This window comes from Arvicanthis niloticus, chromosome 22, assembly GCF_011762505.2.
Source record: "Arvicanthis niloticus isolate mArvNil1 chromosome 22, mArvNil1.pat.X, whole genome shotgun sequence".
In the NCBI taxonomy this organism is placed as follows: Eukaryota; Metazoa; Chordata; class Mammalia; order Rodentia; family Muridae; genus Arvicanthis; species Arvicanthis niloticus.
The window spans coordinates 11,133,801-11,205,889 of NC_133429.1; the positions used below are offsets into that span (position 1 = coordinate 11,133,801).

The 72,089-nt window shown below is 40.7% G+C and overlaps 1 protein-coding gene across 1 annotated transcript; it reads left to right on the forward strand.

Annotated features, from left to right (window-relative positions):
- Nucleotides 1–12,218: 12,218 nt before the first annotated feature.
- C22H12orf42 (chromosome 22 C12orf42 homolog) lies at nucleotides 12,219–38,773 on the forward strand. Its single transcript, XM_076919178.1, has 3 exons — nucleotides 12,219–12,473; nucleotides 33,936–34,295; nucleotides 38,180–38,773. Exons 1-3 carry the CDS (start codon nucleotides 12,425–12,427, stop codon nucleotides 38,614–38,616), a joined length of 846 nt encoding a protein of 281 aa, XP_076775293.1. The 5' UTR covers nucleotides 12,219–12,424; the 3' UTR covers nucleotides 38,617–38,773.
- Nucleotides 38,774–72,089: the final 33,316 nt, after the last annotated feature.

The following is a 72,089-nucleotide window of genomic DNA, read 5'->3' on the forward strand; positions in this document are numbered from 1 at the left end:
ACTCGAAGGGGTTCATTCTGGAAGATATTTCTCATGAGTGTGACAGGAGTTGAGAAAGTATGAAGTATTATCATACTTCATGCAAGCAACTCCACAAGTAGCGCAGGCCTAAGGACTAAAGATGTATTCTTTCCATCTAAAATATATGCTTTTAAATGGAGACCTGACATAGGTAATAGTAGGTAATATTTTAACCTTGACCATGCTGTTTGTGTGAATGAGAGTTTCAGGGAAAGTCAGTAATCCTGATTTGATAAGGGAAACCTTATCCTGTACCTCAGCTTATCTCTCATGGGTAGCAGGGCCCTGGCCATCCTCATAGACTTGACCCTGACTGTCACCTTCTGTTCACCCAACCAGCTTGTTTAGATTTGCACAGGATCACTGAGAGGATGATTTAAACAAAGCAGCTACTTAGCTGTCATCGATGAGTGAGCATGGAGAAGAAAGAATATTAACTCAGAATGGCATGAAGATGCTAAGGGGTATGTAGATTAGTTCTGGGGTGCAAGTGAATTGTGAGTGTATGCCCAGCTCCAGAGATATCCACCCGATAAGACAAATCTCCGATTCAAATCCTCTGTCTACCAGATTTTCTATCTGCTTCGGACCAGACTCTGAGCCTTCACCTAAGCCTTCCAGCTGGCCTTGCTAAGCTGTCAGATAGCAATACACTTCAGCTGGGTGGACAGAGGTGCCTACCTGCGTAACACACACACACATACACACACACACACACACACACACACACACACACGATCACTTTTGTGGGTGGTTGCTTCTAAGTTTCTTTTGACTTTACACTTCTGTTTTGGCTTCTCCTTGAATACCCTCCTTGACTACATGCTGATTGGAGCAACGCTGCCCCGACCGATTTCTAGCTAGCCCGACACAATCCAGCTATAATGTATAGAATGATAGTTGTAGCTGAGCCAGAGAAATATTTCTGATAAGAGCAATTTTTTTTTTTTTTTTTGGTTTTTCGAGACAGGGGATAAGAGCAATTTTATCAGCAAAGATACCATATTACCTCCCCATCTTTCCCTCTGTGGCTCTACCAAGAATCAAGTTGGATGTGGAACGACAGATTCCAGGGATTGGAGAACGCCCTGCTTTTTGCCTCTGAGTGAGAAGCTACTAGTCATGTTGTGAAGCCACTTTAAGCTCTTTGTTTTGTTCTAATGATGTGAAAGTAAAGGTATTCTAAAAATATTTTTTCTGATTATATATGTCTATTTTTTAAAAGCTTTGCTCGAAAGCATTAGGATAATGGGGGCCAGAGTGATGGCTCGGTGGTCAAGGAGCCAGGGCTTGCCATCCAGCATCCACATGGCAGCTAACAACCATCTGTGACTCCAGTTCCAGGGGATCTGGTGCCTTTTTCTGGCCTCCATGGGCACCCGGCATGCACATGATGCTCAGACATTCATGGAAGCCCTCAATCTTCTTCACAAAATATGAATAGATCTCTAATCTTATGCCTATAAAAGCAATAGAATCTGATTTCTCATTAAAGAAATAGTTGGGTAGTCAATGACTCTTGGATTCTAAGGTTATGTTTTAGATATGTATATATTATAATATATAAGCATATAACATATTTTAAATATATATCCTATATGATACACACACACACACACACACACACACACACACACGTATATATCCTCAGCCTCTAGAGTGCTGACATTGAGGTAGGAGCCATCACGCCCAGCTCCAAGTCAGTGCTTATTAATAATTTCTTTAAAGTCTAAAGTCCTTGTGGTCCCTGAGACTAAACAGATAGTGCTTTGAACATGTATTAACTGATCCTGATTCAAAACTAGTCATTCTTTATGGGTGACTTGGTATGAACTTCATTGTGCAGTTTATATTTGTAGCTGAAAAGGAAATATTTTTCTCAGAATAAATCAGAGCAGTGGTGCCAAGGATGAGACAGAGAAAAATCTTACAAGAAAATAGGAATTGGGGTCAGACACAATAACTACTCTTTCTTTTCTTATTTTTTCTTTAATTTTTTTCTTCATTTCCTCGTGTTTTTCTAACAATCAGACTAGCATGCCTGGATCTAAAGCCCCTGGGGCATAGACAACTTTAGTGTTCAGGATTCTCTTGGTTTTTAATGTGCCAAATAGTACAAAGGAGGGAGTATTTCTCTCTTCCTCTTCTTCCTGAGAACAGGGGGAAACTGAAGGTCAAGAATGGAGAGATGGGGAGAGGGAGGGTAGAGGAGAGATATTTTGATTGATGATGAATCTTAGATTGTAGAGGGGGGTGTAATTTGTAATGTGCAATGTCTCTAAGTGTTTTGGATGTAACATGTGGAAAACAGTTGATCAGGCCCTTTTTGACCACAAATAGAGCATGCTTGCCCAGTGGTATTAGAGCAGAAAGATAGACTCTGAGTATAGGCATAATAGTAATTAGGTAAAACTCAAGGTGTCAGTGAGTGCCGTGTTCAGAAGGAACCTTATAATTCCTTCCAGCTAAGGTTGTCAAACAAATCTATAAAACAAACAAACAAACAAACAAACAACAAAAAAAAAACTGCTGCTAACAAGATTCAGTATCATTTGAAGTATTTGCTTAATGAACAGGGTCATCTGGGTACTGAGCTCTAGGCAGTGAGAAGAGAATGCTGAACACTAAAGTTTTCTATGCCCCAGGGGCTTTAGATGCAGGCATGCTAGTCTGATTGTTAGAAAAACACGAGGAAATGAAGAAAAAAAATTAAAGAAAAAATAAGAAAAGAAAGAGTAGTTATTGTGTCTGACCCCAATTCCTATTTTCTTGTAAAATTTTTCTCTGTCTCATCCTTGGCACTGCTCCTCTGATTTATTCTGAGAAAAATATTTCCTTTTCAGTTACAAATTGTGGGGGGAGAACCTTTGGCGATTCCTTTGGAGATTTCTTCTGTTTCACTGGATGCTCAGAGACCTGCATCGGGAAACATTTCAATTCTGTCTCATTTTCTTCTTCTCAGGATTCATATGTCTGCATGCAGAGACTGTAAAGGCCAAGGTCAGAAAGCAGTCAGCATCAAGACGGGGGGGGGGGGGGGGAATGTTGGGTAATAGTCATTGCTCCAAAACAGCCAGACAAATCAAAAACGGATACAAGCACACATGCACCTCTTTTTAACCTTAGATCATGGAAGGGACATATATGCTTTTTAAAATTACATGTTGCTGTTTCATTACTTGATGGTGATTTGAAAATAGTCACATTTTGTGCATGACCCACTGGGAACACTGTCTTTAAGGCAGTGGGGCAACTGAACAATCTCAGGGGTGGTGAACTACCAGGGTTCTTTGAGATTCATCTTGAAGTATTCTATGTGTCTTCAGGGGCAGTGAGGGGGTTAAGGGTTTGTTTAAGGAAGCTAATAAGTTCATTCTGCTTGGTCACAGAGCATGCTGCAATTTAATGCTGTATATTAAACCCCTGTACAGAGCAGCAGAAAACATTCCACTGCTTAGCTCAAGGATTCTGGTCTTCATATGGGATGAATTCATCACTTTTAGAAGGGCAGGTAAAAGGAAGGCACTTAGTTGTGATAATCCACTTCCTGTTGGGTTATAGACTGTCAAAATTAAATAAGGAAGGCATAGAAAGAAAAGGAAAGGAGGGAAAAAAGGAAGGAAGGAAGGAAAAAGAAAGAAAGAAGGAAGGAAGGAAGGAAAGAAAGAACATATGGTTTATGCCCAGATGTTTTGGATATTGTCACCTTGTCAAAGGGAACCAAATCAAAAGTCATCAGAGCTTGAAGCTTAAAAAGGAAAAAAAAAAAAACCGTAAAGACCATTCTCAACTCTGTGAATGTGTAGGCATTCAGTGCCCACTGCTCATTAACGCACACATTGCTAAGGCTTGGCAATGAAGCGGACATTTTTCTTGAGTGGGGTCGAAAAACTAATTATTCGCCATATGGTGGTTGGCTCGGCAGCAATCTCTGAAGCTGTAGGAGCAAAGGGAAGTTGGCCCAGTGATTTCTTTGGTCAGTTTGCATAGCTCCGACTCTCTTGACATATGCCATTCATGTGGTCCTTGGAGAACAGATGGGCCAGGCTGGGAACGCTGGGGAAGTCATGACTGGGACCTAGTGGCAGCCCGTGTCTCTTTATCCTTCCGAATGACTTCAAGTCACATGGAATCGGAGAATAACAAGGAGGGGATTGTACTCTGAGGATTTCCCTGCCTTCTTTTATAAAGGCACAGCGTAATTTTGACTGCCTCTTCGTATTTTGTTTATTAAAGGGATCAGGGGTTTAGATGAAAGAGATTCCTGGGTTGTGGGTAGAGTCTGGCCTATGCCAGTGACACTTCCTCATTGTCAGGAGGCAAAATGCTGGCAGTTTGATAAGGGATAAGAAAATAGACGAGGCTTTAAATTATAATTTAAATTACTCCTTATTTGTTCCTCTCTTGCTTGTAAATCTCACATAGGCAAGTTAAGATAAGCACTGGGTTAGATTTGAACCCTCAAAGCTCCTACAGAGAGCTCCTGGGAATTCTTTATTTTTCTTTCATCCGTGGGTCTGATACAGGGAAGCAGAAAGGGATATGAACACTGTATGGGTAGAGGCTGAGGGCTTTTTGGATCTTTTATGTATTTATTTATTTATTTATTTATTTATTTATTTATTTATACATTGTTGTAAAAGAGCAGAATGCAAGGCTGGGCAAAGCTGTCAATCAGAGATGAACTGGGCATCTCTGGGCATCGAGGATTCAAGTTGTCCATCAAAGCTGAAGTCCTTCATACTCAGCAGCTTGAATTTTAATTAAGAGGCAGCACTTGTGTTAGGCACTGAGGTGACAGTACAGGCAGGTACTCACACTGCTGGCAGGTGGCTGTACTCACAGTAAATATTCCACATCATTCTGAGTCTGTAAAATGGAAATTGGTCCTCAGGGCAGGCCTTACAGAGACGGCCTCCTGGACCAGAGCACGGTGGTTCACAGTTCTGTTGCTCATTTGGCACCTGCAATGGAAGAGTCCTGTGCTTGAGTTTATTCCTTTTACATTTGGGACTACTATCTCTGAAAATTTGTTTTTAGCTAATAAGACAAATTTATGAAGGAGGAAGATAATTTGCATTCTTTATTTCCGGTTTCTACAGTTGATTTTTTACTTTTGGGATATTTACTCTAACTTCAGTGTTTTAGAAATGAAGCTTTGTCCTTCATGGAATGAGGTTTCATTTTTTAAAAAAAACTATTATTTAGTATTATTTTATATACATTGATGCTTTGCCTACATACTTGTTTGAGGGTGTCAGATCCCTTGGAACAGGAACCACAGACAGTTGGGAGCTGTCATGGGGTGCTAGGATTTTAATGGGGCATGCTTAAATGCTGAGCCATCTCTCCACCCCAGATAGTATGAGTTCCTTGTTATGTGAACTAATGGGTTGGAATTCTGCCTTCTGGGAATATAATGACTGACATAGGGCATCTTCTGCAATGTGACAGGCATTCTGTGAGAACTTAATGTATTTTATCTTTGTGCTCAGGAAGCAGGTCACACCAGCTTCATCTGATTTCAACCCCCATTACTGCAGTCATGGTAGTATATAGTTTCCTCTCTGAAGATCATGGTGACGTTAGAAATTATAGTGAAGAGACAGGGAGTCTGCTCAGATTGTCGTGAGCCTCTGTCTATATATAGTTTTCCTTTATCTCTCTATGAGATCATACTCCTCAATTGGTGTTGTGTGTGTTCATTGCCCCTCCTGCCTCCCCAAACGCCTCTCTGTGCACCAGGCTTTTGGATAGAGTGTTTTTCCAAATAATTGCTTGACTCTCAGAATTGGAAGAGCATCCCGTCAGCAACCAGGCTCAGCAAATTTATCCGCCAAAGTCAAAATTGTAGTTGTATCTATTTTGGGTTTTTTAAGATATATGTGGGTGGATTTGGTTTTTAGAGTGTCAATTACTTACACCTCAGTTATATCAGCAAGGGCGTTGTACAAGTAACTTCACAGCTCTGGCAGTAGGCTATTGACAGGATCATGAGGGTAGGCACAGTTGAACCCCAGCACTGCCTTGCAGGTACAGACTTTACTGAAGATGCAATAGCACACAAGCTAGACACATTGTATCATTAGGATCTTAGGCATATTTTCTGATGCACGTGAGTCCTAGTTAGGGAATCATACAGGGTAACAATGTACAGACTCACATGTGGAGCTTGCAGAGTCTTTTGAAGATTTTCTTTTTCTTCTTTTTCTTTTTTTCTTTTCCTTTTTTTTTCTTCTGGAGACTGGACCTGGGAATTCATGCACACAAGGCAAGCATTTTACTAACTGGACTATATCCCTAGCCTTCTTTATGCTTTCATTTGACACAGAGCTTCTCTGAGTTGCACAGGCTGATCCTGACTGTAAACCCAGGTGGACTTGAACCACTGCTTCCTCATGCCAGGTGTCCAGGGAGTATAGAATTGCCACGAGATTCTGCTGTTGAAGATTCCTAAAATGCTAGATCAGCAATCAGTTTCCGTGAGTGGTGCCATACTCCCCTTTCAAAGTCACTCTGAAGTTCACTGACAAGGAACGTATCCCCAAACAGTGACTTTATCATCTTGACTTCTGATGTCCTTAGGAAATCAGTTCTGCGATCCAGACAGCCCACCCCTGCCTGTGTAAGGATGACTGGGTTCTTGTTTCTTGTATTAACAGTTCTTCTGCTTATAAATATTTCAATCCAATAAAATGCTAGGAGTTTGCAGAAATAACCTGGGATGGAGATATTAGAATCATTGAGCTCAATAGCTTTCTTAATTAATGGTCATTTAAAAGATATGAACATTTAATAATTTACTATGTGAGTATAGAGGGTTCCCCTTTTAGATAAACATTTAGGTGGAGATTACGTTTTCTTTGAAAATTTAAAATTTAAAGATACCTAAAGAATAGCATTACATTTAAATAAAATTTAAGACCTTGGAGCAAAAGCTATTTATTTATTCACGTTACATCTCAATTCCTGCCCTCACCCTGTCCCCAATCCCTCCTCTTCTACCAATACGACCCTTATAAACCCTTCCTCCTTTACTCCCTTCCCTACTTCTGAAAGAAGGGGAAGGCCCCTCATACCACCCCATCCTGGGACATCCAGTTGCATGGAGTAGGCCTAAGTGCATCCTCATTGAGGCCCAATTAGTTAGTCCAGTTAGGGGGAGGGGACCTAGTGGCAAGCAACACAGTCAGAGACAGCTTCCTCTCCAATTGTTAGGGGACCTACATAAAGACCGAGCTGCACATCTGCTGCAAAGTGTGTGGGGTGTGCCTAGATTGAGCCCCTGTGTGCTCTTTGACTGGTGGTTCAGTCTCTGTGAGCTCCCATGGGTCCGTGTTAGCTGAGTTTTTGGATCTTCCTATGCTGTCCTTGACCCCTCTGGCTCACTCAATTCTATTTCTCACTCTTCTGCAAGACTCCCAGAGCATTTCCTGATGTTTGGCTGTGGGTCTCTGCATCTGTTTCCATATGCTGCTCTATGAAGTCTCTCAGGAGACAGTTATGCTAGGCTCCTGTCTGCAAGCATAGCAGAGTAGTGAGTGTCAGGGATTGGTTATCTTACATGGGAAGTGTTTCAAGTTGAGCCAGTCATTGGTTGGCCATTTCCCCCAATCACTGTCCCATCTTCATCCCTGAGCATCTGGTTGGCAGTACAAATTTTGGGTTGCAGGTTTTGTGGGTGAGTTAATGTCCCCCTCCCTTCTCTGGCTACAGGAGGTGGCCACTTCAGTCTTCATATCCCCTGTTAGTTGGAATCTCCCCCATAGACTTCCTGGAACCTCGCCCATCTCAGGTCTCTAGTTCCTTGCAGAGATGCCCCTCATCAATTCCCGTTCCCTCTCCCACACCCCTCTCTAGCGTTAAAAGCTTCTCTTCGATAGTGGAATAGCTCATTGGCACTCAAATGCTAAGACAAGAGACCTCCACTTGAGCTTCTGTAAATGATCAGTCTACAGCAGGAACATGGCACATCTTAGGTTTACATTGTCTTCGTTCACTCCTCCTTTCTTTCCATTTTATTAGCTATATAAAATAATTGCTTCCATTATATTTCAGACATCCATGTAATATACTTAGCTCATCTTTAACTCCCTATTTTAATATCCCATTCTCCTTTCCCATCATTCCCCTTCATCTCCAAGCTGCTTGTATGTATTATCTCCACTCTTATCTCTATTGCCTACATTACCTCTATTACTGATACTGCTTTTCTTTTGCTGTTTTATCTCTTTCTTTCATTACTATTATTGCCTATATACATACATTTAAATATATAAATACAACCTGAGTCTATTAAGTTTCATTTATGTATCTATGCTTTTAAAGACCAACCTCTTGGTATTGGGTAACCAATTAGAGAGCCAATCATCTTAGGAGACTGATACTCCTTCTCTTGGCAGTCATTAATGGCTGTAGATACTTAACTGTGGGTGGGGCCTTGTGAGATTACCCCATCCATGCTAGCATGTTAACTGATGATGTCATTGTTCAGGTCTTATTTAATATGGACTTATTTAGGCAACCATATTGTTGAGATCTCATGAGTAGACATTGGCTGCTGTTCCATGTAGAAGACACAGTCACTGAGAAAATTTCCTGTTCCTCTAGGTACTTACAATCTTTCTGTCCTGTCTCTTCCTCCCTCCAAGTTCCCTGAGTTGTAGGTGTGGGCATTGTGCTGTAGATATTGGGCATCCAACAGCCATAGTTTTCTGTATTATGACCAGTTGTGGCTTTCAGGAGTGATCTCCATTTGCTGGAAAAAGAAGCTTCTTTGATGAGGGACGAGAGCTACATTTACCAGTGGGTATAAGGATTAGTATTTAGGATGCAATTGGAAATGATAACAGCTGAAGAAAATGGCAGTAGTAGATTCTCCTCTGGGGTCCACGACCTCACGAGCCATTGGCAGCTGGCTAGGTTTGTAGGACCAGGCATAATTCCGTTTTATTGAACATGCCCTGGGTCCAACTAAACAGCTTTTGGTTACCTCCAAGATATAAGAGCCACTATTTCACCTTCAGAAATATCTTGCCATTCTGAGCATTGTGACTTGAACCCAGTCCAGCAGATACAATTAGTGATCGCTTTCCCCCTCGGCAGTAGCTTGCTCAGTACCTTCCAGTGCTAGTCTTCGGTTTTCTTTTTATGAACAGTTTTATTATTATGCTCTTAATTTCTGTTTTCATGTACCCCCTAGTTTTCTCTTCTCCCAATTTCTGTTGATATTGTTTCAGTCTGTTTTCGGATGCTTATATAATAAAATAGTTGAAACCAGGCAATTTATGAATAATAGGGGTTTATTTTAATGTTAATGGTCCTAGAGACTTGAAAGTTCAAGAGCATGACAGGAACATCTAATGAGGGCCTCCTCACAGTGTCATAATTTGTGGAGGGGGTGGAGGTCCCAGGCTCCTCTCTCATTAATCTTTGGGGTTCAGTCTTGTATTGTTTGGAGCTAGTTTGCAGAGGCAGTGAGTTGCCCTGTGACCACTGATGCCCCTTACATGCTTCTCCTGAACTCCTTTATGGGGTCATAGGCTTGCTTTGTCTTCACTACTCTATAATGTGTGCGTGTGGCTGCCTTCCCACCATACCACACGCTCAATGAGAGCAGAGCCTGGGTCAGCCTTGTCTGATAGCACTCATGCATTTGATGTAGAAACAAATGTGGATCTACTTTCAGATCAAGTAGTTATGATTGGATTGTTGTTAATTGTAAAATTTTATATATTTTAAATATATTTTAAAATGTAATTAAAGGTTACTGTCTTTGTAGTGTGTGTGTGTGTGTGTGTGTGTGTGACAGAGAGGAGAGAGAGAGAGAGAGAGAGAGAGAGAGAGAGAGAGAGAGAGAGAGAGAGAGAAAGAGAGAGAGGGATTATTGTTTTATATGTATGGCCCATAGACATCTGAATTTACTCCTGCAGGTTGAAACAAGCTATTTGAAGGTGAGACCAGGAACAATGTGTTACTTTTTCTAGAAGCTCTCTTGAAATTGCCACTGACTTTCCTTTAAAGAGAGCCATATGGTCAGTTGTTTTTTTTATAGGCGGTAATACTAGAGCATGGAGAATTTCATCTCAGCTCCCCTGTGGAGGAAGAGCCTGTGCCCATCCTAAGGTCTTCTCTTTCCATGCTTAGCCTCTTGTCTGTGGTCATCAATGAAATGGAAGGCTGGTTTTTTAAAATTTTCTCTTCTCAAATGTGAGAATCACCCATCTATGTTTCATTAGTATTACACTTGGCTGTGAGATAAACATTAGAGTCACTTCTGAGTAGAAACTATGGTGGGCATGCTGTTTTCCCTTTTTCTACAAACAAGCAATGTCTCACAAAAGGGATCTTTCTGCAGGAGCCATAGCATGAAGAGTCCTTGGGGCACCTTGCTGATGATCATGAGTCATGAATGATAATAGTTATTCCATGCTCCAGTTCACCATTACAACTTCAGTTGTCACAGCAGCATAACCCAGCCTTAAACTGGCTAATAAATACATCTTGAAATCAGGTGTTGATATGTTCTACAATAGTCTGGCATGAGCTTAAGGTAACAAGATGGCTTCCTCTATTATCCCAACTCCTTTTCTCCTCCAAGACAAATGAGGTCCTGGTGGAGGTATGGTAGAGGTGTTTTACTGCCGTGAAAAACAAGTTACCTTGGCTTTCTCCTTCCATGACTGCCTATCTTTAGCCATGGAATCCCTGAGTGCCTTAGATTTTATGAACCTCAGTTCTCCCATCTCTAAGATGGGAGCATTAGTTTCACTGTGTATCCCCAAACTACTTTGAGGTGCTCCTTTCTTATGAAAGCTTTGGTTACAACTATGGGTGGCCATTTACTTAATCTCATTTCCCTAAGCAGAAGCCTTCTAAGAATTCCAGAGATGGAGCTTCATTAATGCATTACTTCCACAAAATGCCTTGCACAGACTAGCTATTAAAATGAACTGCTGGGTGAACTTTATTAGTGGGAAATCTTGTTTGAGGATGGATGGCACTGGAGCAAAGGCCTTTTCAAGATGTATGAAGTACAATGGTGACAGAAAGTTGACCATACTCTCACTGGGTCCACTTAGCAGTCTGTGTCTGGTTCATTCTGTAGGATGTTGGTACTAGAGGTACAACCCCTGCCAAACACCCAGGTAAGAGTAGATGCAAGGATGTAGAACAAGACCAAAGCCTCAGTATTCTCAACTACTGGTGTGGTGGTTTGAATATACTTGGCCCAGGGAATGGCACTATTAGGAAGTGTGGCCTTGTTGGAGGAAGTATATCATTGTGGGTGTGGGCTTTGAGACACACCTTCTAGCTGCCTGGAAGACAATAGTCTTCTTCTGTTTGCTTTCTGATTAAGATGTAGAACTCTCAGCTCCTCCTACCCCATGCCTGCCTGGATGCTGCCATGCTTCAGCCTTGTTGATAATGGACTGAACCTCTGATCCTGTAAGCCAACTCTAATTAAACATTGTCCTTTATAAGACTTGCCTTGGTCATGGTCTCTTCACAGCGATGGAAATTCTAAGACAACTGGTAAAGTTGGAGAGAGAGGGCAACATTTGTCTGCATTGTTTACAGAATAGGGACTAGAAGGGCCTGGTAAACCAAGCAGGTAAGAAAGCAGAAATATCACAGAGTGCAGGAAGGCAGGCTATCTGTATAGACTGGCTGGCATCAACCAACCTGGAAAGAGGAGAGAACCTGGGTATAAAGGATTAAGTCTACTGAGATGTTGACATGTGCTTAAGTTTAGACACAGAGTGTAATAGATAAGGATATGGTGGCATGAGACTTTAGTACCAGCACTTGGGAGGTAGAGGCAGGCAGATCTCTGAGTTCAATGCCAGCCTGGTCTACATAGTGAGTTCCAGGACTCACAGTGCTATGCAGAGAAACTCTGTCTTGAAAAACAAAAACATTACAAAACAGACAGACAAACGGATAAGAAAGACGTAGACATAGATACTCCTTGCAAATAAAGATAAGATAATTATAATTCAAGATGATACAGGCAGTGAGAATACAGCCAGTGGGGAGTTAAAACAAAGAGAAACAAAAACCAGGTAATAGTATTTGAGAATAATGGTAACTGTAGTCATATGGCCCCTTCCCCCCCCCCCAGGGAGTCATGGTCTTGTCCTCTGTTTACCTTCTTTTACATGGTGAACGTGTAGGCTCTGTGTTCTAGAACCTGAGAAGCTGGAGTGTTCTGTAAAGAGCAGTAGCATTATTTTCTCACGCTGGGCCACCATTTGCATTGCCACAGCTCAGAGTGTATCTGTTCCCCTGTTCTCATACCATGGAACAGAGCCTCCTGCTTCTTAACACTCTCCTTTGTCAGAACACGATACTGTGAAGGTTAAGGACCATCGTTGTTTCCTTGTCAGCAATATTTGTAATAATGCCTGGAGTGTGGCAAATAATCCACAGTGACTCTCAGCCTATGAATGGTAAGTGAGGGGTAACCCAATCCACCACTGCCCATCTATGCTTTCTGAAAATGTTCTCTTTCTAGAGAGAGTTGGAGCTTTGTGTTGGGTTTAGTACCTGTTCTTAGCTCTGTTGTTAGGGCCACAGAGGCCAGAGGGCCTTTTTCTGTTAATTATTTGAATATTTGTGCACTTCACGTCCCTTCTTCATACAAAAGTACTTTCTCCAGATTGATAGTACCTCCTTAAATGAAGTTTTCTCTGTATTTTGGCCTGTGGTTTAACCCACTAGCAGAGACATACTTAGAACGGTGTGGTATGACTTCCGGTAAATGATACGCTTACTCTTTCGAATCAGACATTTCAGATATAACATAGAGGGCCCACTTTATTTTCATATGTTTTAGTGTAAGTGTGGCCCACACAATATAGAAAGCATTCATTTGAAATTCTGATTTAATTCTAGTTTCATTTGTTTCTGCTGTGTCAGAAAGGCATCTGTGATCTAATAGGAATATCAAAGGGCCCGCCTCCAGAGTAAACTTCCTATTAGGGCCCCTGTATATGAAAGAAGTAACCAAAAGTAAAACAAAACCCAACCCAAACCAAACCCCATAAGCAGGTGATTTCAGTGATACATCCTGTGAAGAAAATTAAGATGACACCAATGTGACTGAGAAGTGTCATTTTAGAGACTGTGACCAAGAAAGGCCTCTTTGAGGAGGTGAGGTATTCGCAGAGCTCTAGGGAGAAAAGAGGAGGGAGTCAATGTCAAGGTTCGGGAAAGTAGCATTTTAAGCAGAGCCTGAGTCAGAACAAGCAGCTAAAGGGTGAGTGTTAAGGTGGATGAGCAGAGTTGGGGGAGCCAGGAAATACATAGCATGAGGAATTGTGAGGGCAGGTGAGGTGGCTCTGTGAATAAGGATGCTTTCTGAAAAGCCCAATAACATGGATTTAGAACTCACTCTGGGAAAGCGAGCCAGCTCCTGAAAGTTTTGAAATGTTTTGATTTTTTTTTTTCCATAAGGACAAAGGGAAGCTGGTGAGAAGATACTGATAACTGAATGAGGAAATGATAGGACTTGATTCAACTTTTGGAAAAGATGATAGGCTTTAATTCAATTTTGAATGGTGCCATGGAGAACAGACTGGAAAGTGAGCGAGTAGATAACCGACCTAGCTGTGAGACAGCTGCAGAAGTCCTGGCTCCTACTGAATACCCAGTGTAAATCCTGCTAGGCTGCTTCCAGTCCTTCTAAAGACACCATGTATCCTGTGGTCTCTGAAGCCAAATAGCATTGGGTTTGAATATAGATTTTGTCAACTACTATCTGTGGGACATTGGATCAAATATCTAACTGCTGAGAGAGAGGAAGTGGGGTAGGGAGGAGGAAAGAGAAAAAAGAAGGAGAAGAAGAAGAAGAAGAAGAAGAAGAAGAAGAAGAAGAAGAAGAAGAAGAAGAAGAAGAAGAAGAAGAAAAGAAGGAGGAGGAGGAGGAAGAGGAGGAGGAGGAGGAAGAAGAAGAGGAAGAGGAAGAGGAAGAGGAGGAGGAAGAGGAGGAGGAGGAGGAGGAGGAAGAGGAGGAAGAGGAAGAGGAAGAGGAAGAGGAGGAGGAGGGGGGGAGGAGCAGAAGAATCTTCATTAGCAGGTTCACCTCAGATTGTTTGGGGAACTAGACTAGCTAGTACTAGTACAATGCTTTGATTATTTCTTAGCACATCAAAGTTCTCTATGAATTTGGCTCTTATCACCTTTCAGTGTAATATGCTGTTTCTTGCCATAGAGCACAGTTGTCTGTTCATCAGGCTAGTCTTTGCCCCTCTTTTCTTTTGTCTACATCACTGTAGAAAGCACTTGTTCTCATTTCTGTCATATTCTAGTGGGAAAAACAAATGATAGGTCCAACTCAAGTTAAGGGTGGGGGGATCATTGTATCTGAAAACTAGGTAATATTGCACTGCATGCAGTCTGACACCAGAAACCTAGAACATGTGTCAAATGCCCAGTAGAGCACACAGTTCCTGGTTTTGAAGTCCACAAACACTTTGTCCTAAGGCAGCTTCAATCTCTCTTCTTATGGACTTCAGCTGTGCATGTGTGTGTATGTGTGTGTGTGTGTGTGTGTGTGTGTGTGTGAGTATGAGAGAGTGTGTTATGAGTGTGTGTATGTGTGAGTGTAAGAGTGTGAGAGTGTGTGTGTGAGTGTGTTTGTGTGTGTGTTCAAAGTGCTGAGGATTGAACCCCAGTTTTGTGCATGCGAAGCCAGTGCTCTACCCCTGAGCCATAGCTTCGGCCTTCAATTTTGCTTTTGCAAGACTCATCTTTGCTGTTCAGAACAATGGCTGACTTCTTGGCTCTGATCTGCTGCTTTCTAAGTGGAAATGTTGTTTAATGCATTCCAGTGATAAGGATGTGGGAAGGAACTTTTATTGGACTGTAAATAGCACTGATTCCTCAGTGGTGAAAATGCCAGTCAGTCATCTGATCCAAGCAGTGTGGGGCCACGGGCTCCAGCTCTGTCGGCATTAGATGCTTTTCATGTTGTCACTTTTGCCTTGCCACCATGATGTCACTCAAAATGGGAGTCCCTCCCTCTGCCCATGAATAAGGCCTTCTCTGCCAACACCAATTCCAGCTGTGAACATGTAATCAGCTCTTCTATGGCCCCCAAAGGGTAGTTCTAGAGGCCCAAATTTAATTTTCATGCATATTTGTCCCCTCCTTCTACTTTTATGCAAACGCTACTTTGTCGCCAACACAGACACCAACTGTTTTGTTTGGATAATTGCTCCAAGTCAACCCTGAACTACAGGGAGCCCCCTTTTCTAGAAAGCACACTTTGGTTAATTTTTGGTTAACCAGATTATGTTCTTCAGGCTTTCCAGAATAATTTCTGTAAACATTTGGCTTATTTTGAGACAGGTTGACACCCATGTTAGGTTGACTATTGCTTACATTGATTAGATCATTGGAAGAAGCCAAGAAATGGGAGCTGTGCAGCTCATAGGTCATCATCCTACATGGCTCTTTTTTCTTCCCTGTAGCGCTCTCTCTCTCTCTCTCTCTCTCTCTCTCTCTCTCTCTCTCTCTGCTGTCATTTGGTCTTAGAATGACTGGGGACATTTGTGGCTGCACTAGGGAAGAGAGGACTTGGGAGAAGAATGATTGTAAGACAAAGGTCTTATTTTTATGGAAGTGAAGAGTAACTGTGAAGTGAGGACGAGACATACGAGAAAGAATAGAATATGAAGAGAACATTTTAAAATAGGCAGTCCATATGGCTCAGCGGTATTCAGGGTAACAGCAGCCAGTGGCAGCTGCGAATTCATTCTTGGAGCTTGGAACTCACTTGGGACTCAGTTCACAGAATGGTACTTTCCACTTCATCCTGACTACTTCCTTTGTCTCCCTCCGAGATCTGGTTCATTTAGATTTGTGGGCATGAGTTAAATTAATGAGTTACTGAGAGTTGCAATTTTTGTAAATTGTATCTTATTCTTAATGGAGTTGAAATGATTTGTAAGTCAGGATCTCATCCAGTCAACTGGGGCCACATGACAACTAACTATAGATTCATAGCCCATTTAGTATTTAGACCTAACAATATTGCTTATAGCTGAAACACAAATCAAAGAAAGAAATGATACAGGATATTAAAATGCCACTGTCTGAAAACTCAGTTCAGATACCTAAGGCTTGAATTATACCCCATAGTCACATATAAAGATTCAGGAGGTTTTTTTTGTTTTGCTTTTGTTTTTGTTTGTTTTTCTGGTTTTTGCTATCAGTGTGGACACCAAATGAGTTTTGTGATTTAGAATTTTTATAAATAAAATGCATCTCAATAGACTTTAGTGTGTCATAGAAAATGAAGGTAATATGTAACTCACTAAATATGAAGCTAAGGCAGGTTGAATGACTACATCATAATATGTTATATGCCAGACTTATTAAAAGAAAGGTGTCTTTTTAATATCCTGGGCTGGAGTGTATCTCAGTATCTTTAGACGCTGTCTATGTCTTTTCTTGATTTTGATCTGAAACTTGGGGTTTGAAAAAGAAATAAAAATATTTACTGGAAGCACACACCTCCACACAAGTTAATGGATCTGGGTTTTGTTTGTTTTCTTGCTTGCTTGCTTTTTGTTTTGTTTTTCTTTATACTCTGTTGGGTTTCTGTTTTCTATATGTGAGCATCAGGAATTGCCACTGTGCTGTTTGCGCTGTAATCACGATGCTGTCTGGATGTCTGTTTCTTCATCTTTTGTCTGATCAACTGACTTCGTATTTTTTTGTTGTTGTTGCTAAACTGTATTTTTTTTTTTTATTTTTGGCTGAGTCTATGGGGTGTTTGGCTTTGTGTAGACATAGTGGCACTGAAAGTTGCCCCCTAATTCAATAATTCACCATGAAGACTGGTTTTTATTCTCATTGTGTTGAACAGGCATCTAATCAACCATTAATTTCCTCTTTGCTGGACGAACAGAATAACTATTTCTGTCTTCTTTTCTGATGAGAGACAGGCAGAGAGGCTGAAGGCTGCTCTTAAGTGAGCAGCAGGGTTCAGCTACAGGGGAGAGGAAGGATAGAAATGGGTCACAATTTCAGGGGAGCTTGGGGCATTAATTGAATATGAGCCATGGACTGTGAAACAATATTTTGAATATTTTATCCTGAGCCTAGAAGGTTGGGCAACCTTAAAGAAGTGGCTTCATGTCTCCAAGCCTACTTTTTCCCCATCTGTAGAATGGGGCAGATAGAGCTGAGCTGAGCTGACACAGTTTTACAAATCCATAGCAAACATGTGATCACACGTTCTCTTTCACCCAGTGCCTTGCCACTATCATTCTTTATGAATTCAGCAAGAGGTGGTGAAGCATGGAGCCCCATTTATGAGCATGGAAAGTCTTCACAACACATCAAGTATGTGTCATGGTGCTCCACCCATGCAAACGCATAGATGAGCCCGATGGTGTCTCATGAGGAGACATTTGTGGAAGTGACACTAAGCTCACAAATACAGTTGTGGCAGATAAGAGGCAGGAACAGAGCCTAGCTTTATTAGAATTATTTTGGTTTGTCATCACAGGTCAATCTGAATGACATTAGTGAAAGAGAGAGGTGGCGCACACATCTAAAATACATGGAATTTGAGATAAAGTGGACCTAGGGGAAGATCTGACCCAGACACTTTCTTTCCCCTCTGGAGTTCTTTTTATTATATATTTTATGCTGTTTGAGAATTTCATATATAAGGTGTTCTAATCAAATTCAGACCCCTAGGTTTTCTTACTCAGTTCTTCCCCTAACCTGACCACTTTACCTACCAACACCATGTACCTTATAAATCCATAGAGTCCATTTGATGCTGTCTGTATGTGTATTTATGTAAGACAGTCTTCTAGAACATTGCCTCTCTTAGATCACATTTGTGAAGAAAACTGATCTCACTTAGACAGAAGTAATATTGCTTGAGCTTCTACCTCATCCATGTTGGAATGCTCAATGATTTGGTTTTGTGGAGTTCTTATACAAGCAGACCCACTGTGTGACCCAGACACTTTTAAGCATATAAGAATCTATGTTTGCACCTCATGTTCTTATTACATGATATTCCTTTCCTCACTGAAGTCTCTTTAATATAGACCTAAAATCTGGACGCTAATAGCTCTCTGAGTGTATTTCTGGCATCTAACTTTATGAAGGACTAAAATGTGGCCTTTGAGGCCTTAAGAACAGAAGCTCATTGAAGGAATCTGATTGGTCAAGTGTGGCTCAGTTACACAAACCTGGACTTACTATCACCAAAGAGTGGGATACTCTCTTGAAGACCTGCCCTCCTTGTAGCTGGAAAGAGAAAGATCTCTAAGAACAAGGAGAAGGCTTCCATTTCAGACCTTTAGAATTGTGGGATTATAGATCCTGGAGGGGGACTGGAAAATGAAATGACTATAGTGTAGTTTAATAGAGTGTTAAGATAATTGTCTGAACTCTTAGAGAGTTTGTGTGTGTATCTATGTCCATATATTCACATGCATATAGAGACAGACTTTTTCAAAATATTTCTCAAAATATATAACTAATTTTTAAAGAAACTGTCCCCTTATGATTTCTGGCTCTCCATCTCTCCCCTCTCTCCTTCTCTTTCTTCCTCCTAATCCCCTCCACCCCCTCTCTCTTTCTCTCTCTCTTAGAGTGGCTGTTTTGTATGTCCATGTGTTTCTTTAGCAACTATTTATAGAGAATTCATAGAGTACAGCACACTTAGGCACCCTGCTGGGTTCAGAAAAGAATAAAAGATGAATATTCTTTTCTTTAGTTGGTTGTGCCCCCTCCTTAACAAAGGGGATACTCATTGAAAACTTTTGGTTACAATGTGTCCAGTGAATTTTTCCAGAGAGCCATTTGGGAGACAAGGGAAATTATGTGAGTCTGAACACCAGGCTGGAGTTGCAAAGAAGGCTTGGTGCTTGCTTCTGGATTTGAAGAGCATCTCTGTTTTAGGTGGAGGATTCTTCTGAATGGGAAGAGGCTCTATGCTAAGACAAGTGGATGTGTGTGTGTGTGTGTATGCGTATCTATGTCCATATAGTCACACACATATAGAGACAGACTTTTTCAAAATATTTCTCAAAATATATAACTAATTTCTTTGAAACTGTCCCCTTCTTATGTTCTGGCTCTCCATCTCTCCCCCTCTCTCCGTCCCTTTCTCCCTCCTAGCTCCCTCTCCCTTCTCCCCTCTCCCCTCTCCCCTCTCCCCTCTCCCCTCTCCCCTCTCCCCTCTCCCCTCTCCCCCCTCTCCCCTCCCCCCTCTCCCCTCTCCCCCCTCTCCCCTCTCCCCCCTCTCCCCTCTCCTCCCTCTCCCCTCTCCTCCCTCTCCCCTCTCCTCCCTCTCCTCCCTCTCCCTCTCCTCCCTCTCCCTCTCCTCCCTCTCCCTCTCCTCCCTCTCCCTCTCCTCCCTCTCCCTCTCCTCCCTCTCCCTCTCCTCCCTCTCCCTCTCCTCCCTCTCCCTCTCCTCCCTCTCCCTCTCCTCCCTCTCCCTCTCCTCCCTCTCCCCTCTCCTCCCTCTCCCCTCTCCTCCCTCTCCCCTCTCCTCCCTCTCCCCTCTCCTCCCTCTCCCCTCTCCTCCCTCTCCCCTCTCCTCCCTCTCCCCTCTCCTCCCTCTCCCCTCTCCTCCCTCTCCCCTCTCCCCTCTCCCCTCTCCCCTCTCCCCTCTCCCCTCTCCCCTCTCCCCTCTCCCCTCTCCCCTCTCCCCTCTCCCCTCTCCCCTCTCCCCTCTCCCCTCTCCCCTCTCCCCTCTCCCTTGTCTCTCCCTCCTTTCAGAAGACCACTTGCTGGGGTCCGTTCTTTCCTTCTACCATGTGGGTCCTGGGGACTGATCTCAGGTGTGTAAGTGAGTGCCTCTATGTGTTGTGTTTCAGTTGCTGCCTGAAAATTATCTTCTCCGTGTTCTTTATCAAAGGCCTTGTTCTGAAAGAAGGGCTCACGAATAAGTGAGGTTTCAATGCCTTCTTTGCAAGATAATAGATGCAAATTGTTGCAGTGCCAAATAGTTTCTTCACATGCCTGAGAATTTTTGTCATTTTACAGAAACATCTTGCAGGTTAAGTGTGGGGTAAAAGACCTTCAATACCAGCACTTGGGAGGTTGAGGCAGGAGGATGGAAAATGTGAGGCCATCTATAGAGACCCTGCCTAAATATAAACTAGGAAAAGAAAGGGAGAAAAGAAGAAACATATTTTAAGAAAGAAAAAGAAAAAGAAAAAAAACCCTCAGACTTGGATCTTATTTTAATTTTGCAAGTTGCCATTTATACTTAAGTGTTTCTAGAGCATCCATAGTGATAAAATAAACATTCTGCTTCTCTCCTCTTGGGTATAGAGTGACTGTGAAAGACAAGATTATCAACAAGCACTTTTAAACATTGAGAGTTATAATAAAACAAGTCCAGCAAACTGTGAGAACACAAAGTGAAAGGATCCAACTGGAAAAAGAACCCAGAAAGGATTAAGACGGTTACAGGGGAAAGGACTGGGGAGAACATTCCAGAAGGAAGGGGATACCTTCCCCATGGAGGGAAGGGTCTCTTTGAAAGGGACTGTCCTCTCCTGCCTCTCCTCTAACCTCCTGCCCCATGATCATACAGCCAGAGGGAGAGCACAGATGTCCATTCCTATTCACTGATCTTTCTGGTCCTTGTATATTTTATCCCAGATCTTTTAAGGGGCAATACATTTTTTTTTTATTTTTAAACAATAATATTCACTAGCCATCACCTCACATTTCTGGTATGTAGTATTAAATGCATGGGTCACCACTGAGCTCCATTCAGCTCTGCCTTTTGGGTTCCCTTTGTTTAACATTTCACAAAAAAGATAGTGCTGTAAGTGAGGTTAGGCTTTGAATCTCTTCTTCCTATTGTATTCATAGTCCAAATCTTACTGATAGACTTTTCATGGACCCATTGATATTTATCAATAAAAATATTCAAGATGCTGGGATGTGCCTGTTAGAAGCAGATGCCACTCGGCCTAATGATTAGATGTTCTTAAATCGGTATCTTAATTGGGTTGCCTGTTTATTTAAATCCCCTGTGTCCCCGAGGTATATTCCTCAAATACTCTCACCAATAATGTCTGTTGCTGCTTCTAAGGGATAAAGAGATACATAAAGAGGCGGTCATCACTCAAGACCATTGCCTGGTTGGTGTCAGCTGTCAGCCCACGACATTTATTTAGACAACAGTAGGTTCAGACAGAACATATAAAGTTCTCTTTCTCAGCTGTGAAATATGATGGATGTGCCATACTGATGACCCCTACACAAGGCCACATGTTAATATTCAGGACCTCCCTTTTGTTGGACCCAAACAATGGCTGTCATTAAGAAAGCTTGGCTTGCCAATATGCCCTCTGTTAGGATGTTGGACCACTCCTGATTGGTCACCGGGAAGTGTCATGTGCCTTTGATGGAAATGACATGGAAGATGTATGGTCAAAGTGCTGTGCTCAGCACCACTGCTGTGCAGAGGAGAAAACCACCATGACCCAAATAGCCCCGCACTCAAACAATGTCGCACCAACCAAAGACAACATATTGGGAAGAAAAATGCTTGTAAACTGCATGTGTTGGAAGATGTATTGGCCAGACGGCCATAGGGCAATCTTTGAACTATTGAAATCTTTAGAAATATTGTTTGGTTCTGAAACAATGCTTACAAACCTAATTAATCAAGCATAGATGGTTTATATTCAGGCCTTCCACGGCGTGTTGCTTTAATGCAAGAATGGGGTCAGTTGAGTTCTTTTTTTGCCATTTCACGGAGGCATGCCAGAACTCAGCATGTGGATTCATGTTCATACAAGTTGAAGCTCTAAATTTCAAAATAATATCTACTCAGGTCTCTGGTGATGCCATCGACAAAGGCTGAGGTTGGAGGTAGCCTGAATTCTTCTTTTAATTGATTCTGGCTCCTTGTGATGGTTTTTCCCTCTTATCTTCCCCTTGTTTTTATTCATCAGAATCATTTATTCATGAAACCAACTGAGAATCATCTCAGATGAATTCTGTAGCTCCAGTGGAAGACACTTTATGCCTTTCTTATAGAACAAATGCCGTGAAGAGTTGTTTTTCTGGACCATTAAACACTGTGATTTTAAATGTTTATAAGTCTCTCTGTTTTCCAGTATGGTTTGTTTTGTGTTTTAAAAGTCTGATTGTGACACTGTGACACTGCACATGTTCAAGTGTACAAAATGAGATCTATGAAACCTGTTTCATAGAAGGCTGAGCAATGTTTGAAATGGTAACAGGCAGGAAGCACCGGCCTTTTGTACATCAAGCCAGCTGTGGCTGAAGTTAAGTCAATCACTTAAAATGATGGAAACATTCAAAATTGTCTTTGCATGTAAAATACTACGTGACTAGGCTGGGATTGTGTGTGTTCAATCCCTGAGGTGATATCAGCTCCTGGTTGCTTATTTCCAGGCAGAATATCAATGCTTTGGATTACCTAACTGTTCCCCCACTTTGTTCTGCTGGGCTCTGTCACTATGCTCTAGCTAACTCTCCACAGAGCCAGAGAGAGAGGAGAGATCAGAAGTCAGCCTGTAATTATACACATGCAAACCATGCAAGTGCAAGATTTAGTGGGAGGAGAGATGGCTGTGTTTGTTCTTCAGTAGGAAAATACAAAGTTAAAATTACAATGCAAATACCAGCTTATATTCACTGAAATGGCAATCCATACATACATAAATGTTGACTATAAGTTACCGAAAGTGTTGACAGAATATGGAACAGCAGGAAGTTGAGTAGACTTCTGGCAGGAGTGTAAGTTGATAAACCCTTTTGGATGAATTGTTGTTAGTAGGTACTCTATAAGAAGGACAGGGGGAAACATGCCTATTTGCAATTTAGCTATTTCACTCCAGGAGACATAGAGAACCACATATGAGTTTTCATAGTAGTCTTGCTTATGCTGTTGTTAAAACAAAGTAAAACTAGATTTCATTTCTCTGCTCATAATGCTCACAGTTGCTAACAAATTGTGAATTTTCATGTAATAGAATAAGGTGAGTCTGTCAGGGTTTATTATTTTTGTAAGTTGTGATATATGAAATCGCCTTTTTTGATTGTGTGTGTGTCTGTATATCTGTGCATGTGTGTGTGTGTGTGTGTGTGTGTGTGTGTATGTGTATATCCCTACAGTGATGAACTCATCCAAGAGGGGACACGAGGAGGCCAGAGGCTGATGTTGGGGTGTTTTCCTTGACTATGCCTCCACTATATATTTTGAGGCACTGAACCTGGAGCTCACTGTTTCTGCTAGACTGTACCTGCTGGCCAGTGAGACTCCCGGATTCATGTCTCTCTCCTCAGTGCTTGGCTTGTAGGCACACTAAGCCTGGTGTTTTACATGGTTCTAAGGGTATAAGCTCAGGTCCTCATGCTTGCAGTGGCTTAGTCAGGGTTTTCCTGCTGTGAACAGACACCATGACCAAGACAAGTCTTATAAAGAACAGCATTTAATTGGGGCTAGCTTATAGGTTCAGAGGCTCAGTCCATTATCATCAAGGTGGAAGCAGGGCAGCATCCAGGCAGGCATGGCCCAGGAGGAGCTGAGAGTTCTATATCTTGATCGGAAGACAGACAGGAGAAGACTGGCAAAGCCCACCCCCACAGTGACACACTTTCTCAACATGTAAACATATGTTTGTAATTAAAATGTTTAAAAGTACAGTTTTTTTCTTTTTAAAAAACTCATTTGGAAACTCACAGACTTTTAGGGGGTGGGTAGGGAATATTTTAGTGATTATATTAATTCTTGTACAGATGGGAGAGCAACAGTGGAAAGACTTGTGTCTTGCTTGGAAAAAAATAATGAATGCTGTAGTCAAATGCTCAGGCTATCGAGCCAATGTGCTTTTGGTTGATGCTTTGGTTTTGAAACAAGGTCTCACAAGGTAGCCTTTGGATGGTCTGTACTTTCTCTGTAGACCAGGCTGGCTTCAGACTCTCAGAGACTGCTCCTGTCTCCTGTGAACTGGAATTAAAGACATGTTGCTACCATTGTCCAGCCTAGACTATTGCTCTTTAAACTGCATTTTCTGATTAAACACACTTGTAAGTTTAGAAACAAAACAGTTTATATATGGATCTGTACTGGGCTGAGAGTCTTAACAAGTCTTTTGTTATTGTGGGAAGAGCTAGTGTCAGTCGAGTGTGCCCCGGGTGTGAAGGCCCTGATGTTTCCTTCAGGTGTGGAGAGGCTGATTTCATTCATGTCTCTACAGGAGAGCTTTGTGGTCCAATGATATTGAGAAGGTACAGCTTTACCCCTCAAAGGCAAATATTGTCACCTTTGTGTTCAGCAGTGTGCCTGAGTCATGGCTGCCTTGTTTGTGGCTACTTCACTTGCTCACATTCAAGGCTGACATCAGGGACTGTCCTGTGAACCTCAGCATGGTCCTCAAATCCTTCATGTAAAAAATGGTGTCATAAAATGTTTTGATGACAATCCTTACTTGTCTTCCTTGCTTGAGAACAGGCACCATGGTTACTAGAGCTGGTGTGGTGGTTGTGATGAACTGAGGGATGAGTACCTGTCCCTAAGAGATGAAATGGTCATCCTCTGGCAACACCCAGGAAGTGGAAGTGTGGGGTCTGATGAGGTGAACATGGAAGGGGGTAACTTTCATATTGATGAGTGCCCATCAGAGGGATGAGCAGCTCATTTCCGTGTTTTCTTCTTTCCACAATTAGCTTCTGAGTGCCTAGTAAATGATAGGTGTATAACGCAGAGTTGGTACCTACCTTCACCAAACTTTCTTGTGAGGAGATTAAATTTAGGAGCAACTATGTATATTATGAGTTATACTAATTCAATAAAGGTAAATCAGAGAAAGGAGTCAGGAGCAATGGCAAAGGAAGCCATTTTGGATTCAAGTTGGCACTATATTTTGTTTCAGAAGTTGACTGTCAGATCAAATAATAGGAAGAAAAGGAGACAGTTGTATTCAGCATTTCTTCAAACCAAGTTTTGTCTCTCTCCATGAGTTTTTGATCTATACCTTCTCCTTCTCTTTCTCTTTCTCCTTCTCCTTCTCCTTCTCCTTCTCCTTCTCCTTCTCCTTCTCCTTCTCCTTCTCCTTCTCCTTCTCCTTCTCCTTCTCCTCCTCCTCCTCCTCCTCCTCCTCCTCCTCCTCCTCCTCCTCCTCCTCCTCCTCCTCTTCCTCCTCCTCCTCCTCCTCTAAATAATTTCCTTTAACATTTCTAGCAGGACAGTACCATTGGGAAAGAATCCCGTCAAATACCTTGTGACCACTGCTGTTCTCACAAATTCTGAACTTATCCTTTAATGTTAAAAGATATATTTTTTTGGATATGAAACTATGTGTTTAGTTTTGTCTTTCAACACTCTGAATATTTTATTTCACCTTCTTAATAATATAGCTTCTGATTTCTGCTGTGAATTTAATATAATTTTAATTAACAAACAAGAATACTATATATATATTATATATAATAAGTAAATGATGCTTTGAAATATGTATAATTATGGACCAGTTCAATCATACTAATTACCTTATATATTATTTTCTATTTTCATGATGTGAACACAAATCTATTCTTGTAGCGACTTTCGAGATAGATTGTTATTGAATATTCTCACTATAGCATATCATATGTCTCTCTCTGTGATTCTTTTTCTGGCTCTTCTTTAAGACAGCATTTTCTGTTCCTTGGCTTCTTTCAAAATTTTCTATTTGGGGCCAGGGAACTGGTTCAATGTGTAAAGTGTCCACTGTGCAAGCATGAAGACCTGAGTTTGATACTAAGAATCTATATAAAATTTCCAGGTGCGTTGGCATTCCCTTATAATTCCAGCAGTGGGAAGGCAGGCCAGTTAGAACAGGTCCCTGAGACTCTCTGGCCAGCTAATTTAGCTAATTTCCCAAGTTTCCCAAAGCAGTGAGAAACCTTGTCAAAAAACCAAACCAGTCAACCAACCAACCAACCAACCATCTAACCAACCAACTAACTAACCAACCAATCAACTAACCAACCAACCAATCAAACAAAAATCCCCACAAAACCCAAGGTATTTGGTACCTTAGGAATGACACTTGAAGTTGACATCTGGTCTATACACACAAACACATACACATGCATATGCACCTGAATGAACAGGCATGCATGCTTGTGCATGTGCACACACATGTTTACACATTTTTTAAACTCTTTGTGTTTGACTTTTTGCAGTTTGAGAATGATGGCCTTAGGTGTGTAATTTCAGACTATGCTTTGTATTAATCTTGCTTGGTATTCTTTTAGATGCTGTGATCTGTTGTCTGTCATTTCTATCACCTGCTGAAGAGCCTTGAGATTCCTCCTTGGCCCCCTCAGGTTTACTTTATCTCTGCCTTTGGGGCTGCTTTCAATGGTCAGGATCTCATCTTCTTCACTTCAGAATGAGCAAACCTCTTTCAGAGTCCTGGTCTTTAGAGATAAAATGCCACCAAGGAGTCGTTCTCTCAACTCTTAGGCTCTTCCTTGATACTACCCTCTATTTATAACTATTTAGTGGTGCTGTTTTTCTTACCCATTATATACAGTAATTATAATCTTCATGAGAGTAAGGACCACATTTATACTATTCTCTCACACCAAGTATAAGGTAATGCACATAGTAGGTTTTTAATATACATTTTGAATGAAGGATGCGTTTCTGGATTGTTTGAATGTGTATTTTTCAGGAGGTATAGAGAAGGAGAGAGAAAGGAGTATGTGTGTGTGCACACGCACATGCGTATTTGTGTATATGGTATGTATGTGTATGCTGTGTACATGTTCATTTGTGTGCACATGTATATGCATGACTTTGGAGGTCAGAGCTTGACATTAGATGTCTTTCTTCATATTCTTCACTGTTTTTTTTTTTTTTTGGAGGCAAGGTCTTTATTGAATCTGGATTTCAATATACTGGTGGGCCAGCAAGATCCAGGGATCCTCCTGTTTCTGCCTCTTCAGTACTGTGATTACAGGTGACAGCTTCTATATCTGTCTTTTAGAAACTGGAACTCAGGCTCTCATGCTTATGTGGCAACAACTTAATGGACTGAGCCCTCTCTGCAGCCTTTACAAAATGGCATTAAAAACAGCTAAGATATGTACTTCTTATTGACTGGTTTTGCTTTCAGCCTTATTTCATAAAGTAATTGATGTGTACCCAAGGTAGGTGACATCATAATTTTCAGCTTATGTATTGAAAAACCAAGGAGAGAACTTAAGTAAGACGTAGGAAGGTCTAAAGCATAGATTAGACTCATTCTAGACTCAGGGCCTGACATCTAGCCACCATCACATCTCAGGACACATCCTGACACTTCTCTTGTGCTCTTTGCTTACACATGACTCTTATTCCATGACTGGGAGAAAAGATGAGCAAGAGATGATAAACTTCATTATGCTCTAAGAATACCTTTAAAAAGTATAATACAGGGGGGTGTGTTTTATTGCCTTAATAGTGTGTTTATGATCAATGTTTGATATGAGGAAACAAAAGCAGGTAGGTTTATCTTCTATCCACACTTAAATGATACTCATATAATGAGTTTATGGGAATTAATTGCCTTTGTGTTTTAGGTTGGTGCTTCTGGGAGTCTTTCATAACATAAGCATGACAGAGTTAGAAACATTCTGACTTATAATCTTCATGAGAGTAAGAGATCAACTGGGGAAACAAGGATGCAGGGAAGCTCTGAGGAATGGCTATATGAAGAAATGAAGTCAGACTTTCTAGGTCTAAAAAGGCCCAAAGACATAGAAGTTGACATCCTTGTCTTCTTATTGAATTGAAAGTGAATATACTAGCTTGCTCTACATAGTGAGTTCCCAGCCATCTTGGGCTGTTCCTAGCCAAGCTCCCCTAAAGAATATACCAGCATCTACCATGATTTATCACAGTGACTTTGTAACTCAAAGAGAGTAAGAAGTTGCTTTGGTAAAATACTTTTAGCTTTTAGGTTTATTTTATTGTGCCTTTAAATCACCTGTCTGACAGAATATTATTTAAAGTGAAGTTAGTAGCAGACAGATCTATGATGCAAAATAAGAGACTGAGTTTCTTGTGAGGTAAAATGACTTGCACAATTCCAGTACATCACCACTACTACCACCACCAACAAAACACAAGTATCTAAAATCTATAGATTCCTATACTGGAGACCTGCAAGCGTGGCTTGAAGAGGGATCTCATATTAGGCATCCATAGACTCATGTTCTGGTTCTGCCAATTTTATTCACTGGCCACCATTTGAAAATGGTGATTTTTGATTCCCTGTGTAAGACATAGTGCTGGCAGCATTTCTTATGGCTAGGGCTTGCCTAGTAGCGCATGGGTTAGCTTGTGATCAGTGCCTAGTACTTGTTAGCTGCTGCCATTATAGGCACTTCATTGAGCCCAAGGTATTAAAGTAGTGTGTATCCTTAGGTACCACTGGCATGTATTGTAAAACAGCAAAGCAAAACTGCCTGGATCCTGCTTTCAGCTCAGCTAGTCATATGGTCAAGATTATTATTTTTTTCTAGGCTTCAGTTTCTTAGTAAAATTAGTAAGCCAGAGAGATTTAGTGAGGCTCCAGTGAGATTATTGGTGTGAAAACATGTAAAATGTGACCCTTGAGTTATAAGGAGTATATATATTGGATTCTGATATGGTGTCTGGATGCAGAAAGACTTGAGGAGAAAGATGTTACTGACTTTTCAACTCATTTTCGTGATTATACTGCTAAATAAAACACACTAGCCTTAGAAAAACCCTTATAATTTACACAGATCAAGGACTCTCTGCACTAATGATAAGATTTAATCACAAAGGGGCCTCACAGCACAGATACTTGGATCCCTCCCACTTGGTTTGCCAACGGTAGGGCATGAACCATATTTTTAAAAAGCATGTCTACTATATTGTTATCATATATATATATATATATATATATATATATATATATATTCTAATATTCAGTCAAGACTGGGAAAGACTGAATTAGATTTAGGTGTGTATCCTATCAAGAAGTGCTGGATTTTGAGCCACTAGCTCTGGAATCAAGCTTAAATTTTGTTACTAGCTAGGAAGGAAAATTAATTAAAAATATTAAAAGCCATTGAAGATTGCAGAAAAATTTTGAGAAGTTGCTGCCTCTATTTAAGACTAAGATACCAGTAATTCTATTAGCCCAGGTGACATGGCCATGGTATCACTGATGATACTAGAAATAGATTTAAGAATCTGTGAAATTAAAAGAATCTTGTTTGATAGACTCAAGTAAATTCTAGTGTAATTCAACTGATAGATTTTGTTTATATTGGCCTGTATAAATGTTCATCATTGGAGTTTTATCTGCTCTCTGGCAGATGCTTAAACATATTGATTAAGTAACTAAATTAATAACCACAATGACCATCTATTTTAATGTCATAATAATACTTTTATTGTTTCCTGTACACAGAATGCCTAATATGTTAAAAATGCAAAGTTAATTGCTTTTCTGAAAAGCAGTGAGATATTTGATGTAGTGGTGTAAAAATTTAGACCTCCAAAATATTTACAGAGTTGGAGGTTGAAGGTGATTAGTCTCAGATAACATTTAAATTATCTTTATCCTTAACTTCTTAGATGTGAATGAAAATTCAGTATATTTGAAGTGCTTCAGATATTCCATCCTATCTATAATATTTGACCAATAGAACAAGGATGGATTGATGCCATTGGTTATAATGGTATTCATTTCCCCTTTGGATCAAGAGACCCAAAGCTACAAGTTTGAAATATGTGTGCATATTTTTTTCCAGTTTACTTTAATAAATGTTTAGCCTCCTCTCTAGCTCACCACCCACCAGAAGTATTGGAAGAGAAAAGTTATTAGGATACAGGGGAAGTAGTCCTATTTAGAAATAGTTCTTTGGTGGGGCTGTTCAATCTTTATTGTCAGGATATCAGCAGTCCAGCTCAGTAGCAAACACCAAATACAAATCAACAGCTGCAGTCCAGTTCTCTTGGCAATCACCACACACAAACCAGCAAGGACACTTTAATCCTGAAGAAACCTGAACCTCACCAAGCAGCTCGAGGCCTCGGAAGTGGCAAGAAACACCAGAAACCTCAGGAGCAGTTCTTTTGGGACTTTCTTTCTATGGCATCACCACAAGCAGAGCTCAGCCACACAATGTAAGGCAAACCAATACATGTCATTAGAGAAGAACAGCAAGGCGAGCAAAGCAAACCAATGCTTGAACTCCCACTGTTTGTGGGTCATATTTATATTCCTTCTGAACATCATGCATCCTTTCACATGTCTGCTATAGCAAAACATCCCGTCACTTGTGTCTGCCTCAGGAAAACATTCTTTCATGTGTCTGCTTTAGCAAAACATCCTTTCACCTGTGTGCCCCAGCAAAACATCATTTGACATAACTGATTTTCCAAAAAAAACCAGAAGTTTCCACTTCAAAAAGATTCTAAATGTTTCTCTGCATCTTGGAAAGCTTAAAAAGTTTTGCCTGCCATGTCAAACTATGCAGTTTAAGATGAAATAACAAAACAATGAAAATGAAAATCAGACATACAAGTTAATGCGATGAAGGTAGACCAGATATCTAGATTAAGACTTCCTGTAAACTGATATTACAAATGCATTCTCATAGATCCAAGATGAACATTTTAAAAATCCTATTCTAAGGTAAAGATATTATGGGAGGAAGTAAATGATTGTGCCACTTTTTGGTCTGACTATGTGACAAAGACTAACTGGTGGTTTGTGCTTTTTCAGAGAGTACTTGTGCCATGCGTATTCCACAATTACATAGTTAGAAGACTTAAAAAAACCCAACATTTAAAAATCAGAAGTTTTTACATTCTTAAAAATTCTCCTTCTCTCTAAAAATGTTTTAACTCTACATTTCTTCTTGGTAATAAAAGGATTGGAAGATCTCTGATCCCTTCAAATGGGACAGATAGCTTAAGAATAATCCCACTGGAGTGGGTTTCCAGAATAATTTCTATGATTACCTCTCAGTGTACACAGTTGTAGTTTTGGCAGAATGTGGCAGTTAGCATGGCTAGTATCCTCTTGGTTACTTGTGACTCAACAGAGTTTATGTCTGGTACACTGGCCCAACTTCCCTACATGGTAAAGCTCAAGTCTTCCAACCCAGAGCTTCTCCTTCCACCGCTACTTGGGATTCTTCTGTTTTCCATCTCCCAAATCCAAACACTTTGGTTTTGGGTGGAAGAGTTTTGTTGGTAATTACTTTAGGATAATGTGTGCAAATTTGAGCTATAATGTTATGTAATCGTTTTGTAGATGTTGTGGCAAATTACTATGAACTGGGCAGGTTAAAGCAAAAGACTTCATTTTCTCTCTTTGGAGAGCAAGACTCAAAAAGTATTCTTTGCATTTCTGAGGGAGGATGTATTCAATGCTTGTTTAACTTTTGATAGCAATTCTTGGCATTCCTTTATTAGTTGGAGTATCTCTTCATCTTTTCCATCAGTGGTGTTTCTCTTTATCTGTGTCTCTATTGCTCTTCTCATGAGGACACTTGTCATATTCAACTGAAGATCACCCCTGTGATCTCAATTTTATTTTCATCTGTAAAACCCTATTTTCAAATAAGAGCAGATTCACAGCTACTCAAGTTCAGGGTTTGAATAAATCTTCTAAAGGACACAATTGACTGCATAGATAAGCAGACCATTTGGTCATGCTATCTATTACAGATTCAATAGCTTTCTGCAATATTTTCTTCAGTTCTCAAAACTACACTGTTTAGCACCTAACCCAAGGAGATTCTTAAGCCTTGAAAATTTCTCTTTTTCTACACTACCTCCCCATTGAAAATTTCATTTTATATCACTGTTATATGAAAAGATTTCATTAAATATATCTGCAGCGGGGGTGCCAAACTATTTCAACTCTCTGAATTTTTATTTTGTCTAATTAAAGATTCATAGAGGTTCCAGCATTTGAATTGTTGATTTTTATTTTCTTCAAATTCTGTTGTTTACATTGTGTGCTTTATATCTTTATGTTTTAGTTATTTTTTCATATAATATCACTTTTACTATGTAATAATGTTAATATTTAATATTTGTTTTCTACATGCCAACTCTACTTACTTATGCACACTATGTAACCTTGTTCTTTATAATAGTCTCAAAGGGTAGGTGAAATTCTCCATATTTTATACATAAGAAACTGAGGCTGTGTAGAATTAAAGAGAAGTTTCTGGGATTCTGAGCTCTGACTTACAGAAAGCTATGATTCATGCTTAGCTCCAAGGTGTGGGACTTTCAAAGACTTTTACTAGTATTCTAAGATGAGAATAACAGATCTTAAAAATAAGCCAACATTTGTGTTTTTATTTACACAAAACACAGAATCATAAGAAGCTTGAATTTGGTAATTAAATACAAACAAATAAGCTTTGTCCATTCTGATACTCCTCCCAACACCTCTCAGTCCTAAAAAGATCTCAATTGCTTTCTATCTATAATCCTAAAATCACACACACATACACACACACACACAGAGAGACAGAGAGAGAGAGAGAGAGAGAAAGAGAGAGACAGAGAGAGAGAGAGAGAGAGAGAGAGAGAGAGAGAGAGAGAGAGAGATGGAGACATACACAGAAACATAAACACCATACACTCATGCACTTGCACACACATGCACACATACCACACACATTCACAAAAACACACTCATACATACTTTCATACATACAATGACACACAAATACAAACATACACACACTCACTGACACAAAAACACACACACATATAAACACAGACATACCACACACATTCACTTAAACACAGGCACACACATTTACACACACTACACATGCGTACACAGTCACACACATACATGCACACTCACACACATATGCACAATCCTATAATGTCCATCAGGTTGCAAACTTCAGAGACTTATTATTCTTTTTCTCCATCTATAAGTTGCCTACTACTTTTGGTTAAGATATCAGAGTTGTTTCTTATCTATCTTTTTAAGCCATCTTCTCCCTAGCTCCTCCAAAGCACCATTGTCTGTGACAAGGAAAGTTGACATTGCCCTAGTTGTATCCATGCCTATCTTTGACTGTTGGAAACTTACATTTAATCTCTCCTTGGCCTGGAATTTGTCAATCAGGCTAGGATGACTGGCCACTAAGTCCCAGAGACCCACTTATCTCTAAATCCATGACATTGGAATTACCAATGTGCCATGTATGTATGTATGTATGTATGTATGTATCTCTCTCTCTCTCTCTCTCTCTCTCTCTCTCTCTCTCTCTCTCTCTTTCTAGCTTTGGCTCCTAATCCCTGTCTCCATCTTGACAGGGCTGCATCTATGTCTCTTACAGGCACGTGCTCTTGTCTCAACTTTCTAATATTGATAAACAAAATGGGTCCCATTCAACATGACTCCATCTTCAATTATATTTAAAAAAAACTTTCTTCCCTACTGAGATCACATGTGCAGATATTGAAGGTACAAGGTATAGGTATTGAAAATCAGACCTTCAACACAGCTTGTGTGTGTGTGTGTGTGTGTGTGTGTGTGTGTGTGTCACTTACAGGCTTTGAACTAGTGCTCTGACTATACAATGGAGACAATAATACTCTCAGTTAGCTATGGCTCTTGCAAGGACTAAGTGACAACTATATTCAAGACTCATATAGTCTCTGCTACATAGCCCAGACTTAAAGTATTCATAGCCCTTTATGTTTCTCTCCACATTCTTCCCAGCTTTGTTTTCTTCCCCTATAGATACCCCAGTTCCTCTTATTGTCATTTATGCTTGCTCAGGTTTGAAACACACATCTCTCTATTGCTGGATCCATCCTCTCTTCCTTTAATCTAGAAGATGATTTTGAAGTGATTCTTTCAAACTAATGTATCTCCCTTTTACAGGATCTATAGGGACTCATAGTCCAATGACAGGTAAAAGACTTCTTTGTGTTCATCAGTACACAATCCCCAAGTCTCCTGTGAGCACCCTTTCTCTCGATGAAGAAATTGGTGGAGAAACCTGTCCTTCCCTGTCATCATCCAGTGAAATGGAGGAGGATGATCTGCTCTTTACTGTCAATGAAGAGCAGAAGCCACCTAGACGACTAGCCAAGCAGACCTGGATCAGCCCATTTCTGGAAATGCAAGCTGCCAATAAGCTTCTTAAAAGGTCACAGTCAGTGAATACCATTTCTCTGGAAGCTGCAGGTAGACACATACCACTTCAGAACCATCCCTTGGGCAACTCCAAGGGAGATTCTGGTAGGTATCACATTGTGGTTTCTAACTTTTCTTGTCTCAGCTTGTCACTTTCTGGGTTTTAACTTCAGTAGAAACTGATTATTGAATCAGTGGTAAGCCACAATAGTCTAGAAGTGTGCCAAGGGCTGTATCAGTTCAACTTAGACTACTTGTTGACAAGCATGACATTCTAGGTGATATCAGGTGTGTACTGTTGACACATTATTGATAATTAAGATGCTATACTGGATAGTGACAGTGACGTCATTCTAACCTACATATATGTTAAGCCGCTATCATGCTCTACTCTCTACGTCCTTTTATGTCCTTTTACAAAGCTGACATAGCATTTAGGCAGCTAGTCTCCTCACTTTACAAATAAGGGTGCTGTGAATTAATAGCATAGGGTAATACATATGAAAATTAGGAGTTTCAATTTCAGCTGCCACAGTAGGAGAAACGATTAAAAGTAAGGGAACAGAGGGTTGGGAGATAGTTCAGTGGCTAAGGTGTTTGAAAGACATAAGTTCAAATCTCTAGAACCTATGTAAGCTGGGCACATAAGCACATGTCTATAATCCCAGAGCTTCAACCATGAGAACAGGAGGTAGAGGAAACATGCGAATCCTTGGACGTTCATAGTCAAGCCATCCCAGCATACTCAGTGGTGAGGGACAACAGGAAGTAGAGAGGCTGTCTCAAACCAGGTGAAAGGTGAGAGCTTAAACCTGAAGTTGTCCTCTGACATCCACACACATACCGGTGCATGCATGTGTCTTTGTTTCCACACTCACATGTATGTTTATGCATGCACACATATGGTAGGCACATGTGCACACAAGCGTACAAGTGTACATGCACACACAAAGGTTTTTTTTTTTCAAACTAAATGGCTAGATATAAAGAAATGGAGCATAAGAAAGGGGGTTTGGAACTGAAGATCTTGGGTCAAGTTTCAGCTTTCTCTTACGTCAATTCTGTAGCCACAATAGAGTTCCATGGATGCTCCTTGAGCTTAGTCTCTTTATCTGTAAATCAAGCACTATAAAGAGTGTTGAAAAAGCTCGATGCCCCAGTGTAGGGGAATGCCAGGGCAGGTAGGCGGGAGTGGGTGGGTGAGTGGGGGAGCACCCTCATAGAAGCTGGAGGAGGGGGGATAGGATAGGGGGTTTATGGAGGGAAAACTGGGGAAGGGGATAACATTTGAAATGTAAATAAATAAAATATCCAATAAAAATAAATAATTAAAAAAGAAGAGTGCTTGTAATTAGAGGGTTTATTAAAAAAAGTTCCCTAAACACAGTAGAGACTATGTGATGTTGGTGGTGTTTATGATTCTGGTGTTCAAACTGGAGAGAAAATGTAAAGAAAAAGCAGTAGGAGCTTCTGTGTAGAAGGGAGGATTGGGTTGATGTTACGTAGCTTTCTTGTGATGGAGGGGTTTTTTAAAACTTTGGGGGTGGGGTCAGGTGGGAAGAGGGAGATTTCACTCTAGATGTTAAGACAGGTTCTGTAAGATGGTCTTCTGGTACTGAGTCCGAGATTCTTTCATGTCTGGGATGCTGGACCCAATAATGGGATGCAGATTATGTGAGTTGGTTAATACTTTTTAAAAATGTATGTGTGCATATGTTCATGTGTGTACAGGTACCCATGTGTGTGTGTGTGTGCATGTGTGCACATGTGTATGTGTGCATGTAGATGTATGTGAAAGCCAGAGGACAGCCTCATATGTCACCCTGAAGAGTCTGCCTCCTTTTGAGACAGGATTCACTGGCCTGGATATTACTCATTAGGTTAGACTGGCTGACCAGAGAATCCCAGGGATCCTCAGACCTCCACCTTCATAACTCTGAGACTGCAAACACTGTTCCCACACCGGGTGATTTTTTACGTGGGCTCTGGGAATCTAATGCGTGTGAGGCAAGCCTATTATCAACTGGGCCATCTCTCCAACCTGGGTAGCTTTTTTTGAGTCTTGCTCTGTGTAAGGTAATGTCCCAGTGTAAACATACACCTTCAGTTTTAATCCTATACCATCCCGCTACTGAGACAGAGTGTTATTCTCATGGTTTAGAAACAGAATTGGAGGTCTGATGAGGTCATTTCACTATAGGGTTGACATCATGATTCAAGCTTCTCACTGTGACCCCAGGTCAGAACATCCCTGTGCTAAGACGTTCAGAGGCCGACCACAGTTCTTCTGCCTTAAGCACTTTCTGTGTTCACAACGTTTAACCCTTTGCCATGGTCTTTCCTCAAATATTTAATTATTTTAATTTTCCATGGTTAAGTCTTTAGTGGGGTATGACCCACTTGGTTTTTTACTAATCTCCTTTCTTGCTTTGTTTTTCTCTTTGGATTTATCAACAAATTAAGACTTCTAAACTTACTTATTCATGAGTTGGTGTTCTTCACCTCGCTTCCCTACGCCCAACAGAATATAAGCTATGCACAGAGATATCGCTCGCTCTATTCTTTTCTGTATCCGTAATGTCTCAAATGTTGTTGGGCGCCTTACCAGATTCTTATATGTTAGCCAATGAATAAATGAATGAACAAATTTAATTTCATCAGGCATCAAGTGACATAGATAGTAAAAGCTCCATGTTCCCAGTGAGAACAAAGAAGCACAGGCTAAGCTCATGTTCCAGGACTGGACTCTGATGGCCTGCATTGTGCTAGACTACACTCTCACACTAAACCTGTTGCTTGCCAAATGCATCATCATGATTACTGGAGTGTCCTGAAGGACACTGTTTTCAGCTTAAGAGATAGGACAGTATACTCTGCCTATGTCATGCCCTATTATGTCATGTCTTATTACACTAGGTTTCAGAAATTCAGTAGATTTTTATGCACTAGATATAGTAAATATTAAATGGCTCATCTGCAAGGGATGCAAGTCCACATTAATAGGTATTATTAGGTTTTTGCACAGCACTAGACATTTGGAAATGATATTCCATTTTTATGTTCAGTAATAATTCTCACTTTGGGTCAATCAAATTCATTAAACTCTTCTTGTGTTATTTGTCTATTTGTCAGGTTTATTGAGTACATAGTCGAAAACACGCAGTGGCTCATAGGTACAAAGCAGTGTGGTGGAAATTGAATTTAATTCCTTAGAGATATCACGGCTGCTAACATCCTGTGTTAGGAAGATACTATTATGCATTCCAATTTTATACATTTTAAAAAATAATTCTGTGGGTCATTTAAAATATTCTAGCATTTTTTTCTTGTTGTTGCTGAAAAGGTTACAGAGACTTGCAGAGAATGATTTAAAGCATGTACATTATCTTAATTTATTACTAAAGGAATAGACTTCTAATATGTGTGATCAATGTGTAGAATTTCTCAAATAAAAAATGTAATACTATATGCATAAAAGCAAATAGAATATATAACAATGTAAGTATGGTTGAGCAAAGAAGAAAATTAAACCTGATACTATTGTCAGTGCGAGAGCGTGTTGTTGGATAGACTCTGCTTCAGGGTAATCTAGTTTTTGTTTTCACTTTTCATCTGGTTTTACAATTTCTAATAAAATCGACCATGTAACTAACGTTTGGATTTGCTTTCAGATCGTTAGTTGTCAGTCTGAGTGGGCCATTGATCTTTTCTAGCATATTTAACATGATTCAGTAACTTTTCTCTTTACAAACTTCCGAAATAAGATGGCGTCCTACTTTCGTCGTTGTCTTGGAAGATTTGAACAGGTTCTTTTGAAACACTGCTCTTACACTCCGGATTGTGTTTCAGGTGCCAGCAAAGGAAAAGTCAGCATTTGGACTATGTCACAGGGTAGCCAGGGATTCTCTTTTCTCTCTCCATCCCAGTTGGTGCCCTGTGATCCTTGTCCCAAGGCTGGAGTTCCACTGTCGCTCTGCTTTTTCTTCCAGGTCCTGTGTTAAGACCTTTTACAGCCATTGGCCTCTGCAGAAGTGTCAGTCAGAACTCCTCTTCCCAACCTGTCAGCTGTAAGACTTCCGAATCTGTGGAGCAGGATAAAGTGGCACCCTCAGGATCCCCAACACAAACAGATTCCCTAACTGTGTGCGGAAGTGCATTAGGAAGAGGCGCGGTTGCCATAACACCGGAGACTCCCCTCAAGCATCCTCATCTCCTCAACGAAAGGAAGCCAAAGACAGCTACCTCTTTCCCTGCCCGTGTGGTCAAAGAGCCCCTGCCTCTGCTTGTGGGCTCTTCTACCCGTTTATTTTCCAAGAAGTTAATGAAGGTTTGCTCCTCAGTGGCCCCGCGCCCACCCCGGGATTTCGGCAAGGCTAGTTCACAGAGTCGTTCGAAGCCCGTGGTGAATACTCACACATACTGCTGAGAAGGAATTGTTCTGTGAGCTCTGCCCATCTTCCAATCAATGCCTGCCCAGAACAACAGAAAGGGCCTCAGATGTATTGGTTTCCACAGAACCATTGTTACGCTTTGTGAAACATTTTTGAACCTAATAAATAATGTCAAAAGTCTCTATCGCCGCCAAAAATGTTCTTTTTGAAGCATTTGTAATAGTATTTTTGTTCTGCAGTGTCTCCCACTGTTAAAAAGAATTTGCACTGCACAATGCACCTCGTGCCACTTTGCAGCGTGGCCTGCTGGGATCGGAAGGTCGGGGTTTTGTTTTGCTGTTACAGGTAGGTTTCACTTGCCAGCCTAGGCTTACAGCTAAGGATATTTTCTAACGGCCTTCAGTCTACGTAGACTTTTGGAAAACATAATTGAGTGCCTGTAATATAATAGTTAACATGAAATTTGATTGTTTCTGATGTGCCTAGGGAAATTCTTTAGGTTATATGAAGGGTTTTGTGTCAGAAACCTGAAGCCAGATCCTAGCTGGTGGCTTTGAAACACTTGGAAGTAAGCTTAATATTTTTGTTTGTTCTGTTTTGTTTTAAAGGAGGAGAGTTCAAAGTTTCTGATCTGTAATAGGAAAGTCTAGCTACCTAGAGAATGTACTATCAAACTGGCCATTCTAAACAATACATTTAAAACATTTTGGGTAACTTAACAGACTCACATGGCTGTTTTGAATCACAATATCTCGTGTCTTCTAGCTTTATCAATGATTTTATGGGATGACATTGGTTGCTTCTGATATTCATGGAGAAACAGGGACCAATGTGATTAACATGCAGTTTGTCCACTACAGTCTCCAGTCTCAAGTTGCCCCACTGGCTTAGACTTGGGAAGTTTGATGGATGGAAGTTATAAAGTTTAACTACTTTAATATTTTCCCTTTAGTTCAACGTCACATAAATGCCTATATGCAGGTATTGTTATGAAAACATTTGAGACATTGTACCCTGTGTTCAAATTTTAAGTCTCAGAATTTGTTTTTTTAAAATATTTACTTGTTTTTATCTTATGTTTATGAGCTTTTGCCTGCATGTATGCATATGTTCTATATGCGTGCCTGTTATCCATGGAGTCAGAAGAGGGCATGGGATCCCCTGGAACTGGAATTGCTGGTATTGTAAGGTGAACTCAGGTCCTCTGCAAAGAGCGGCTGGGGCTCTAACTGCTGAGCCATCTCATTATCTCCCAAAGTCTCAGAATGTCAATGGGAGTGAAGCGCTGATATATGGAAGCTGCATTACATTTAGGAATATGTTTAGTTCCCCTGAAAATTATTTAATTTTTTTTTAAAACTAGCAGTATTTGCTACAAGTGAGAAACTTTGAAAAAGTGGTGTACCAAACTCCAAAGCTTTCAGGTTAATGTGGTTTTTAAGATGCGTTTTCTTTTTTTTTTCTCTCTTTTTTCCCTTTTAAAAAATTGGTTATAATATTTACATTTCAAATTTTATCCCCTTACCCCATTCCCCCTACCACCCAGGAACCCTTTATCCCATCCCACCTCCTTTTGCTTCTATGAGGGTGTGATTTTCCTGTTCCTATGATGCTGTTTCCGTTAACATAAACTGTCTCCTAAATTTCTAAACCCTTCCCTTTGTGTTATTAAATCACCTTTTTTCTCTTTTTTTCTTTTTTTTTCATCTTTTTAAAAAAATTGGGTATTATATTTACATTTCAGAATTTATCCTCTTATCCCACTTCCTCCCACCACCCAGAAACCTCCTATCCCCTCCCCCCTCATGCTTTTATGAGGCTGTGCCCTCACCTATCCCCTGCCCCCACTACCCCCTCCCACCCTCACATCCCCCCCCCACTCTGTGTTCATTTTTCATGGGACCAAGAATCTCCTCTCCCACCTATGCCCGACAAGGCCATCCTCCCCTACATATACCGCTGGAGTCATGGGTCCCTCCCTATGTGCTCCAAGGCTGGTGGTTTAAACCCTGGGGGGCTCTGGTTGGTTGGTATTGTTGCTTTCCTCCTGGGGTCACAAACCCTTTCTGCTCCTTCAGTCTTCTCTCTAACTTCTCCATTGGCAAACCCTTGATCATATCAGTGGTTAGCTGTGAGCATCGTCCTCTGAATGTGTCAGTCTCTGGCAGACCTCTAAGGAGACAGCTCATGTTCTTGACAGCATGCACTTTCAGCCATCCACATCAGTGTCTAACTTAGGTGACTGTACATGGGATGGATACCCAGGTGGAATGGTCTCCAGATGGCCCCTCTTTCAGTTTCTGTCCCATGTTTTGTTTCCATATTTGCTCCCTTGAGTATTTTTGTTTCTCGTTCTAAGTAGAACTGAGGCATCCCCTCTTGGTCTTTCTTCTTCATGAGCTTCATGTGGTCTGTGGGTTGAGTCTTCGATATTCCAAGCTTTTAGACTAACATCCGATTATCAGTGAGCAAATACCATGCGTGTTCTTTTGTGATTGGGTTAACTCACTCAGGATGACATTTTCTAGTTTACCTAAGAATTTCTCGAATTCATTATTTTTAATAGCTGAGTAGTACTCCATTGTGTAAATGTACCACATTTTTTGTATCCATTCTTCTGTTGAAGGACATCTGAGTTCTTTCCAGCTTCTGGCTATTATAAATAAGGCTGCTATGAACATAGTGGAGCATATGTCCTTATTATATGTTAGAGCATCTACTGTGTATATGCCCAGGAGTGGTATAGCTGGGTCCTCAGGTAGTGCTATGTCCAATTGTCTGAGGAACCTCCAGACTGATTTCCAGAGTGGCTGTACCAGCTTGCATTCCCACCAACAATGGAGGAGTGTTCCTCTTTCTCCACATCCTCACCAGCATCTACCATCACTTGAATTTTTTTATCTTAGCCATTCTGGCTGGTGTGAGGTGGTATCTCAGGGTTGTTTTGATTTGCATTTCCCTGATGACTAAGGAAGTTGAACATTTCTTAAGGTGCTTCTCGGCCTCTCAAATTTCCTCAGTTGAGAATTCTTTGTTTAGCTCTCTATCCCATTTTTAATAGGGTTATTTTGTTGTCTGGAGTCTAATTTCTTGAGTTCTTTGTATATATTGGATATTAGCCCTCTATTGGATCTAGGATTGGTAATGATCTTTTCCCAATCTTTTGGTTGCTGTTTTGTCTTATTGACAGTATCTTTTGCCTTACAGAAGCTTTGCAATTTTATGAGGTCCCATTTGTCAATTCTTGATCTTAGAGCATAAGCCATTGGTGTTCTGTTCAGGAACTTTTCCCCTGTGCCTAGGTATTCAAGGGTCTTCCCCACCTTCTCTTCTATTAGTTTCAGTGTATCTGGTTTTATGTGAAGGTCCTTTATCCACTTGGACTTGAGCTTTGTACAAGGGAATAGGAATGGATCAATTTGCATTCTTCTGCATGCTGACATCCAGTTGATCCAGCACCATTTGTTGAAAATGCTGTCCATTTTCCCACTGGATGGTTTTAGCCCCTTTGTCAAAGATCAAGTGACCATAGGTGTGTGGGTTCATTTCTGGATCTTCAGTTCTATTCCATTGATCTTCCTGTCTGTCTCTGTATCAATATCATGCAGGTTTTTTTTTTTTTTTTATCACTACTGCTCTGTAGTACAGTTTGAGGTCAGGGATGGTGATTCCCCCAGAAGTTCTTTTATTGTTGAGAATGGTTCTCGCTATCCTGGGTTTTTTGTTGTTCCAAATGAATTTTCAAATTGCTCTTTCTATCTCTATGAAGAATTGATTTGGAATTTTGATGGGGATTGAATTGAATCTGTAGATGGCTTTTGGCAAGATGGCCATATTTACTAAGTTAATCCTGCCAATCCAGGAGCATGGGAGATCTTTCCATCTTCTGAGATCTTCTTTGATTTCTTTCTTCAGAGACTTGAAGTTCTTGTCATAAAGATCTTTTACTTGTTTGGTTAGATTCACTCCAAGATATTTTATATTATTTGTGTCTATTGTGAAGGGTGTCATTTTCCTAATTTCTTTTTTCAGCCTGTTTATCTTTTGAGTAGAGGAAGGCTACTGATTTGTTTGAGTTGATTTTATATCCAGCCACTTTGCTGAAGTTGTTTATCAGGTTTAGGAGTTCTCTGGTGGAAGTTTTAGGGTCACTTAAGTATACTATCAGATCATCTGCAAATAGTGAAATTTTGACTTCTTCCTTTCCTATTTGTATCCCTTTGACTTCCTTTTGTTGTCTACTTGCTCTAGCTAGGACTTCCAGTACTATATTTAATAGGTAGGGTGAGAGTAGGCAGCCTTGTCTAGTCCCTGATTTTAGTGGGATTGCTTCAAGTTTCTCTCCATTTAGTTTGATGTTGGCTACTGACCTGCTGTATATTGCCTTTACTATGTTTAGGTATGGACCTTGAATTCCTGATCTTTCCAAGACTTTTAACATGAAGGGATGTTGAATTTTGTCAAATGCTTTCTCAGCATCTAGTGAGATGATCATGTGTTTTTCTTCTTTGAGTTTATTTATGTAGTGGATTACATTGATGGATTTCTGAATATTGAACCATCCCTGCATTCCTGGGATAAAGCCTACTTGATCATGATGGATGATTGCTTTGATGTGTTCTTGGATTCGGTTTGCGAGAATTTTATTGAGTATTTTTGCATCAGTATTCATAAGAGAGATTGGTCTGTAGTTCTCTTTCTTTGTTGGGTCTTTGTGAGGCTTAGGTATGAGCGTAATTGTAGCTTCATAGAAAGAATTGGGTAGTGTTCCTTCTGTTTCTATTCTGTGGAATAGTTTGAAGAGAATTGGTATTAGGTCTTCCTGGAAGGTCTGATAAAATTCTGCACTAAAACCATCTGGCCCTGGACTTTTTTTGGTGGGGAGATTTTTAATGACTGCTTCTATTTCTTTAGGGGTTATGCGGCTGTTTAGATGGTTTATCTGCTCCTTGTTTAACTTTGGTACCTGGTATCTATCTAGAAAATTATCCATTTCATTCAGATTTTCCAATTTTGTTGAGTATAGGCCTTTGTAGTAGGATCTGACGATTTTTAAAATTTCCTCTGTTTCTCTTGTTATGTCTCCCTTTTCAGTTCTGATTTTAAGATGCATTTTTAAATTACTTTTTATTAAGATGTTTTTTTATTGAGAATGTGCTGATGAGTATTCTGGGCATCTGGTCATCAACGTTCATGGGACCACTGTAAGTTCAACCTACCGCCCTTTGGTTGGGGAACAGTGTGTAGATAAACTGATGTGTTTATATAGACTTTTGATTCTGAGATATTTTAACACATGATTCAACTATGAGTTAGCATGCAGTGTTTCCAAGGCAGGTGGGCATTGCCTAAGAAAATTGAATATCAATGAACTAAAATTCATTAATAGCTGATACTAAACCAAAAACTGGATTTAACATGTTAGACAAACTGCCTACCTATGGAGGTACAAATGAGTGAATTTATCTAAAAATTCAATTCAGAAAAAGCAGTTTTGTCCAGAATTGAGAAAGTGGATACAGGCAACAGATGCAGATATGTATATATTACAGTTTGAAGCAGCTTCCCAAATCTCTCCTATGGAATACTAGATGTGGCATGAGATGGAGCGTCTGTAGCCAAGTCTGTGAGAGGTGTCATGGTTACTCCTCTCAGAGAGCCACACAATCATATTAGGCCCTAGATATATTTCACAATAAAAATTCAATAAACTCCAACTCAGGGCACCTCATCTTTATCAGAGACCCTTGGAATGCGTACAAGTACTTTTTTTTTTTTTTTTGAGACAAGGTTTCTCTGCGTAGCCATGGCTCTCTCAGAACTCACTATGGAGACCAGGCTATCCTGAAACTCAGAGAACCTCCTGCCTCTGCCTCCCAAGTGCTGGGGTTAAAGCTGTGTACCACCATACCCAGCCTGCATGTGCATTTTAAAAATAGTATCAATTAACATCTGTCAGCACTAGTGTTCTGTGAAATACGTATGGAGCAATATTTGAGAAAACACTGAAACCTATAAGCATGGTTTATGGAAGGAAGAAGCCCTTTCAAATAAATAAATAATTAGAGATCACCAAGAAACATTTCAAGAAGCCATTTTTACTTGAATAGCCAATAGTTATTTCCTGGTTTTGAGTACATGCATTTGGAGAACATTTAATTGGTCCAACACTGAACATACTTACTGATGAATGGAAAGTACTTCTAATTCTGACATCACATGCATGGGCTTTTATGCCAAAACTTGGACTAGAATTTAGACACAAAGATAATATGTACTGAGCTCTCTCCCATTTTTCTGCAAAACAGTGCCGACTTACTTATTTATAACCCAATGTTAGGAAATACATAATACGTCTTCACTTACAACCAGGTAGGGAGGATAAGAATGAGGTCTTGTATGTATACTATGACAAATTGCTTTACAGGCTCAGAATTATAGCTTGTGCTTCTTTCTACAGGGATATGTGATTTCATTTACAGCACATATATTATAAAATACTATAAGTATCTTATAATCAGTATGAAATGTCTTCATGGAAAAATGATTACCTGAAAACTCCATTTTAAAGGATAATATTAATGAACATAAATTACTGGTACGTTAGTGGAAGGAGATGGTATTTGAGAGAAACTTTGATGATAAATGTTCCTAAATTAGGAATCACTCTGTAACATATCAAATAAATAAAAAAGAAACAATTGATAGAGTTAATGTCTATTGCATATTGGGGCTGTTCTCAGCACTTGATATTCACTAATAATTCATTTATTCCTTACAATAACTTCATGAAGTAGTTTCTGTCGTCTCCATTTCACAGATAAGGAAGCTTTATTTTTAATGATAAGAACTGTATACATCTATAAAAACGACCTCAAAACTATATTTTAAAATTCTATCCTATATCTATTATTTGCAAGTACATTCTACCAGTATCTATAATTAAAATTGTATTCTGTGCTATTTATTTATAGTGGAGAGAAGGAGCACCTAACTGTGGGCTGACCATATGTTATGTATTTCAGAACAAAGCAGGATCAGGGGTTCTTAGCAGCCAGCTCTTTGTCTGAAATGATAGTAACTATATAAATGAAGGTTCAGAAGATAAGGGGAGGAGATTCTAGAGTTTATAAAAGATGCACCATTATTCCATATTACTGGAGGTGACCAACATCAAACTTTTGAAGCGATGGAGGGGAACATTATAGTGTCCTGTGGTTGTGACTGAAGCTTGGTAGTAAATTCTCCATTTGACCTAAGTTGCTTCACTGTTAAACTGGGGTGACTTGTTTTATTTGCTGCAAAGGATAATCTGAAGGTGGAACTTACTATCAAGCTGATGTATCTTGAAAATTGGGAGTAGTGTGCAAACATCAGATATTATTCTGCATTGACCTGTGAATATTGTCAATAATAATGGGTATTCCTGTTACACTGCTTGTGATGGACCAATGCATGGTGCCTGTTGTTCCATCTGCCTTATATTGCACAATGCTTCTGATGATCATGCTGCCGTGTTCCTCTCTGAGAACATTTTAGATATTGTCTTTGTTAGGGTTTTTATTGCTGTGATGTGAACACCTTGACCTAAGAGCAAGTTAGGGAGAAAACTGTTTATTTGACTTACACTTCCCGATCATAGTTCATCATTGGAGGAAGTCAGGACAGGAACTCAAGTAGGACTGGAACCCGGAGGCAGGAACTGATGCAGGGGCCACGGAGGGTGCTGCTTACTGGCTTGCTTCCCATGCCTTGCTCATTCTACTTTCTTAAAGAACCCAGGACCACCAGCCCATCGGTGGTATCACCTACAATAGGTTGGGCCTTCCCCCACTGATCACTAATTGAGAAAATGCCTTACAGTTGGATCTCGTGTTGGCATTTTCTCAACCTAGGCTTCCTTCTCTCTGATGATTCTAGCTTGTGGCACTGATACACAAAACTAACCAACACAGATATGTTATTGTTAACCTTCATCAGGGAACGGGGGGTGTGCGCAGTGGGTTACCATTTACTAACCAGGATCTGAAACACAGTGTGTGGCTTCTGCTTGTTTCCTTCATCCATACTCACAAACACCACACCCCAATATCATCTGTAAATAAAACTCTGTATTTCACAAAATTGACTGTTCACCTAGGACCTTCAGTGCACTTGTTTACTTTTTCATCCTTTAAGAAGGGGTTCTACTGTGTAACCCAGGTACCTGGAACCCATGGTTCTCCTGTGTCAGACTCTTGAACATTGGGTTTGCCAATCATCACATCTGTTTGAACCTTCAGTTTAGAAAACATCATCTTCAAGAGTGGCAGTTGGGGGCTGGAGAGATGGCTCAGCGGTTAAGGGCACTGACTGCTCTTCCAGAGGTCCTGAGTTCAATTCCCAGCAACCACATGGTGGCTCACAATCATCTGTAATGGGATCTGATGTCCTTTTCTGGTGTGTCTGAAGACAGCTATCCTGTACTCATATGCATAAAATAAATAAAAAATATTAAACATGAGCGTCAGGTGGCATTGGCATTCCCCAGGTTATCTTTTAGCCAAACTCTTTAGAAAAGGTGGAGATTTCACACAGAGGAGAAAGAATAGAGCACATTTTAAAATTTTATTTTTATTTTAAGTGTGTAGTTTTTTTTCCCTGCACATACGCTTGTGCACTGCATGCAGCACATACAGAGGCCAGAAGCGAGCACTGTATCACTGGAAACTGGAGTTACACACAATTGTTAACTACCACGTGGGTGCTGAGAACTGAACCTGGGTCCTCTGGAAGAACAACCAGGGCTCTTAACTTCAGATTCATGTCTTTAGTCCCAAAGCAGTGTTATTTGTAACCACAAATGTCTTTTAAAGATTCAATATAATGAGGGACCCAGAATAGAAGTTGTTGTCAGTGAGAGATGACATTAGGAGGACTGCTTGATAATTCTTAAGGTGTGAGATGCCTCTTTTACACAGTCCAAGAGCTCTGGGAAATACTGTCATCTTTCTCTTTTACATTGTCCAAGTTTCTTTGTGCCCCATGCCTCACTTCTTTCTCTCTCCAATCCCCCACCTATATGCTCTTTCTGATTTTGTAACTTAGTAACTTCGGGATAAACCCCAAAGATGTGGTTGCATTTCATTGTGAACTTTGTCTGGATTACTTACGTGTAGATTGTCTTTAGGTTTCAGAGGGTGAATCTAAATTTAAAAATATTGAAGTGATTATATTACAGTGAAAGTGGAATTTTGGTCTGACTCCAATGTCACATTTCAGTATTATTTTTTAAAATTTTTCCAAATATTTTACGAACTTGTGAGAATATTTCTAATTGTCCTATGTATTAGGCTTTTAAGTGGTGCCAGTCACTATTCTGATTCTTTTACTGTAATGCCACTGCTCCCTCCCAGACTTATTGTCTTTCTTTATAAATCTTAACATGTTTTTATGTGTAAGAGTGTTTGCGTACATGTGGGCTTGTGCATCATATGTGTGGCTGGTACCCAAAGAGGGGGTGTTGGGACTGGAGCTTTAGATAGTTGTGAGCTTCCATGTGAGTACTGGGATATGAAACCAGGTCCTCTGGAAGATCAGCCAGTGATCTTAATCACCTACCTGTCTCTCCAGGTCTTCGTTGTTTATTTTCATGGCTAAAGAGAAACTTCTAAAGGCAGATGGTTATCTTGAGATGGTAAAGTTCTGAAGCACATATGCACGATACATTATTTCACCAATTTCAAAATTCAATCATTTTGGTTTTAGTTTGAGAGAAGTTCATTTTGAAGGCCAGAATTATCTTCCATCTTCCGCTCCCCCAACTTTACCCAGGAAGTAACTGTAATTAGAGGAGTTACTTATCCAGAATCACACGTGAGGTTCAAGGTAGAGACAGCCCACGAATCTCTTCAGTCTGACTCATATCTCCCTTGCTGCTGTTCCCTGTGTCAGCTGTCCTGGGGTCCCTAGGTCTCTAAAAACTGCACAGAATAACATCTAAGTGTACTCCCCTCCTTATAAGTGTGCAGCATGTAATCAGCTGCTTGTTTATAAGTCATCTGATTAAATGCTACACACATTTCCTAAAGCACACCCAGAAAACTGTATTTTTAGAGACAAGGTCTCACCAGCTCAGGTTAGCCTGGATCTCTCCCTTTGTAGCCCAGAGTGAACTTGAATTTGTGGCAATCCCTTTTGTCAACCTCCCACATGCTAAAATTACCACTGTGCCTAGCCAGAAAATATAAATCTTTATAAATCTTGACAGTATAAATTTCTACACAGAGTGAGCACATTTTACACGTTTTTAAAAACCCACATTTATTTTCATTTTGTTCAATCTTGTACTTATCTATTAATACAGAGTGTATTTGGATATTTGGATTGGCAAAAGCTATCCATAAACTGTCTATTAACTGAAATCTTCTTTAGGGTGAAATAAAAAAGGAATCAGCATTGCATGTTAGTTCTCTCCTTCCCACACCTCTAGGCTAAAGTTGAATTCTTTGAGATCAAGATTCTTGTGTGTGTATGTGTGTGTGTGTGTGTGTGTGTGTGTGTGTGTGTCTTTAACAATGTTCTCTTCACACATCCATGCATAGGCTCAACAATTGCTTGTTGACCCATTTTAACCTCTTTTGAGCGTCATCTTCAAAGTGTAACTGTCCTTGACAATGAAGGAGACCTTCCTATTGTCTGGTCCTTTCCAGGCAATCTTTAGCGTGGAGCTCAATGGCTTTCAGATGGAGGGGTTGGCAAGAGGAAGGAGACAAAGTAAGCTCTTGTTTCTGAGTGACTTTTCTGAGGTTCCCCTTTCTCTCTCCGAATAGAGCGTTTCTATAGAAGATGACGGACGTTTTGACAGGTGCAATATGCTTTGAACTGTCGTGGCCGATAATTCTTTTGTCTTGGCGTTTCCCAGCAGAATGGTACATCTCTGGATGCTGATATGCATATTGTTTGCCATTCATTTAGTGTGGTGAAGCTTTCCTCCTTGCCTTTTCTCCACCTCTCTCTTTAAGCCCTTTGCACGCATGTCACTAACCCAGATGGCAGGGCCAGCATTAGCTCAGGGCACAGTCCCCCACCTCCCTGCCACATCTCCTTTTTTAAAAAACATGGATATCACTTTCTTCATAGTTTCCTCATTATTCTTCTTTTAAGTGGAGTAAAAAAAAAAAAGGGGGGGGGAAATTACCTGAAGGTGTGACAAGGGCAAGCACGTATAGCCCAGTCACTTGATGGTCACCACCATCATTTGCATATGGAAGCACAACCTTTCCAATGTTTCCCTAAGCATATACATACACACATGGAGTTATTTTTATAAACATGAACTCACACTATATATGCTGTTCTATAAATTCCTTTTCATCCTTCATAATGACCTCTGATTAATACATTTTATGTAGCTTATTTTTTTTTTAACTCGTCACACTTATGGATATAAATTCCTAATTGTGGAGTTTGCTGGTTAGAATAAGCTTGGTAACTTTTGTCCTGATCCAGACCAATTTCTAAGCATTTGATCTAATGTGATTTCTTATTTGTAGAAATTAAGAAATGGTTAGTGTACTTAGAAACTACTTGTATAGTCCAAATCAGGATTCTACACAAAGATTCTAAGTTAAATCTTCTGCACTCTCATTCAGACGAGAGCTTGAGCTACACAGAGTTTTTCTGCTTTGCTATAAATGTGGGCAAGCTTTTAGTCTGGAAAGCTAGAGTACTGCTGCTTACGGCCTAGAACTGGGGGCTCCCAGGAAACTCTGTATATAACAGGGCAGTACTATTGTTCACGCCTGAGATGATACAGCAATGATGCTTTACAGCAATGATGCTTTATACTGCTTAATTTATTTTTCTGGTTGGCATTTTGCATATTTCTATTAAATGTAATTACCTCCCAACACACTGCTTCCAGAACAGCTAAAAGGGATGGTCAGAATAAATACAGGGTTGTGTTGATAAAGTGAAATAAATAAAAACAACTTTACTGTTCCTCCCTTTGGCTGTATGCTCTGCTTTTTATAGTACTAAGAAAACTCTAGAGTCTGCAAAAGAATGAACTAATAGGGAATTTGGGATTAGGGGCTTCTGAGAGAAAAAGGTGAGATGCTGATACATTTATCTACCTCTGAGAGCTCCGTAACTCCACTGTTCCGACTTATTGTTACAGAGAAGGGAAGTCAAAGGCAGGACAGGATCATTTCTGGGTCCGACATCTTGAGCTCTGATTTGTAAGGTACCTGAAAAGACAAAGTAGCACACAGTGTAAAACAATGTAAAACAATGAACAGTGGCTGGGGCTAAAAAAAAAGATTAAATTGGAATGTTTACTGAAGGTGACAGGTAAGAAAATCTGTTTTCAAATGAGAGCAGATTGAACTAGAGAAGGAAATAATTCAAGTTTGTGTCCAGTTTGCTCTCTGAGGGGCACATCCCCAACAAGTCCTGTTTCCTTGGTAACGGCCTCCACGCCCTCCCCACATTTCTGGTGTTCTGTGCTCAGGTTTCTACTTTTCTGTATTCAGAAAGTCTCCACAGGTTGAAGGGAAGCCCAAGAAGAAGAAAAGACAATGTAGATTATGACTCCGCCTAAACTGCAAAGTCGCATGTACTGGGTTGCAGAGCTGGGAGGCATGGTGGTGGGGACACTGTGGGTCATGTGATCGGGTGACCTCTAACTGGGCTCCGTGACTCTGCCTAGTAACAGTTGATTAATGCTGTAGGGTAACTGGGCGAGCAGATCCAATCGGCTCCCCTGAGTTTGAAGACTTCCTCATTATCTTGGGCTTTTCATCGCCGCCCTTAGGAAATTTTACTCACAAATTAGGTTGAACAAAGTCTTCTCAAAGAAAATTATTTTCGGTATTCGGTCATCAGGGAGCAGAAGGCTAGATGGTCATTTGTCGCATTGAGAAAGGGGAGAGGGCCAAGCGGCTGGGCTGCGGCCCCTGGCTTCTTACCTAAGGGCTGGGTTTCCAGAAGAGGCCACCGAACAAAAGCTTCTCACTTGAGTGACAGGGTGGCCTCATTTTCCCCTCACCCGGAGGTGTGCAGGGGCGGGGGAAGGGAGAAGTTTAGAATTTCCGATGTTTCACCAGGTTTTGAGGTTCAGCATCTCTTGATGTTTTGTGTTTGTGATAGTGTCCCATGCTTCTCTGAGGAGACCCCAGTTTATTTGGAGTAGGTGTTCATTTGTGTGGATGTAAAATATTCATTCATTTCTCTATTTTCTTGTAAGTAAAGTTGCTGTGTAAACCTATTTGCATTAGCAAGATATAAACACATCTCTCCCTGGGGGATATAAACAGACTAGGCCTGTGGCAGAGCTGGGCATGCCTGCCGTTCGTTTATGCCTCTTAGTAGCAGAAACAGCCTCCTAAAGGTGGGATGATTGGTGACTGGACATACTGAATGTCAGCACACCTTTCAGTGATTTTGTATCAATGTGAAGATTATTATCAGGGGAAGATGCTGGCTAACCAAACTTCCCGTGGCTTTGCTTCAAAATAGGGGCTAAGTCTTAAGGACAAAGCTCACACAGTGTCTGGCTAGAGTAGTTTAGCAATTTGAGCAATGTAGAAGGGCCTGTCCTTTCATTTATTGCTCATCTGGGAAGCTCTACTTGGGTACATCGGGGAGGTTGGTCCTATCACTTGTCCTTGGCAAGATTCTGCTCGTCCAAGTTCTTTTTCACCCCAGCCTTACCAAAGCGGTGTCTTCCCACAAGCAGCCACCAGCTATTTGTGGTGTTTCCCTGCTCTTAGTCATCTGAAGAGTCTTCAAAAACCACGTTTTGCTTGAGTTCTGAACATTGTTTCAAGTTATTCAATCTCTGCAAACCAGTGCTTCTCAACTGGTGGGTTCCACTCCCACAGGGGTTGCATATCAGATACCCTGCATATCATTATGATTCATAATGGTAGCACATTATGAGGTAGCAGCAGAATAATTTTGTGGTTGGGGTCACTGCAACATGAGGAAGGGTCTCAGGCTTAGGAAGGGTGAGAACCACCGAGTTTCGATTCTACACCTGAAGGAAGGCAACCTACTCCTGAGCTCAGCCACTTATGCCATCATGGAGAAAACATTCTCTAGGTAGCTGAAATGTGTCAGTGGAACAGGGAGGAGGATGGGGAATCAAGACATTACCCGTTGCCCTATAATTTGTGCTAGTGAGTGAGAGGCACACAACACAGAATAGCAGGATAAAATGGATTTATTCAGAGGGTCTAAAGAAATCAAAGGTCAAGGAGAAGAATATGTCAGTGTGAGCCCTGGCTAGTCCAAGACGCTGGAGATAAAGCAAACTGCTAGCTTAAGGCTGGCGTGTTCAGGTTCCAAGCAGTGTGAGGCCTTGCAGTTGTACAGCCCAGTGAAGGTCAGATGTGAGGACCATGAGGCCTTACTGAAAGTTGGTATTTCCTCTTGACTGTGATGAAAAGCATGAAGGATTTTAAGTCATTAAGTTTGTACCAGGAATTTAGAAAACCGGGCAGCTATAAAATAGAAGCAGGAAGTCGATTTAGAAGCCCTGCAGCCATGGCCCAGGGAAATAGGGTGGCAACTTGAAGTAAGGCATCAGTTGTGGAAATGGGCAAAAGGCATCCTCTGACCCGGTTTGAGAACTGTGTGTAGTGTTTCTGTAGTGCTGGAGAGTGCAGTCCGTGTGGTCCGTGTGCTCACGTGAGAAGGCATAGGACAAAATATTAGGAACCCTTCTGAGCTCCAGAAGCCAGCATGAAGTACATGTGTGTGAATCCAGTATCACAATCAAGATGGCTGATCGTCGTCTCTCACCTCTAAAAGCTTCCTCCTGTGCATGTGTGTCTGTGTTAAGAGCACTTAACTTGAAATCCCCTTATAAGCATCATGTTCAGCAGGAACCTAGAGCCTAGTCATCTTGCCTAACCGAAACTTCTTATCTCTTGATCATAGAATATTATTCAAACTTTGTTAATTTTGTTTTTGTTTGTTTTGTGTTTTTTGTTTTTGTTTTTTTCCGAGACAGGGTTTCTCTGTGTAGCCCTGGCTGTCCTGGAACTCACTCTGTAGACCAGGCTGGCCTCAGAAATCCTCCTGCCTCTGCCTCCCAAGTGCTGGGATTAAAGGTGTGCGTCACCACTGCCCGGCTATTATTCAAACTTTGAAAAGAAGAAAGTCTTGCCACATGTGGCAACACAGAAGAGCCTGTACTTGGGTAGCTTGTAATTTTTCTCTAGTCCACTAACATGAATTAAATGGATTAAAAAAAAAAACCTGTGTTGTTTTCCTACTGGACTATGATATACTTTTAAATATTCAGCTATCTAATATTTTCAGATTTGTGCATCTCTTTAATTAGATGAGACTGAATTACACTTTATTTTTTATATCTTTACCTTGTTTGGGTATAAATTGATAGCCCTATAAGGTGGACTGCGGTGCTTACGTTTTTTAGATTCTAGAGCAGTTCACAGAATTAATGTGTTCTTTGAGGTTTGACACAGGCTATCTGGATCTACAGCTATATTTTAACGGGATAGGAAAATGATCTTGTAAATTCAATTTCCCGTTTTTAATCAGTTGGTGAATATCAGCTTCCTGTTTCTTTTGTGTCAAGAATGGTCATGCTCATTTTTCTACTAAGATGAAACACATGTAATACAGTTTCCAAAATTATGGTGTATTTTTTTACAGTGACTATTTATAGCTTTTTTCCTTTTTTTATTCGATATTTTATTTACATTTCAGATGTTATCCCCTTTCCCCATCCCCCCATTAGTCTCCTATCCCATCCTTCCTCCTCCTTTTTTTTTTTTTTTTTTTTTTTTTTTTTTTGCTTTTATATCGTTTAAATTACATGCAAGTATTAAGGTCAGTTCTAAGGCATTGTTATTGATTAAATTTATATTGTTATATCTTTTGTTTATATCTGACACTATCAACTTGTTTTCTTCCCTTTTGGTCAGATTTTGAATCAAGTCACAGGCTACAAGGACTGGTTAAAGGGGAGACACACACATGTGCACACACACACACACACACATACACTCCAGTATTTAAGGAATAAATTCAATTGAAGTTAGCACATTTAGTGTCAAGATTTTTAAATGGAATACAGGTAGGAAAAGAGTTGTGATTCTTTTTTTCTCCTCCAAGAAGATTTCTTTGCTCATAAAAAATAACCCAAAGATATTCTCAATATGCATTGGCCAGAACATATAGGATGTCAGAAGGACAAAGATTTGTTCCTGGCATCTCATATAGGAGCTTAGAAACCCTTAAAGGAAATCAACTTCAGACTGAACACAAGTGTCTGACCAGATGAAAAGAGTAACTGTACAAAGTGTCTATTGGTCAAATTTGAGAAGCTAAATATCTTTTCCTGTTCCGCTCCCCTTTTTGAAAGAGACACGTGAGGCAGTGTTCGGGTAGTTACTACAACGAGGCTTTATTCTTGTATCAGCAGAAGCGGAAAGACCCAAAGCCCGGGAAAGGCACTGCTATATGTACCCTAGAGTGGCATGTTCACTTCTGATTGGCTGTTCACTCATCACCCCATATTACGCCCCGGGGATGGGCAGTGACTTTGGCGCGCTTTTGCCTTTTGTACCTGCGCAGTTAGTTGTTTACTTGTGGGAGCACAGGATGCCCACGCCATCTTGTAATGGCGAATGCTGACACGCTCACTGTGGCTCCTAACATTTTCCTATGCATAAAATGCTAAGTCTTAAAGCCTCATTTATTCTATAGCTGTGAAAATATAGGCTAAAACAAAGATGTACATTGCATGAATGTGTACACACACACACACACACACACACAAGCATGTGCCCATACACATACTCATGTGCATGCATGTGTGCACATAGGTGCTCTATGTACCAGGAAAGCAAAACTCCCTCTATTCCCAGACATACCAGTGAATTCCAAACCATCTTCTCAAATGAGCTGCAGTAAGGATGGGGAGCAGATTATCCATGTGAAGAGGTTTAGGGATGTCAGTTAAGACCAGAGACCTCTAAGCGATAGGGGAGCTATGATTAGCTATCCTATGTGTTCAATCCTATTTACAACCCAGGAAGGTAGGTTTCTTTTAGGATGCATCTGGAGGTCTGCATCTCATCTGGGAAGGGCAGAGGAGAAAGCCTGACTCCAGAGTGCTGGGCATGTGTTCAAGGGCACAGACTGCTGACATATCTGACTTAAATTTCACTCTGCCAGTGTGTCTGCTGTGTGGCTTTTTGGTATACTGTAACCCCTCCAAATCCATGTCTGAAAAATATACTGGCAAATCTTACTGAGAGTACCTACCTTTAGCCTGTTGTGAGGGTTTAAAAAAACTGATATACAATAAAGCACTTCATGAGGTTTGAGATTCCAAAAGCCCTCCTGCCATTACAGCCTGTACTGCCATTCTGGGAAGGAAGCAGCTCCTGTAGAACATTGATCCTCAACCTTCCTAATGTGTGACCCTTTAATATAGTTCTTCACGTGGTGGTGACCACCAACCATAAAATCATTTTTCTTGCTACTTCGTGACTCTGATTTTGCTACTGTTAAGAGTCATAATGTATATGTCTGATATGCTAGGTATCTGATATATCTTGTTCCACAGGTTGAGAACCACTACTATAGCAGAGGCCAGAAGGCCACTATGTTTTATTCTTCTCTCATAGGATCCATCCTCATCACAGCTTCCCTTTCCTCCACTCCTCCCAGTTCCCCTCCCTCCACTCTCCCCTAGACCTACTCCCTTTCTCTCCTCATCTCCCCTCCCAGAAAGAGCAGTCCTCCCTGGAACATAAACTGAACACAGCACAACAAGATACCAGAAGACCAGACACAAACCCTCATACCAAGACTGAGAGAGGCAACCCAGTAGGAGGAAAAGGGTTGAAAGATAAGGCAAAAGAGCCAGAGATACCCCCATGCCCACTGTCAGGAGTCACTCCAAAACACCAAGCCAAAAACCATAACGTATATGCAGAGGACTGAATGCAGACCCAGACAGGCTCTGCAATTGTTGTTTCAGTCTCTGAGCTCCCTGAGCCCTGTTTAATTGATTCCATGGGCCTGTGCTCTTCCAGTGTCTTCAACCTCTCCGGCTCCTACAATTCCTCCTCCCCCTCTCTGTTTCTCAAGCTCCAAGGGGAGGGATCCAATAGAGACCTCCAACCTAGGCTCTCTCTCCAACTAATGTTTTACTGTGGGTGTCTGCATCTGCTCCCATTAGCTGCCAGAGGCAGCCTCTCTGATGAGGCCTGACTAGGCAAGAATCTATGAGTATGGCACATCATTAGAAATTATTTCTTAATTTTCTTTTTCCTTTCCCTTTCCTTCCTTCCTTTCTTCCTTTCTTCCTTTCTTTCTTTCTTTCTTTCTTTCTTTCTTTCTTTCTTTCTTCCTTTTTTCTTTTTTCTTTTTTTGCCAGTCATGTTTCATTTTACCCTAAGTCTTTGGACTATCCAGCTTCTGTTTTCTGGTCATCCAGGTATGGATAGGCTCCCTCTCTTGGCACTAGCCTCAGATTAGACCAGTCATTGGTTGGCCACTCCAACAGCTTCTGCACCACCATTACCCCAGGACATCTTGTAGGCAGGACACAGGTTGTAAGTCAAAGGTTTTGTGGCTGAATTGATATCCAAGTTCCACCACTGGAAGCCCAGAGGGCTAACCTCTTAGGAGAGTGTTTCTTGACCTTGGATGAGCATGGATGGATGTCCTTTCTGCTTTCCCTTCTTGGCCTTAGACTTTTATAGCTGAAATGACCAGTGACAAGTGACCTGCCGTGTATTTAACTTAACAACCTTTAAGCCACAAAACTGGGAGTCCAAGAAGCCAGAACTTCCCTTTCATAGTGAACAGATTGGGGGGACTCAAGTGACACCCCAAGATGACAGCTGATGGTGAAGTTTTGTAGACTATGTTCTCCAGCAGTCAGAAAATATGCTTCCCATTGTAGTAGATAGAATATACTCAATATTCAACGCTGTATGTAATGTTGCTATTCACATTACTTTATGATTTTGCTAGCCTTAAAAGAATGTAGTGATTCCAAGTGGAAGAGGAAGTTCCCTCTTTCTGTATCAAATGTGTTCTGATAAGCTCCTAGTCATGTCCCTCTATGGATTATTGGAGGATCTAGGCTGTAGAGGGTGATTCTTGCTCCCAGATGGTCACATATTGAGTCACCCCAGCATAAAAGGAATGACTAACATCCTAACAGGTACACGGCATCATGAAGAAGTGGGTGGAAAACAACCTGTGTGAGAAAGTTCCTCTGCCTACGTCCGAAGGGAACACACAGTTACTATGAAAGTAAATTAGAGCAGATGAGGAAGCTTGGCTTTGCATGTGAACAGAAGGGGTTTCTGGTTTATGGGAAATACAGAGCCTGGCCAGATGCTGAGACTACACACTTGCATGACAAGAAGAGACAGATGCAGATCACATGTTAGTCAGGAGGCCTGAGTGTCTAAGATCCTCTTGGTGTTTAACTAGCTCTGTGTCCTATGGGCTTGGCTCACTTTCCCTTCCTAGGACCTCGTTTTTTTCTTAGGTGACAGGAACCTGCTAAAATCCCTGCTCTTCAAGGTTTCTTTAGATTCAAAGCTAGTTTTCTGCCTGGTCCTGATCTCACACTGTTTTCTGTGAGGTCACATTGGGTCATATTTTACGGTAAGCCAAAGCCACCCTAATTCTTCGTCTATGGTAGTGCATTAAAACCAGATCCATCCAGATCCATCTTCCTTGCAGTGTATTAACAGAAGATAAGCCGGGCAGTGGTGGCGCACGCCTTTAATCCCAGCACTTGGGAGGCAGAGGCAGGTGGATTTCTGAGTTCGAAGCCAGCCTGTTCTACAGAGTGAGTTTCAGGACAGCCAGGATGACACAGAGAAACCCTGTCTCGAAAAACCAAAAAAATAATTTAAAAAATACATAAAAAAATACATAAACAGAAGATAAGTCTTTAAATCTGCTTCTCATCAGGACCACTGGACCTCATGATTGTCATAGTCTTAGGTTCTGGGTATGGAGAACTGTTACTTCAGGAGGGGGCCAATTGATCCTTATTCGGATGTGAAGTTGTTTTAGGATGCTTTGCTCAGCAAAACTATTGTGAACAATTAAAAGGGTCAGCTAGTACCTAGCATGTGTTAAGAAGTCAGTAATATTTCTGGAGTATTTTTAGAGGCCTGTACATTAAATTCTTCTTCCCTATCTTATGCAAATTTTGGGGAGGTGGCAGAACATTTAAGAAGCACAAGCTGGTGGGAGGCCTTTAGGTTTTAGGGGGTGTCTTCAAAGGCCCTAGTATTGCCCTCACCATTATCTAACTTTTTTGGTTCCCTGTTCTGAGGGTAAGGACTTTGCTCTCCATAGGCCCCACCCCCATGCATGTGTCAGATGTGTGGCCTCACCTCAAACTCAAAGGCAAATGAGCTGACTAGCCATGGGCTAAAACTCTCAAAGTTACAGGACCACAGAAACCTTTCATCTTTATATGCTGGCTAGATTTGATATTTGTCGTAGTCATGGAAAGCTGGCTAGTATAGTATTGTCATTATTCTAAGCATTGCCACCTGAGCAGGACAACTAAGTGTTGCCTTTAAGGACACACTCTTAGAACACTAGACCTAGAAATAACATTACTATGTCTAACGTGTAGCCAGGGGTACTGTGTTTCTCTTCCACCAAACATTTTCTCCTTGATATTTTTTAAAGTAGTACTTTAAAAAATATTTTAACCTTTATTTTTATTTTATGTGCTTGCATGTGTGTTTGCAGCACATACATGCAGTGCCTGCCCATAAAGACTGGAAGAGGGCGTTGTACCACCTAGGACTGCAGCTACAACCATTTGGGTGCTGGGAAACAATCCTGGTTCCTCTGGAAGAGCTACCAGTGCTCTTAACAGCTGAGCCACCATCGCCTAAGTAGTGCTTTTAAAAGATAATGTAGGCATCTTATTTTCATTCTGTCTCTATATTCTTACCCCTTAGCTCTTCACAAACAGGATTGTAACTACTGGTACACTTGGCAGAGGTCTAACCATGAAATCAGAGATCGTGACTCTTTCACATCATAGATGAGAACATATGACAAGGAATTAAACTGCCCAAGATAATGGGTTTAGGGGAAGAATTGGGATTACAGGGCCTGGCTGTGTCTTCTAGCGACTAAGGGGTTAAATTCCCCATTCTGGTTGAGCATAGCCGCAGCTTAGCGCTGTATTTACTCAAGATAATTATTAAAGGTAATGAGCAAGGGGAAAAAAACCAGGCCAGTGAAGTGCATATCCTGAAAGTAAGTACCAATAAGAGAGGTAGCACGAGAATCACCAGCAGGTCCTATATAACTGAATTCCTTCAATAGCAAATAGCCTTGGTATTAACTTTATTAGCACGCAGGCACACATGTGCTAGCACATGTACACACACACATACACACACATGCGTATACACACACTTATGCACATGCACACACATGCATGCATATGCACGCACACACACACACACATACACACACATGCATATACACACACTTATGCACATGCACACACATGCATGCATATGCACGCACACACACACATACACACACATGCATATACACACACTTATGCACATGCACACACATGCATGCATATGCACGCACACACACACACATACACACATGCATATGCACACACTTATGCACATGCACACACATGCATGCATATGCACGCACACACACACACATACACACATGCATATACACACACTTATGCACATACACACACATGCATATACACACACTTATGCACATGCACACACATGCATGCATATGCACACACACACACACACACACACACATATATACAGTAACACGTATCATTATGTCATTTTCATTCATTACACAGAATGTAATTTTGATCACGCTCATCCCATATTGCATTCTCTTGTCCCCACTCCCACTCCTAGCAATCCTCCCTTTTGTCCTAAGTAGTCTGCCTCTACTTTCATGTTGAATATGTGTGTGTGTGTGTGTGTGTGTGTTTGGTGTGAACATGTATGCCTATGTCTGCGTATGCTTAGTCTTATTCTTCAGAATGTCAAACTTGTCATCGTTCTAGAAGTTCTGTTTTCTTAACACTTTATAACCTTGGATCTCAGTGCCAGGTGCTTCCTGTGAAATGAACACCATCATTCCCATTTCACAGCCAAATAAACTAAGGTTAGAAGAGATTCCTGCTTGGGTTGCATTGCTGATGAGTAGCAGAACCAGGATCCAAGCTGCTGTGCTCCTGTACCTTGGTGATCATCTTGCTTTTATCCTGCATCTGTCTGCGGTGTTGGCAGACAGAAATGCAAAGGGCAGGCTTAGTCAGCACCACCTGACTGCTGCATCTTCCCAGCGATAACTAGTTCAGTGTCACTGTGTGTTGTTTGGTTTTTATTGTTCATGATGTGTATGAAAAATGGTCACCAGCTTACAGAGCAGACAGTGTGTGTAGAGACATCAGGATCCCACTTACTGGGGTCTTCTACTGCTCACAGAAAATACATAGCTATCTCAGAACATACCAAGAGGCTATGTCTCCATTTTGGAGCTGAGAAAACACCCAGTGACCTTTCCAGAATCTCTACTCTGCTACTGGAAAAGCAAATAAGCAAATTAAATTTCTGGATTGCTCTCTGTGCCCTGTGTCTTAATATTTTGCCTGACCTCACTTTGGGCAATGATCTGAATCACACACCTCTGATGCTGCAAGCAGAGCAAGGGAACACACTCTATTTTGAACTGATCACGTGATCTTGTTTATCATTCTGGCATGGTTTGGATTTCTCCTCTCATTTAAATGCCTTTATGTTTTGAAACATTTTTTTAAAAGTACTAAAATCTAGTTAATGTGTCCTTTCCTGGAGATGTCTGCCCTCTTTTCTCCCCTCGTTCCTTCTGTTTGTCTTTTTCCTTTCCTCCTTTGCTCTTTGTCCCCTCTCCCCTTCCTTTCTTTCCTCTCCTCCCCTCTCTCATCACTCTCATCTAAGAGAAATGATCTCCACCTCTTTGTGACTGGTGAGCTCCTACCAACCCTTCATAACCCATCTCAGAGTGAAGTTCTCTGGGAATCACAAACATAGACCCTTTCTTTGCAACATCCCCATAGCTTTTAGGTTACATCTTCTTGCAGTGCCAACCATGTTATATTATAAATTCTTATTGCCAAATGAAAATTCCCTGGATGACTTCCCTGATCAAAATATTTCAGGGACTTTTTTACTAACAGTAGAATAACTTGCAAACTTTTTAGTCTGGAGTCAATATTCTTTGTGCTGTAAACCCTGGGAGCTTCTTTAGTTTCATGTTCTTCCATCCATCTATCCATCCATCCATCCATCCATTCATCCATCCATCCTGATCCCCATCCCAGAATCATGGCGAAGGTGATGGGAAGAATTGCTAGTCATAACTGTATCTCTAGTTCTCTTTCTGAGTTGTTAGAATGTATCCCCTCTCTGTCCTCCATTTTCCAGTTCAGATGTCACTATTCCCAGGAGCCTGGACTGCTGGTCCTTCCACACTCTTCATGTCATAGATGCATCTCTCTCATGGGTTGGGATACTACCTTGCCTTTTCTTCATTCACTCATGAACTTGACTCCAGGTCTTGTCCTCAGCATCCAGCTGAGTGTGGAGCACATTTTAGCATTTTCTACACATGGAGGGTAGCCAGTGCCAATGGGATTCCACCAGCATCGTTGCATGATCATGAATCAGGAGTTTCTACTCTCATAGTAAGCTAATGCAAAATGTAGCCTGCAGACAGAAGATACAAACAGGACAGATTCCTAAATTGTCTTGTGATCATTGTCAGTTTGGTTATTGTTAGTCTGGTGGATTCTTCAAAGCTTTAGGGTGTGGAGCACAAGTCGTAGAGGTGTACCTCTGTTCAAGGTAATTGATATGAGCCAAGCACCTCCTGCAAATGTGGCCCAGGTACCCCATCTCAAACGGTGCAGCATGCTTCCCTTTGCTTTATGTCATTTGTCTATTGAGGTCATTTTGATTCCTCTGTCAAGCTTCCCCTCATCGCTGAATTTTCCTCTGACCTCTGCAGCTGTAATCTCTTGCTAGTGCATTTTTTTAAAACAATACTTCATTTTGTGGGTTACAAACATAAACACAGACCCTTAAAATACCACAAGGATAATGAAAAACCAAATTAAATACCTCTGAAGTTGTAGTTAGAAGATTTCCTTCCCTATTTCTGGTTATTCCTCCTCTTTATCCCCCGGCAGCCCTGCATTTCCACACCCCTGGCCGCCAGCACCAAATGGTAATTTATCATCTTTCTTGGCAGGCTTCCTGCTTCATCCTGCACCTGCCTTCTTGAAAGAAAACAAGACATCAGATACTTATTCAAATAATGGAATAGCTGATCAACCGGGTCTCCACACAATAGAGAGTTATCCGTGCTAAAGGAACAACGTTTTCATGCTTTCTATGTGACATATGCATCCTTTCTCTGAAGATTTATGAACCCATAACTATTGGTATTGTTAATATAATCAAACCTTTACAGCCTCACTCCAAAGCTTAAACTTATTATCTATTGGCTGCTGGAGGGGAGTCAATCAATTTCATAAATGCTTAAACACCTGCACTCTCTTTGACTCAGAGGGGGATAAAAATCAATACCTAGTCCTCAGTTTTTTTTCCTTGAGGTAGAATGCAACCAAACCTTGCTTGTAAGTTTAAGGAAACTCCTATAGTCAAGAAAGAAGCCATGCTTGAAGAGACTGTGAACTTAATCTTGAAGTTTTCAAGAAAACTGTATTCTTTCTCTTCACCCTCACCCCACTCCTTAGTTCTAAAAACAAACAAACAAACAAACAAACAACAACAACAGCAACAAAAACAATGAGTCGACCAGTAAAGAAAGCAGAGCAAAGCAGGATTCACAGACGCTGCTTTGGATTAAATCCCTGCAAGTTGTGGGAGTGTTTGCAGGATGGGTGCTTTTTCTGTGTTCACAACACATGCATTATTTGCCTATTAGCCAGACCTGGCACTTGTCTACGGAGAAGCAGGGTGGCTGAGACAGGATCTTCCCTTCAGGATGGTCACAATCTATTAGTGGAAGAACATATCCTAACGACACACTCCAATAATTATAGATGCAGGGTGATTTTATTCTGAGTCAAAGGGGACAGAGGGAAAAAGAGGGAAAGATAAGTATTAGAGAAGAGATGAGAGAGGTCAGCCTATTAAATGCCTAGTAGAAAGAGAGCAGAGCCTGTGTGTCTGTGATCATGGGTAATGTTTGTCATATACTGAAGGAGTGTGAGCTCTGAGAGGCATCTAATCCCCTTTTCTGTCATGTTGTCTTCTTTGTTATTTCAAAACAAATGTGTTGAAATACAGCAAGGCAGATTCTATTGGAAGGACAACTGTGTATTTATTATAAATAATAGAAATTTAGCATTTGTTCTTTCTGCTTTTTGTGTTATTTAAATAAAGAGACAGAAATATTCAGATAGACATGGCATCAGCTCCATGCTCTCTTCTCCTGATTCCCTCTGTCTCCCTGAGGGAACCTCTGTCCTGGATCATGTGCATGCCAGTATAACCCAATTGTCTTCAAGCTTACCACACTTGCTTACTCATTGATTTTATCATGTATAAAATTATACCATGAAAATTGGCCATTCTTTCTAGCTCATGAGGCTTTTAAAAGCATCAAATAAAACATTGATGTGAAATTCTTTTCTACTTGTAAATTACTATGGAGAGGTTATCTATTAGTATTTTATTAATGATTTCGATTATACTTATAAATAATTATGTATTTATGTATTTATGAGTTATGTAGATTCACATATCTGAACATAATTTACATAAAATCACACATACATATATATACACAATATATATGTGTAGATAGATAGATAGATAGATAGATAGATAGATAGATGTCTATATACACAGATAAACAGTGATTCCTTCATATGCATGGATCCATACCTATGGATTGAACTAAGAAGTATTTTGGAAAAACATAGCATTGATAGCAGACATGTAGACACTCTCTCTCTTGACACTATTCTTCAAACAATTTAACAACTATTCACATAGCTTTTGCCCTAGGCATTATTTATAATTTAGACATGACCCCATAAACTTCCTTTGCTGCCCCTGCCTCTTTCTTTCTGTGACTATTATGGTTCTTGCAAACATGGTGAACATTCCTAAGACCCACCTATGCAAGAAACACAGGAGGCACCAGCTCTACAGAATGACAAAGTCCAAGAAGGCAAGGACTCTGAATGGCCAGGGAAGGTAGGGCTATGAAAGGAAACAGCACTGCTAAAGTGAACACACTAAGCCCACTTTCTGCAAAGAGGCTGAAATGAAAGAAGTTTTGCTGAGGCATGAGTGTAGCCAGTCTATCTGCAGACCTGAGGGGATGCTGGCTGTTAAGAGACCCAGTTCTCAGCTGATTTTGTTACAAAACAATAGAGTAATGAGCTCTTACCTCAAAAACCATTTAGACATTATGTAAAGCATGTGCTAAGCTTTATTCCATAAAAAGTGCTTGAGAATTTGCTATTTTTATTGTTCTTGTTGGGGTTCTGGAACCCATTTCCTGATGATACAGAGGAAGTACTATGTGTGCGTAATGTCTATGTATGTATGCACATGAATGCATTAACACATATGTGCTACCTCTGACTTTTTTTCTCAGCCTTTTCCTGTGATGTCCATCCACTATAGTTTGTGTCCATAGAAGAGTATCTGGCCTGTGCTAAATCCTCTATCAATTCAATCTGTACTTCTTTTCCTTTTATACAAAGTTTCCCAATGCAAGTCAGGACGGTCCTAAAGTCTCAGAGATCCACCTGCCTCTGTCATTAGCTACCATAAAGTCAATGCTTACTTTTGCAGATCTGGTCCCCCAGAACCTGGCACAATATTGGTGAATGACAACTATTTGTCTATTTGACTTGATCGAGAGAGATAGATTCCTATAATTGATGGCTTTGTAAGGAAGACTAGAGCAGGCAGGACTTCCACAGGTGGGTAAAGCCTCAACTGGCTGAAGAGTAAGGAGACCATGAGCAGGTTTCTCTGAAACCAGGCTCCTGCTGCTGAACCTTTCTTCTGGATTTGAAGGTTTTCATAATTAACATACACCTTTCTAGCAGTTGTGATTTCTTTGCAGTTAAATTGTGAAGCAAAATAGTTGCCAGGGTTAGGATAATGACTGTCCGACCTTTCTTGGAATTCTCCCCAGATACACTCCAAGGTTATTTTTCTACTTTCTACACCTGGTGTGCTCTTTGATAGTATAACACCTGGTGACTGGAATTTTTTAGCTCCCCACCTGCTCACAAAATATGTTATTTATTTTGTCTAAAAATAATCTACCTTTAAAAAAGGGTGTAGAACAGAAAAGAACCCAATTAAAAAGTTTAAATAGTCAAATTAAGCAAGAAACATCCAAGGTTAGCTTGGTCACCATCTGCCTGGATTTTAGCTTTTGTGCATCTTCAGATATTGGATGGACACGGATGAGAAGTTCTTGCTTTTTGTTATGACCAAATTAGCACTCCTTTGGTTTGCTGCCTCCTCCCCTTTTCTTCAGAATCCACAGGGGATACAAAAATAGCTACTTAAGCCACTGAAAGAAAAGCATTGAGACTGTGCTAATCAGACCAGGCAACCCCATAGATGGTCCCCAGTCTTGATTTCTCTGGTAACCCGGTACTCAGCATCCATTTCCACAGTGATGGCCACTAGCCAGACAGCCTGTGCTGGCTACTTGCGTAAAGATACACATGTATATAACCAATCTTGTAGATTTGCTCTACGTGACTTTCTTATCTACTTTAGTTATTCAACTCTTGGAATTTTGGTGGCATTTACGAAGCATTTTTCTTGTTTATTTATCAAGATTTGATATTTAGGGATTGTAGGCACACCCTTATTTAATGCTTTTGGAAGCATTTTCTAAGATTAATAATAATAATAATAATAATAATAAGGCCTACTGCCTATTCGTAAAGGACATTACTCCTACATCAGATAACACTCACAAGCTGTCAGAGCAGAGGTCAGTCTTTGCTTTTTAACCTTGTCCCGTACTGTGGTCAGTGCACTAGGAGGAGGGTCTTCCCACAAATAGGTGAATGAAAGGTATCTTTTGAAGATGAATGTGAAAGGTGATCTTGATTGACAGACTGGTAAGAGAAAATATTCCGGCAGGGTTGCTGTAGTTCTATGTATCCTATGTAGACCAATGCAAACTAAGCAAACGGAAGGGTTTTCCAAAGCAAAAGTGGGCACTGGGCATGGACTGCTTTTCCTGCACTAGATACTTCCGCCTGCTTCTCTCTCTCCTTGACAGTTCCCAGGTCCACCCTCTGGTAAGTTTCAGTTTCTACATACCCTTGGAGCAGATCTGATAACATCATTAGATTTCTGTCTTGACTTTGTCATCCTACAATGGCATGAGTGCTAGCACACTGTGGATGTCCTCCTCCTCCTCCTCCTCCTCCTCCTCCTCCTCCTCCTCCTCCTCCTCCTCCTCCTCCTCCTCCTCCTCTTGTTCTTCTTGTTCTCTTCTCTTCTTCTTCTTCTCCTCCTCCTCCTCCTCTTCCTCTTTCTCTTCTTCTTTTCTTCTTCCTTCTCCTTCTCCTTCTCTCCTTCTCCTCCTCCTCCTCCTCCTCCTCCTCCTCTTCCTCTTCTTCTTCTTTTCTTCTTCCTTCTTTTCCTTCTCTCCTTCTCCTCCTCCTCCTCCTCCTCCTCCTCCTCCTCCTTCTTCTTCTCCCTCTCCTCTTCCTCCTCCTCCTCCTCCTCTTTCTCTCCTTCTCCTTCCCTCTCTTCTTCTCTCCTCCTCACCCTCCTCCTTCTCCTTCTCTTTCTCTCCCTCTCCTCTCCCTCCCCTCCTCTTCCTCCTCTTCTCCTCTCCTCCTCTCCCTCCTCCTTCTTCTCCTCCTCCTCTTCCTTCTCTTTCTGTCCCTTTCCTTCCCTCTTCTCTTCCCTCCTCCTCCTCCTCCTCCTCCTCCTCCTCCTCCTCCTCTTCTTCTTCTTCCTCCTCCTCCTCTTCCTTCTTCATTATTGATTGTAAAATTATTTTATTTATACAATTCTTACTTTATTACAATGAAATAAAATTGAAACAGGTAAAGTTGCCAACCCACCATTTTAGCAGAAGGTAATCAGCTAGGGCATATGATTAGCAAAGGTTATTGATGTGTTTCTATCACTTAGTATAGTGGCTGGACCAAAGCACTTGAGGAAAGAAAACAAATTGTGGAGAATGAATGTGTTGAGATGTGTTAAACTCAAGACAATATTAAGAGGTGGGGACTTTGGCATGTAATTTGGTTACAAGGGATTGGCCCTCATTAATGAGATAAGTGCCATTATAAAAGAGACCCAAAATACCACCTTGAGCTTTTTCTACCATACAAGGCCACAGTGAGAATGTGGTAGTCTACAACTCAAAGGGACACTCATCAGTATATGAATACACTCTTTCCATGATCTTTGACCTCCAGTTTTCATAGACATAAAAATTTCTATCATTTATAAGCTGTCAGTCTATAGATCCTTACTATAACAATATTAACTAAGATAGTGTGAGTGATGGTGTTGCAGAAGACTTTATACAGCTAGGAGCATGGATAACTTAGACTCATAGAAATGAAGACAGAGCATGGAAAACCAGAAGAGATAAAAAGATTGTTCTCCCAAATACATGTGTTATATGAATGGAATATGATTTAGATATAGACTTTAATTTTGAAGTTAAATATAACTATTTGTACATTCATCCATTTTCTATTTATTTGGGCCTTCTAGAAAGACAGAACCCATATTGATGGATAGATAGATAGATGAATGGATAGATAGGTGGATAGATAGGTAGATGGCTAGATAGGTAGTTAGATAGGTAAATAGATAGGTAGATAGGTAGATGTTGGGAGCCGACTCCTAGCAGAAAGCAGCTATCATCTTTGCAGCCATCTCAGGCCATATATCCTGACAAGAGACTTGTTTTTAACAGCCCACAACAACTGCGCACACTCTGATAAACATCTTGTTTTTCCCACATATCTTGTTTTGTTGTTTAGTGCCTCCAGCTGCAAGGCACATGGTATCCACACCTCCAAGGCACTTGGCAAAGCAAATAAATACCCAGGATTTCCTTTCAGTAAACTAAACTTGATCAGACCCTATGTCTTGTCTCCATTCTTTGGGTCTCTTCCCCTCCATCCCCACTTTCTCTCTTACTATACCCTGACCTGCGGACCTGAGCAGCAGCTCGGGCCAGGATAGATAGATAGATAGATAGATAGATAGACAAGATAGATAGATAAAGGCAAGATGTGTTTGTTGTGAAAACTGGCCCCTGGAAGTCTCACAATAAGCCATCTGCAAGTTAGCTACCCAGAGAGGCCCACACAGTGCCTGTCCAAGTCCTAAAGCCTTGGAACAATGGAGGTCAATGGTGTGACTCTCAATCCAAGGCTAAATAAAGGTCTGACTATCTTGGAAAGGAGAACACTGATGTAAACTTTTCAGTCAAAGAGCCAGAGAGCCCAGAATTCTCTTCATGTCTCTGAGGGAAGGGAATAAATACGATAGAGCTCCATGAGAGCCCCAAATTTGCCCTCCATCACCCTTTATCTTCTCTGAGGTTCTTAACACGGATGGTGCCCACTCGTGTTGACAGGCCATCATTTTCATCCAGTTCACTGACTTCCCCTTTGGAAACACCTCGATTGGCACACCAAGAAGTATTCTTTACCAGCTACCTGGCTACTACTTAACCCAGTAGCACTGACACAATACCTTAAGCTCACCTACAAATCTGGCTTTTCATCTACTCTAACCACTCAAGCTAATAGATAAAATGACACAGAAAACTGGGAACTGTTGTTAAGAAAATATAGGCTGAAGGAATTTATTATCAAAGCCCATTTGAATCTGTAGCATGATATCAAACTTCCTAATGATTTGTTGTTATACCCATGGATCAGTGCATTTCTCAACCCTCAGCAGAGATGGTAATTAACATGGAGTTCCATGGGGAATAAGAAACTGGGAAAGGTTAAGTGAGTCTACCATATCAAAATCTTTTCTTCTAAGGTTCAGAAATCATTGTGGAAAGGGGGGATTGGCAGAAAAACTATAAAAGCCAGAGGTGGTGGGTAACTTTAAGGAAACAATGTTTTTCTGAACACAAAAGTGCACTTGCACATATGAACTCACAATGGTTGTGACAACATGCAAAAAGCCGGACAAAGTCCTAGCTGAGGATGTGGCCATGAAGTCCTACCCCTAGCTAAGCTGCTATTGGCCTTTGCTAGTTGCTGGGAGAAGGATAATCAGTTCTCTTTTTGACTGTGGTCCTTGGTGGTTGATCACACTCCAGAGCAGGCAATCTTAAGCAGTTGATTAACATAAATTGAATTTTATGGATATTAAAAAAATAGAACTTGAAGGTGGGTAAGTGAGTGAATATAATTGAAACACACCATATGAAATTCTCAATTATTTACAGTATCATTTAAAAATTCATTAGTCTGATATAGCCAAACTATAAATATTAATGTTTATACCCATTAGTGCTGGTTTTAGCCTTAGGCAGAGACACATCTTTTTGCAATGGGCAGCGCTTAAGGCAGAGATTAAGAATTGGTGTAAACACAGAGAATAAATGACGGTTAAGTGTTCTGCCCTAAATAGGACATCTATTATCGATACTGTTCCCACCCCAAGTCCCAGAGAATATAGTGGAAGAAGGGGCAGAAGAATGTAAGAACCAGAGAATGTAGGCTTCTACACTGTCTTCTGGATATAACATGACCATCGCAATCCTGAATTCATGCAGCTGTGGATACCTGTCCAAGACTGAGTCCTCATACAACAACCTTAATTAAACTCACTTTTGAAAATCCTTGCAAACTTTCCTCAGATAGGCATGTTAAGCTGGAATATTCCAAATCTCCTTCTTGCTTTAAAGGTCTGTGTTTTTATCCTTCATCATTTTATGAAAACTTACTTCATGAAAAATATAATGATTTCTTTGAACCAGCAGAATCTCAATAAATATTTCTTTTTGTTTGAATTTTTTTTTCATGCTGTATTTTTGGATTTTATACTTTCCCCTCCCTTAGTTCATCACAATTCCTTCTCACTGCTTTATCCAGCCAACTTCATCTTCTTTCTCCACCTCAAAACAAAAATAAAATAAAAGACAAACAAAAAACAGTATGACAATAAACAGAACAAGCAAGCAAACAAACAAACAAACAAGCCAGGCGTGGCTGTGCATGCCTTTAATCTTGGGACTAGGGAGGTAGAAACACATGGAACTCACTCTGTGAGTTCCAGGACAGCCAGGGCCATTATACAGAGAAACCCTGTCTTAAACACCAAAATCAAAGCAAAGCAAAGCAAACCAAACCAAACCAACCAAACAAACAAACAAAATTCTCACAAAAATGAAGTTCCAAACCCATGGAGCCCAGTTTGTATTGGCCAGCTACTACTTGCTGGGGTGCCTGCCCTGGGTGTGGTTGGTATACCCAGCGATACTCCTTTGGGGGGAAAAACTGATAGTTCCTTTCCCAGCAGGTATCTATTGCAAGTAGCTCCTTGGTTAGGGGTGAGACCTTGTGTTTTCTTCCTCCTTTGCATTGTTTTGATTTCTATGGCTTGAGCCTGTGCAGGGCTTATGTGCACTTCTAAAGTCTCTATGAGTTCATATGTGCATCAGTCTCATTGTATCTAGAAGACACTATTTCCTTGGATTCATCCATAACCTCTGGATCTTTCAATCTTTCTGTTTCTTCTTCTGCACAGATCCCTGGACCTGTAGGGAGGAGTTTAGGGACTACATCCCATTTAGACAGAGTCCTCCAAAGTCTATTACTCTCTGCACTTGTCCAGTTGTTGATCTCTGTGTTAATTCCCATCTACTGCAAGACAAAACTTCTTGGATGAGAGTTGAACAGCACACGGAATGCTGGCATAGCAACGCATCATTAGGTCTCATTTTATTGGTATATTCCTTTAGCAGATTAATGGTAGTAGGTTTACCCTGGGCTCATGACTTATCTAGTCTTACATTCTTGGTCCCTTTGAGTGGTATTAAGTATGGGTTACATCTCATGTCTGTTCAATTAAAAAAAAAGTTGGCTATTCCCATGACATTTGTGCCAGTATCTAACTAGCATATCTTTCAGGCAGGTCCCAGTTGTACGTAACAGGGTTTGTATATGGGAAACATTGATGATTACTTTTCTCCTCTAGTGGCATGCAGAATGCTTTCTGGTGCCATGAGTTCTCATCACTAAGGGTCTACCTTCCAGTCAGGCACCAGCTCTACTTCTCTGTTTGATGATATAAGTGTATGCCATCTTCAGCAACAGGGCCTTACTACCAGGCTGTGGAAAATAACCAATAGTCTTGTCAATGGCCTGTGGTGTTTGGGTAGGGTCTATGGGACCTACCTGTGGTCAGCACTCAATAAGCTTTAACCT

Bases quoted from the DNA above. Each gene is read 5' to 3' on its own strand.
- C22H12orf42 (XM_076919178.1), top strand. From the start codon at position 12,425: ATGCCTGGAGTGTGGCAAATAATCCACAGTGACTCTCAGCCTATGAAT. The intron at 12,474-33,935 runs GTAAGTGAGGGG...TCCCTTTTACAG, and splicing joins TGACTCTCAGCCTATGAATG to GATCTATAGGGACTCATAGT. The intron at 34,296-38,179 runs GTAGGTATCACA...TTTTTCTTCCAG, and splicing joins CAACTCCAAGGGAGATTCTG to GTCCTGTGTTAAGACCTTTT.